General features: G+C 41.5%; 1 protein-coding gene across 1 annotated transcript; it reads left to right on the forward strand.

The window, feature by feature from the left end:
* Positions 1–38,574: 38,574 nt before the first annotated feature.
* LOC148226819 (uncharacterized) lies at positions 38,575–39,714 on the forward strand. Its single transcript, XM_088204627.1, has one exon. The coding sequence runs from the start codon at positions 38,575–38,577 to the stop codon at positions 39,712–39,714; it is 1,140 nt and encodes a 379-aa protein (XP_088060753.1).
* Positions 39,715–63,417: the final 23,703 nt, after the last annotated feature.

Genomic DNA, 63,417 nt, shown 5'->3' on the forward strand with positions numbered 1-63,417 from the left:
TTAAAAATTAAAAAATAAAAGTATTTTTTTTTCAAAACACGTTTAGTGTGATGAGTCGATCGACCCACCATACATACGCTCATAAGATTTTCAATATAGTTAAGGTCAGTGTGAGCTTATTTATAGATATTTGAATTTCAAAATTTTGTGACAGTATAGAATTCTTAAGCATCCTGTGTATGTTTGTTAGCAAAATCCATTTTGTCATTTTTTGCAAAATGGCGACAAGTATTAAAATTTAATCACTTATTACTCAGTAGTGTTTAATTTTGTCAAAAAGGTCTCTATACATGAAATGTTGAGAAGCCTAAAGCTCATCTAAGTAAAATATAAAAAATATATATTTTTGCTTGAAAACAAGCGATGTATCAGTTCGATCGTACCCCCATACTAGCCATTTTGAGACTTTCGGAAGAGTTAACGCTCTTAACTGCTTGGTTTCAAAGATTAAAATTTTAATTTTTTATATCGCATAGAACTAACGTGCAGCCCCTATACGTTATGTTTAAAAAAAATATATAAATTTTTTTTTGAAAATGGCGGCTATTGTAAAAATTCAAAGTGTCATAACTTTGCTAAATAAAATCCTACTAAAAAATGTCGTATGCAAAAAGTGTTTGGAATTTTAATTTGCATATAAAAGCAATTTTTAATTTTTTTTTTTTTAATAAAAACCGAGTCTTACCATATATTGACCGAGACCTCGAACGAGCTTTTATGCGACTCTGCATACAGTTAACGCTCGTATGAAGCTTCTATTTAAGAAATTGACTTGAATTTTTTATACCAAATAGAGCTTTCAACTATACTTACGATACTATACAAAAAAATTAAAAATTAAAAAATAAAAGTATTTTTTTTTCAAAACACGTTTAGTGTGATGAGTCGATCGACCCACCATACATACGCTCATAAGATTTTTAATATAGTTGAGGTCAGTGTGAGCTTATTTATACGTATTTGAATTTCAAAATTTTGTGACAGTATAGAATTCTTAAGCATCCTTTGTATGTTTGTTAGCAAAATCCATTTTGTCAATTTTTTGCAAAATGGCGACAAGTATTAAAATTCAATCACTTATAACTCAGTAGTGTTCAATTTTGTCAAATAGGTCACTATACATAAAATGTTGAGAAGCCTAAAGCTCATCTAAGTAAAATATAAAAAATATATATTTTTGCTTGAAAACAAGCGATGTATCAGTTCGATCGTACCCCCATACTAGCCATTTTGAGACTTTCGGAAGAGTTAACGCTCTTAACTGCTTGGTTTCGAAGATTAAAATTTTAATTTTTAATATCGCATAGAACTAACGTGCAGCCCCTATACGTTATGTTTAAAAAAAATATATAAATTTTTTTTTCAAAATGGCGGCTATCGTAAAAATTCAAAGTGTCATAACTTTGCTAAATCAAATCCTACTGAAAAATGTCGTATGCAAAAAGTGTTTGGAATTTTATTTTGCATATAAAAGCAATTTTTAATTATTTTTTTTAATAAAAACCGAGTCTTACCATATATTGACCGAGACCTCGAACGAGCTTTTATGCGACTCTGCATACAGTTAACGCTCGTATGAAGCTTCTATTTAAGAAATTGACTTGAATTTTTTATACCAAATAGAGCTTTCAACTATACTTACGATACTATACAAAAAAATTAAAAATTAAAAAATAAAAGTATTTTTTTTTCAAAACACGTTTAGTGTGATGAGTCGATCGACCCACCATACATACGCTCATAAGATTTTCAATATAGTTAAGGTCAGTGTGAGCTTATTTATACATATTTGAATTTCAAAATTTTGTGACAGTATAGAATTCTTAAGCATCCTGTGTATGTTTGTTAGCAAAATCCATTTTGTCAATTTTTTGCAAAATGGCGACAAGTATTAAAATTCAATCACTTATTACTCAGTAGTGTTCAATTTTGTCAAAAAGGTCTCTATACATGAAATGTTGAGAAGCCTAAAGCTCATCTAAGTAAAATATAAAAAATATATATTTTTGCTTGAAAACAAGCGATGTATCAGTTCGATCGTACCCCCATACTAGCCATTTTTAAACTTTCGGAAGAGTTAACGCTCTTAACTGCTTGGTTTCGAAGATTAAAATTTTAATTTTTAATATCGCATAGAACTAACGTGCAGCCCCTATACGTTATGTTTAAAAAAAATATATAAAATTTTTTTTCAAAATAACAGCTATCGTAAAAATTCAAAGTGTCATAACTTTGCTAAATAAAATCCTACTAAAAAATGTCGTATGCAAAAAGTGTTTGGAATTTTAATTTGCATATAAAAGCAATTTTTAATTATTTTTTTTTTAATAAAAACCGAGTCTTACCATATATTGACCGAGACCTCGAACGAGCTTTTATGCGACTCTGCATACAGTTAACGCTCGTATGAAGCTTCTATTTAAGAAATTGACTTGAATTTTTTATACCAAATAGAGCTTTCAACTAATCTTACGATACTATACAAAAAAATTAAAAATTAAAAAATAAAAGTATTTTTTTTTCAAAACACGTTTAGTGTGATGAGTCGATCGACCCACCATACATACGCTCATAAGATTTTCAATATAGTTAAGGTCAGTGTGAGCTTATTTATACATATTTGAATTTCAAAATTTTGTGACAGTATAGAATTTTTAGGCATCCTGTGTATGTTTGTTAGCAAAATCCATTTTGTCAATTTTTTGCAAAATGGCGACAAGTATTAAAATTCAATCACTTATTACTCAGTAGTGTTTAATTTTTTCAAAAAGGTCTCTATACATGAAATGTTGAGAAGCCTAAAGCTCATCTAAGTAAAATATAAAAAATATATATTTTTGCTTGAAAACAAGCGATGTATCAGTTCGATCGTACCCCCATACTAGCCATTTTGAGACTTTCGAAAGAGTTAACGCTCTTAACTGCTTGGTTTCGAAGATTAAAATTTTAATTTTTCATATCGCATAGAAGTAACGTGCAGCCCCTATACGTTATGTTTAAAAAAAATATATAATTTTTTTTTTCGAAATGGCGGCTATCGTAAAAATTCAAAGTGTCATAACTTTGCTAAATAAAATCCTACTAAAAAATGTCGTATGCAAAAAGTGTTTGGAATTTTAATTTGCATATAAAAGCAATTTTTAATTATTTTTTTTTTAATAAAAACCGAGTCTTACCATATATTGACCGAGACCTCGAACGAGCTTTTATGCGACTCTGCATACAGTTAACGCTCGTATGAAGCTTCTATTTAAGAAATTGACTTGAATTTTTTATACCAAATAGAGCTTTCAACTATACTTACGATACTATACAAAAAAATTAAAAATTTAAAAATAAAAGTATTTTTTTTTCAAAACACGTTTAGTGTGATGAGTCGATCGACCCACCATACATACGCTCATAAGATTTTCAATATAGTTAAGGTCAGTGTGAGCTTATTTATACATATTTGAATTTCAAAATTTTGTGACAGCATAGAATTCTTAAGCATCCTGTGTATGTTTGTTAGCAAAATCCATTTTGTCAATTTTTTGCAAAATGGCGACAAGTATTAAAATTCAATCACTTATTACTCAGTAGTGTTCAATTTTGTCAAAAAGGTCTCTATACATGAAATGTTGAGAAGCCTAAAGCTCATCTAAGTAAAATATAAAAAATATATATTTTTGCTTGAAAACAAGCGATGTATCAGTTCGATCGTACCCCCATACTAGCCATTTTGAGACTTTCGGAAGAGTTAACGCTCTTAACTGCTTGGTTTCGAAGATTAAAATTTTAATTTTTATTATCGCATAGAACTAACGTGCAGCCCCTATACGTTATGTTTAAAAAAAATATATAAATTTTTTTTTTAAAATGGCGGCTATCGTAAAAATTCAAAGTGTCATAACTTTGCTAAATCAAATCCTACTGAAAAATGTCGTATGCAAAAAGTGTTTGGAATTTTATTTTGCATATAAAAGCAATTTTGTATTATTTTTTTTTTAATAAAAACCGAGTCTTACCATATATTGACCGAGACCTCGAACGAGCTTTTATGCGACTCTGCATACAGTTAACGCTCGTATGAAGCTTCTATTTAAGAAATTGACTTGAATTTTTTATACCAAATAGAGCTTTCAACTATACTTACGATACTATACAAAAAAATTAAAAATTAAAAAATAAAAGTATTTTTTTTTCAAAACACGTTTAGTGTGATGAGTCGATCGACCCACCATACATACGCTCATAAGATTTTCAATATAGTTAAGGTCAGTGTGAGCTTATTTATACATATTTGAATTTCAAAATTTTGTGACAGTATAGAATTCTTAAGCATCCTGTGTATGTTTGTTAGCAAAATCCATTTTGTCAATTTTTTGCAAAATGGCGACAAGTATTAAAATTCAATCACTTATAACTCAGTAGTGTTCAATTTTGTCAAAAAGGTCTCTATACATGAAATGTTGAGAAGCCTAAAGCTCATCTAAGTAAAATATAAAAAATATATATTTTTGCTTGAAAACAAGCGATGTATCAGTTCGATCGTACCCCCATACTAGCCATTTTGAGACTTTCGGAAGAGTTAACGCTCTTAACTGCTTGGTTTCAAAGATTAAAATTTTAATTTTTAATATCGCATAGAACTAACGTGCAGCCCCTATACGTTATGTTTAAAAAAAATATATAAAATTTTTTTTAAATGGCGGCTATCGTAAAAATTCAAAGTGTCATAACTTTGCTAAATAAAATCCTACTAAAAAATGTCGTATGCAAAAAGTGTTTGGAATTTTAATTTGCATATAAAAGCAATTTTTAATTATTTTTTTTTTAATAAAAACCGAGTCTTACCATATATTGACCGAGACCTCGAACGAGCTTTTATGCGAATCTGCATACAGTTAACGCTCGTATGAAGCTTCTATTTAAGAAATTTACTTGAATTTTTTATACCAAATAGAGCTTTCAACTATACTTACGATACTATACAAAAAAATTAAAAATTAAAAAATAAAAGTATTTTTTTTTCAAAACACGTTTAGTGTGATGAGTCGATCGACCCACCATACATACGCTCATAAGATTTTCAATATAGTTAAGGTCAGTGTGAGCTTATTTATACATATTTGAATTTCAAAATTTTGTGACAGTATAGAATTCTTAAGCATCCTGTGTATGTTTGTTAGCAAAATCCATTTTGTCAATTTTTTGCAAAATGGCGACAAGTATTAAAATTCAATCACTTATAACTCAGTAGTGTTCAATTTTGTCAAAAAGGTCTCTATACATGAAATGTTGAGAAGCCTAAAGCTCATCTAAGTAAAATATAAAAAATATATATTTTTGCTTGAAAACAAGCGATGTATCAGTTCGATCGTACCCCCATACTAGCCATTTTGAGACTTTCGGAAGAGTTAACGCTCTTAACTGCTTGGTTTCGAAAATTAAAATTTTAATTTTTTAAATCGCATAGAACTAACGTGCAGCCCCTATACGTTATGTTAAAAAAAAATATATAAATTTTTTTTTCAAAATGGCGGCTATCGTAAAAATTCAAAGTGTCATAACTTTGCTAAATAAAATCCTACTAAAAAATGTCGTATGCAAAAAGTGTTTGGAATTTTAATTTGCATATAAAAGCAATTTTTAATTATTTTTTTTTTAATAAAAACCGAGTCTTACCATATATTGACCGAGACCTCGAACGAGCTTTTATGCGACTCTGCATACAGTTAACGCTCGTATGAAGCTTCTATTTAAGAAATTGACTTGAATTTTTTATACCAAATAGAGCTTTCAACTATACTTACGATACTATACAAAAAAATTAAAAATTAAAAAATAAAAGTATTTTTTTTTCAAAACACGTTTAGTGTGATGAGTCGATCGACCCACCATACATACGCTCATAAGATTTTCAATATAGTTAAGGTCAGTGTGAGCTTATTTATACATATTTGAATTTCAAAATTTTGTGACAGTATAGAATTCTTAAGCATCCTGTGTATGTTTGTTAGCAAAATCCATTTTGTCAATTTTTTGCAAAATGGCGACAAGTATTAAAATTCAATCACTTATTACTCAGTAGTGTTCAATTTTGTCAAAAAGGTTTTTATACATGAAATGTTAAGAAGCCTAAAGCTCATCTAAGTAAAATATAAAAAATATATATTTTTGCTTGAAAACAAGCGATGTATCAGTTCGATCGTACCCCCATACTAGCCATTATGAGACTTTCGGAAGAGTTAACGCTCTTAACTGCTTGGTTTAGAAGATTTAAATTTTAATTTTTAAAATCGCATAGAACTAACGTGCAGCCCCTATACGTTATGTTTAAAAAAAATATATAATTTTTTTTTTCAAAATGGCGGCTATCGTAAAAATTCAAAGTGTCATAACTTTGCTAAATAAAATCCTACTAAAAAATGTCGTATGCAAAAAGTGTTTGGAATTTTAATTTGCATATAAAAGCAATTTTTAATTATTTTTTTTTTATTAAAAACCGAGTCTTACCATATATTGACCGAGACCTCGAACGAGCTTTTATGCGACTCTGCATACAGTTAACGCTTGTATGAAGCTTCTATTCAAGAAATTGACTTGAATTTTTAATACCAAATAGAGCTTTCAACTATACTTACGATACTATACAAAAAAATTAAAAATTAAAAAATAAAAGTATTTTTTTTTCAAAACACGTTTAGTGTGATGAGTCGATCGACCCACCATACATACGCCCATAAGATTTTCAATATAGTTAAGGTCAGTGTGAGCTTATTTATACATATTTGAATTTTAAAATTTTGTGACAGTATAGAATTCTTAAGCATCCTGTGTATGTTTGTTAGCAAAATCCATTTTGTCAATTTTTTGCAAAATGGCGACAAGTATTAAAATTCAATCACTTATAACTCAGTAGTGTTCAATTTTGTCAAAAAGGTCACTATACATAAAATGTTGAGAAGCCTAAAGCTCATCTAAGTAAAATATAAAAAATATATATTTTTGCTTGAAAACAAGCGATGTATCAGTTCGATCGTACCCCCATACTAGCCATTTTGAGACTTTCGGAAGAGTTAACGCTCTTAACTGCTTGGTTTCGAAGATTAAAATTTAAATTTTTATTATCGCATAGAACTAACGTGCAGCCTCTATACGTTATGTTTAAAAAAAATATATAATTTTTTTTTTCAAAATGGCGGCTATCGTAAAAATTCAAAGTGTCATAAATTTGCTAAATAAAATCCTACTAAAAAATGTCGTATGCAAAAAGTGTTTGGAATTTTAATTTGAATATAAAAGCAATTTTTAATTATTTTTTTTTAATAAAAACCGAGTCTTACCATATATTGACCGAGACCTCGAACGAGCTTTTATGCGACTCTGCATACAGTTAACGCTCGTATGAAGCTTCTATTTAAGAAATTGACTTGAATTTTTTATACCAAATAGAGCTTACAACTATACTTACGATACTATACAAAAAAATTAAAAATTAAAAAATAAAAGTATTTTTTTTTCAAAACACGTTTAGTGTGATGAGTCGATCGACCCACCATACATACGCTCATAAGATTTTCAATATAGTTAAGGTCAGTGTGAGCTTATTTATACATATTTGAATTTCAAAATTTTGTGACAGTATAGAATTCTTAAGCAGCCTGTGTATGTTTGTTAGCAAAATCCATTTTGTCAATTTTTTGCAAAATGGCGACAAGTATTAAAATTCAATCACTTATAACTCAGTAGTGTTCAATTTTGTCAAAAAGGTCTCTATACATGAAATGTTGAGAAGCCTAAAGCTCATCTAAGTAAAATATAAAAAATATATATTTTTGCTTGAAAACAAGCGATGTATCAGTTCGATCGTACCCCCATACTAGCCATTTTGAGACTTTCGGAAGAGTTAACGCTCTTAACTGCTTGGTTTCAAAGATTAAAATTTTAATTTGTCATATCGCATAGAACTAACGTGCAGCCCCTATACGTTATGTTTAAAAAAAATATATAAAATTTTTTTTCAAAATGGCGGCTATCGTAAAAATTCAAAGTGTCATAAATTTGCTAAATAAAATCCTACTAAAAAATGTCGTATGCAAAAAGTGTTTGGAATTTTAATTTGAATATAAAAGCAATTTTTAATTATGTTTTTTGAATAAAAACCGAGTCTTACCATATATTGACCGAGACCTCGAACGAGCTTTTATGCGACTCTGCATACAGTTAACGCTCGTATGAAGCTTCTATTTAAGAAATTGACTTGAATTTTTTATACCAAATAGAGCTTTCAACTATACTTACGATACTATACAAAAAAATTAAAAATTAAAAAATAAAAGTATTTTTTTTTCAAAACACGTTTAGTGTGATGAGTCGATCGACCCACCATACATACGCTCATAAGATTTTCAATATAGTTAAGGTCAGTGTGAGCTTATTTATACATATTTGAATTTCAAAATTTTGTGACAGTATAGAATTCTTAAGCATCCTGTGTATGTTTGTTAGCAAAATCCATTTTGTCAATTTTTTGCAAAATGGCGACAAGTATTAAAATTCAATCACTTATAACTCAGTAGTGTTCAATTTTGTCAAAAAGGTCTCTATACATGAAATGTTGAGAAGCCTAAAGCTCATCTAAGTAAAATATAAAAAATATATATTTTTGCTTGAAAACAAGCGATGTATCAGTTCGATCGTACCCCCATACTAGCCATTTTGAGACTTTCGGAAGAGTTAACGCTCTTAACTGCTTGGTTTCAAAGATTAAAATTTTAATTTTTCATATCGCATAGAACTAACGTGCAGCCCCTATACGTTATGTTTAAAAAAAATATATAAATTTTTTTTTGAAAATGGCGGCTATTGTAAAAATTCAAAGTGTCATAACTTTGCTAAATAAAATCCTACTAAAAAATGTCGTATGCAAAAAGTGTTTGGAATTTTAGTTTGCATATAAAAGCAATTTTTAATTATTTTTTTTTTAATAAAAACCGAGTCTTACCATATATTGACCGAGACCTCGAACGAGCTTTTATGCGACTCTGCATACAGTTAACGCTCGTATGAAGCTTCTATTTAAGAAATTGACTTGAATTTTTTATACCAAATAGAGCTTTCAACTATACTTACGATACTATACAAAAAAATTAAAAATTAAAAAATAAAAGTATTTTTTTTTCAAAACACGTTTAGTGTGATGAGTCGATCGACCCACCATACATACGCTCATAAGATTTTCAATATAGTTGAGGTCAGTGTGAGCTTATTTATACGTATTTGAATTTCAAAATTTTGTGACAGTATAGAATTCTTAAGCATCCTTTGTATGTTTGTTAACAAAATCCATTTTGTCAATTTTTTGCAAAATGGCGACAAGTATTAAAATTCAATCACTTATAACTCAGTAGTGTTCAATTTTGTCAAAAAGGTCACTATACATAAAATGTTGAGAAGCCTAAAGCTCATCTAAGTAAAATATAAAAAATATATATTTTTGCTTGAAAACAAGCGATGTATCAGTTCGATCGTACCCCCATACTAGCCATTTTGAGACTTTCGGAAGAGTTAACGCTCTTAACTGCTTGGTTTCGAAGATTAAAATTTTAATTTTTAATATCGCATAGAACTAACGTGCAGCCCCTATACGTTATGTTTAAAAAAAATATATAAAATTTTTTTTCAAAATGGCGGCTATCGTAAAAATTCAAAGTGTCATAACTTTGCTAAATAAAATCCTACTAAAAAATGTCGTATGCAAAAAGTGTTTGGAATTTTAATTTGCATATAAAAGCAATTTTTAATTTTTTTTTTTTTAATAAAAACCGAGTCTTACCATATATTGACCGAGACCTCGAACGAGCTTTTATGCGACTCTGCATACAGTTAACGCTCGTATGAAGCTTCTATTTAAGAAATTGACTTGAATTTTTTATACCAAATAGAGCTTTCAACTATACTTACGATACTATACAAAAAAATTAAAAATTAAAAAATAAAAGTATTTTTTTTTCAAAACACGTTTAGTGTGATGAGTCGATCGACCCACCATACATACGCTCATAAGATTTTCAATATAGTTAAGGTCAGTGTGAGCTTATTTATAGATATTTGAATTTCAAAATTTTGTGACAGTATAGAATTCTTAAGCATCCTGTGTATGTTTGTTAGCAAAATCCATTTTGTCATTTTTTGCAAAATGGCGACAAGTATTAAAATTTAATCACTTATTACTCAGTAGTGTTTAATTTTGTCAAAAAGGTCTCTATACATGAAATGTTGAGAAGCCTAAAGCTCATCTAAGTAAAATATAAAAAATATATATTTTTGCTTGAAAACAAGCGATGTATCAGTTCGATCGTACCCCCATACTAGCCATTTTGAGACTTTCGGAAGAGTTAACGCTCTTAACTGCTTGGTTTCAAAGATTAAAATTTTAATTTTTCATATCGCATAGAACTAACGTGCAGCCCCTATACGTTATGTTTAAAAAAAATATATAAATTTTTTTTTGAAAATGGCGGCTATTGTAAAAATTCAAAGTGTCATAACTTTGCTAAATAAAATCCTACTAAAAAATGTCGTATGCAAAAAGTGTTTGGAATTTTAATTTGCATATAAAAGCAATTTTTAATTTTTTTTTTTTTAATAAAAACCGAGTCTTACCATATATTGACCGAGACCTCGAACGAGCTTTTATGCGACTCTGCATACAGTTAACGCTCGTATGAAGCTTCTATTTAAGAAATTGACTTGAATTTTTTATACCAAATAGAGCTTTCAACTATACTTACGATACTATACAAAAAAATTAAAAATTAAAAAATAAAAGTATTTTTTTTTCAAAACACGTTTAGTGTGATGAGTCGATCGACCCACCATACATACGCTCATAAGATTTTTAATATAGTTGAGGTCAGTGTGAGCTTATTTATACGTATTTGAATTTCAAAATTTTGTGACAGTATAGAATTCTTAAGCATCCTTTGTATGTTTGTTAGCAAAATCCATTTTGTCAATTTTTTGCAAAATGGCGACAAGTATTAAAATTCAATCACTTATAACTCAGTAGTGTTCAATTTTGTCAAAAAGGTCACTATACATAAAATGTTGAGAAGCCTAAAGCTCATCTAAGTAAAATATAAAAAATATATATTTTTGCTTGAAAACAAGCGATGTATCAGTTCGATCGTACCCCCATACTAGCCATTTTGAGACTTTCGGAAGAGTTAACGCTCTTAACTGCTTGGTTTCGAAGATTAAAATTTTAATTTTTAATATCGCATAGAACTAACGTGCAGCCCCTATACGTTATGTTTAAAAAAAATATATAAAATTTTTTTTCAAAATGGCGGCTATCGTAAAAATTCAAAGTGTCATAACTTTGCTAAATAAAATCCTACTAAAAAATGTCGTATGCAAAAAGTGTTTGGAATTTTAATTTGCATATAAAAGCAATTTTTAATTTTTTTTTTTTTAATAAAAACCGAGTCTTACCATATATTGACCGAGACCTCGAACGAGCTTTTATGCGACTCTGCATACAGTTAACGCTCGTATGAAGCTTCTATTTAAGAAATTGACTTGAATTTTTTATACCAAATAGAGCTTTCAACTATACTTACGATACTATACAAAAAAATTAAAAATTAAAAAATAAAAGTATTTTTTTTTCAAAACACGTTTAGTGTGATGAGTCGATCGACCCACCATACATACGCTCATAAGATTTTCAATATAGTTAAGGTCAGTGTGAGCTTATTTATACATATTTGAATTTCAAAATTTTGTGACAGTATAGAATTCTTAAGCATCCTGTGTATGTTTGTTAGCAAAATCCATTTTGTCAATTTTTTGCAAAATGGCGACAAGTATTAAAATTCAATCACTTATTACTCAGTAGTGTTCAATTTTGTCAAAAAGGTCTCTATACATGAAATGTTGAGAAGCCTAAAGCTCATCTAAGTAAAATATAAAAAATATATATTTTTGCTTGAAAACAAGCGATGTATCAGTTCGATCGTACCCCCATACTAGCCATTTTGAGACTTTCGGAAGAGTTAACGCTCTTAACTGCTTGGTTTCGAAGATTAAAATTTTAATTTTTAATATCGCATAGAACTAACGTGCAGCCCCTATACGTTATGTTTAAAAAAAATATATAAAATTTTTTTTCAAAATAACAGCTATCGTAAAAATTCAAAGTGTCATAACTTTGCTAAATAAAATCCTACTAAAAAATGTTGTATGCAAAAAGTGTTTAAAATTTTAATTTGCATATAAAAGCAATTTTTAATTTTTTTTTTTTTAATAAAAACCGAGTCTTACCATATATTGACCGAGACCTCGAACGAGCTTTTATGCGACTCTGCATACAGTTAACGCTCGTATGAAGCTTCTATTTAAGAAATTGACTTGAATTTTTTATACCAAATAGAGCTTTCAACTATACTTACGATACTATACAAAAAAATTAAAAATTAAAAAATAAAAGTATTTTTTTTTCAAAACACGTTTAGTGTGATGAGTCGATCGACCCACCATACATACGCTCATAAGATTTTCAATATAGTTCAGGTCAGTGTGAGCTTATTTATAGATATTTGAATTTCAAAATTTTGTGACAGTATAGAATTCTTAAGCATTCTGTGTATGTTTGTTAGCAAAATCCATTTTGTCATTTTTTGCAAAATGGCGACAAGTATTAAAATTCAATCACTTATTACTCAGTAGTGTTTAATTTTGTCAAAAAGGTCTCTATACATGAAATGTTGAGAAGCCTAAAGCTCATCTAAGTAAAATATAAAAAATATATATTTTTGCTTGAAAACAAGCGATGTATCAGTTCGATCGTACCCCCATACTAGCCATTTTGAGACTTTCGGAAGAGTTAACGCTCTTAACTGCTTGGTTTCAAAGATTAAAATTTTAATTTTTCATATCGCATAGAACTAACGTGCAGCCCCTATACGTTATGTTTAAAAAAAATATATAAATTTTTTTTTGAAAATGGCGGCTATTGTAAAAATTCAAAGTGTCATAACTTTGCTAAATAAAATCCTACTAAAAAATTTCGTATGCAAAAAGTGTTTGGAATTTTAGTTTGCATATAAAAGCAATTTTTAATTATTTTTTTTTTAATAAAAACCGAGTCTTACCATATATTGACCGAGACCTCGAACGAGCTTTTATGCGACTCTGCATACAGTTAACGCTCGTATGAAGCTTCTATTTAAGAAATTTACTTACATTTTTTATACCAAATAGAGCTTTCAACTATACTTACGATACTATACAAAAAAATTAAAAATTAAAAAATAAAAGTATTTTTTTTCAAAACACGTTTAGTGTGATGAGTCGATCGACCCACCATACATACGCTCATAAGATTTTCAATATAGTTAAGGTCAGTGTGAGCTTATTTATACATATTTGAATTTCAAAATTTTGTGACAGTATAGAATTCTTAAGCATCCTGTGTATGTTTGTTAGCAAAATCCATTTTGTCAATTTTTTGCAAAATGGCGACAAGTATTAAAATTCAATCACTTATTACTCAGTAGTGTTCAATTTTGTCAAAAAGGTCTCTATACATGAAATGTTGAGAAGCCTAAAGCTCATCTAAGTAAAATATAAAAAATATATATTTTTGCTTGAAAACAAGCGATGTATCAGTTCGATCGTACCCCCATACTAGCCATTTTGAGACTTTCGGAAGAGTTAACGCTCTTAACTGCTTGGTTTCGAAAATTAAAATTTTAATTTTTAATATCGCATAGAACTAACGTGCAGCCCCTATACGTTATGTTTAAAAAAAATATAAAAAATTTTTTTTCAAAATGGCATATATCGTAAAAATTCAAAGTGTCATAACTTTGCTAAATAAAATCCTACTAAAAAATGTCGTATGCAAAAAGTGTTTGGAATTTTAATTTGCATATAAAAGCAATTTTTAATTATTTTTTTTTTAATAAAAACCGAGTCTTACCATATATTGACCGAGACTTCGAACGAGCTTTTATGCGACTCTGCATACAGTTAACGCTCGTATGAAGCTTCTATTTAAGAAATTGACTTGAATTTTTTATACCAAATAGAGCTTTCAACTATACTTACGATACTATACAAAAAAATTAAAAATTAAAAAATAAAAGTATTTTTTTTTCAAAACACGTTTAGTGTGATGAGTCGATCGACCCACCATACATACGCTCATAAGATTTTCAATATAGTTAAGGTCAGTGTGAGCTTATTTATACATATTTGAATTTCAAAATTTTGTGACAGTATAGAATTCTTAAGCATCCTGTGTATGTTTGTTAGCAAAATCCATTTTGTCAATTTTTTGCAAAATGGCGACAAGTATTAAAATTCAATCACTTATTACTCAGTAGTGTTTAATTTTGTCAAAAAGGTCTCTATACATGAAATGTTGAGAAGCCTAAAGCTCATCTAAGTAAAATATAAAAAATATATATTTTTGCTTGAAAACAAGCGATGTATCAGTTCGATCGTACCCCCATACTAGCCATTTTGAGACTTTCGGAAGAGTTAACGCTCTTAACTGCTTGGTTTCGAAGATTAAAATTTTAATTTTTAATATCGCATAGAACTAACGTGCAGCCCCTATACGTTATGTTTAAAAAAAATATATATAATTTTTTTTCAAAATGGCGGCTATCGTAAAAATTCAAAGTGTCATAACTTTGCTAAATAAAATCCTACTAAAAAATGTCGTATGCAAAAAGTGTTTGGAATTTTAATTTGCATATAAAAGCAATTTTTAATTATTTTTTTTTTAATAAAAACCGAGTCTTACCATATATTGACCGAGACCTCGAACGAGCTTTTATGCGACTCTGCATACAGTTAACGCTCGTATGAAGCTTCTATTTAAGAAATTTACTTAAATTTTTTATACCAAATAGAGCTTTCAACTATACTTACGATACTATACAAAAAAATTAAAAATTAAAAATAAAAGTATTTTTTTTTCAAAACACGTTTAGTGTGATGAGTCGATCGACCCACCATACATACGCTCATAAGATTTTCAATATAGTTAAGGTCAGTGTGAGCTTATTTATACATATTTGAATTTCAAAATTTTGTGACAGTATAGAATTCTTAAGCATCCTGTGTATGTTTGTTAGCAAAATCCATTTTGTCAATTTTTTGCAAAATGGCGACAAGTATTAAAATTCAATCACTTATTACTCAGTAGTGTTCAATTTTGTCAAAAAGGTCTCTATACATGAAATGTTGAGAAGCCTAAAGCTCATCTAAGTAAAATATAAAAAATATATATTTTTGCTTGAAAACAAGCGATGTATCAGTTCGATCGTACCCCCATACTAGCCATTTTGAGACTTTCGGAAGAGTTAACGCTCTTAACTGCTTGGTTTCGAAGATTTAAATTTTAATTTTTAATATCGCATAGAACTAACGTGCAGCCCTTATACGTTATGTTTAAAAAAAATATATAAAATTTTTTTTCAAAATGGCGGCTATCGTAAAAATTCAAAGTGTCATAACTTTGCTAAATAAAATCCTACTAAAAAATGTCGTATGCAAAAAGTGTTTGGAATTTTAATTTGCATATAAAAGCAATTTTTAATTATTTTTTTTTTATTAAAAACCGAGTCTTACCATATATTGACCGAGACCTCGAACGAGCTTTTATGCGACTCTGCATACAGTTAACGCTCGTATGAAGCTTCTATTTAAGAAATTGACTTGAATTTTTTATACCAAATAGAGCTTTCAACTATACTTACGATACTATACAAAAAAATTAAAAATTTAAAAATAAAAGTATTTTTTTTTCAAAACACGTTTAGTGTGATGAGTCGATCGACCCACCATACATACGCTCATAAGATTTTCAATATAGTTAAGGTCAGTGTGAGCTTATTTATACACATTTGAATTTCAAAATTTTGTGACAGTATAGAATTCTTAAGCATCCTGTGTATGTTTGTTAGCAAAATCCATTTTGTCAATTTTTTGCAAAATGGCGACAAGTATTAAAATTCAATCACTTATTACTCAGTAGTGTTCAATTTTGTCAAAAAGGTCTCTATACATGAAATGTTATGAAGCCTAAAGCTCATCTAAGTAAAATATAAAAAATATATATTTTTGCTTGAAAACAAGCGATGTATCAGTTCGATCGTACCCCCATACTAGCCATTTTGAGACTTTCGGAAGAGTTAACGCTCTTAACTGCTTGGTTTCGAAGATTAAAATTTTAATTTTTAATATCGCATAGAACTAACGTGCAGCCCCTATACGTTATGTTTAAAAAAAATATATATAATTTTTTTTCAAAATGGCGGCTATCGTAAAAATTCAAAGTGTCATAACTTTGCTAAATAAAATCCTACTAAAAAATGTCGTATGCAAAAAGTGTTTGGAATTTTAATTTGCATATAAAAGCAATTTTTAATTATTTTTTTTTTAATAAAAACCGAGTCTTACCATATATTGACCGAGACCTCGAACGAGCTTTTATGCGACTCTGTATACAGTTAACGCTCGTATGAAGCTTCTATTTAAGAAATTGACTTGAATTTTTTATACCAAATAGAGCTTTCAACTATACTTACGATACTATACAAAAAAATTGAAAATTAAAAAATAAAAGTATTTTTTTTTCAAAACACGTTTAGTGTGATGAGTCGATCGACCCACCATACATACGCTCATAAGATTTTCAATATAGTTAAGGTCAGTGTGAGCTTATTTATACATATTTGAATTTCAAAATTTTGTGACAGTATAGAATTCTTAAGCATCCTGTGTATGTTTGTTAGCAAAATCCATTTTGTCAATTTTTTGCAAAATGGCGACAAGTATTAAAATTCAATCACTTATAACTCAGTAGTGTTCAATTTTGTCAAAAAGGTCTCTATACATGAAATGTTGAGAAGCCTTAAGCTCATCTAAGTAAAATATAAAAAATATATATTTTTGCTTGAAAACAAGCGATGTATCAGTTCGATCGTACCCCCATACTAGCCATTTTGAGACTTTCGAAAGAGTTAACGCTCTTAACTGCTTGGTTTCGAAGATTAAAATTTTAATTTTTAATATCGCATAGAACTAACGTGCAGCCCCTATACGTTATGTTTAAAAAAAATATATAAATTTTTTTTTCAAAATGGCAGCTATCGTAAAAATTCAAAGTGTCATAACTTTGCTAAATAAAATCCTACTAAAAAATGTCGTATGCAAAAAGTGTTTGGAATTTTAATTTGCATATAAAAGCAATTTTTAATTATTTTTTTTTTAATAAAAACCGAGTCTTACCATATATTGACCGAGACCTCGAACGAGCTTTTATGCGACTCTGCATACAGTTAACGCTCGTATGAAGCTTCTATTTAAGAAATTGACTTGAATTTTTTATACCAAATAGAGCTTTCAACTGTACTTACGATACTATACAAAAAAATTAAAAATTAAAAAATAAAAGTATTTTTTTTTCAAAACACGTTAGTGTGATGAGTCGATCGACCCACCATACATACGCTTATAAGATTTTTAATATAGTTAAGGTCAGTGTGAGCTTATTTATACATATTTGAATTTCAAAATTTTGTGACAGTATAGAATTCTTAAGCATCCTGTGTATGTTTGTTAGCAAAATCCATTTTGTCAATTTTTTGCAAAATGGCGACAAGTATTAAAATTCAATCACTTATAACTCAGTAGTGTTCAATTTTGTCAAAATGGTCTCTATACATGAAATGTTGAGAAGCCTAAAGCTTATCTAAGTAAAATATAAAAAATATATATTTTTGCTTGAAAACAAGCGATGTATCAGTTCGATCGTACCCCCATACTAGCCATTTTGAGACTTTCGGAAGAGTTAACGCTCTTAACTGCTTGGTTTCGAAGATTAAAATTTTAATTTTTAATATCGCATAGAACTAACGTGCAGCCCCTATACGTTATGTTTAAAAAAAATATATAAAATTTTTTTTCAAAATGGCGGCTATCGTAAAAATTCAAAGTGTCATAACTTTGCTAAATAAAATCCTACTAAAAAATGTCGTATGCAAAAAGTGTTTGGAATTTTAATTTGCATATAAAAGCAATTTTTAATTATTTTTTTTTTAATAAAAACCGAGTCTTACCATATATTGACCGAGACCTCGAACGAGCTTTTATGCGACTCTGCATACAGTTAACGCTCGTATGAAGCTTATATTTAAGAAATTGACTTGAATTTTTTATACCAAATAGAGCTTTCAACTATTCTTACGATACTATACAAAAAAATTAAAAATTAAAAAATAAAAGTATTTTTTTTTCAAAACACGTTTAGTGTGATGAGTCGATCGACCCACCATACATACGCTCATAAGATTTTCAATATAGTTAAGGTCAGTGTGAGCTTATTTATACATATTTGAATTTCAAAATTTTGTGACAGTATAGAATTCTTAAGCATCCTGTGTATGTTTGTTAGCAAAATCCATTTTGTCAATTTTTTGCAAAATGGCGACAAGTATTAAAATTCAATCACTTATTACTCAGTAGTGTTCAATTTTGTCAAACAGGTCTCTATACATAAAATGTTGAGAAGCCTAAAGCTCATCTAAGTAAAATATAAAAAATATATATTTTTGCTTGAAAACAAGCGATGTATCAGTTCGATCGTACCCCCATACTAGCCATTTTGAGACTTTCGGAAGAGTTAACGCTCTTAACTGCTTGGTTTCGAAGATTAAAATTTTAATTTTTAATATCGCATAAAACTAACGTGCAGCCCCTATACGTTATGTTTAAAAAAAATATATAAATTTTTTTTTCAAAATGGCGGCTATCGTAAAAATTCAAAGTGTCATAACTTTGCTAAATAAAATCCTACTAAAAAATGTCGTATGCAAAAAGTGTTTGGAATTTTAATTTGCATATAAAAGCAATTTTTAATTATTTTTTTTTTAATAAAAACCGAGTCTTACCATATATTGACCGAGACCTCGAACGAGCTTTTATGCGACTCTGCATACAGTTAACGCTCGTATGAAGCTTTTATTTAAGAAATTGACTTGAATTTTTTATACCAAATAGAGCTTTCAACTATACTTACGATACTATACAAAAAAATTAAAAATTAAAAAATAAAAGTATTTTTTTTTCAAAACACGTTTAGTGTGATGAGTCGATCGACCCACCATACATACGCTCATAAGATTTTCAATATAGTTAAGGTCAGTGTGAGCTTATTTATACATATTTAAATTTCAAAATTTTGTGACAGTATAGAATTCTTAAGCATCCTGTGTATGTTTGTTAGCAAAATCCATTTTGTCAATTTTTTGCAAAATGGCGACAAGTATTAAAATTCAATCACTTAAAACTCAGTAGTGTTCAATTTTGTCAAAAAGGTTTCTATACATGAAATGTTGAGAAGCCTAAAGCTCATCTAAGTAAAATATAAAAAATATATATTTTTGCTTGAAAACAAGCGATGTATCAGTTCGATCGTACCCCCATACTAGCCATTTTGAGACTTTCAGAAGAGTTAACGCTCTTAACTGCTTGGTTTCGAAGATTAAAATTTTAATTTTAATATCGCATAGAACTAACGTGCAGCCCCTATACGTTATGTTTAAAAAAAATATATAAAATTTTTTTTCAAAATGGCGGCTATCGTAAAAATTCAAAGTGTCATAACTTAGCTAAATAAAATCCTACTAAAAAATGTCTTATGCAAAAAGTGTTTGGAATTTTAATTTGCATATAAAAGCAATTTTTAATTATTTTATTTTTAATAAAAACCGAGTCTTACCATATATTGACCGAGACCTCGAACGAGCTTTTATGCGACTCTGCATACAGTTAACGCTCGTATGAAGCTTCTATTTAAGAAATTGACTTAAATTTTTTATACCAAATAGAGCTTTCAACTATACTTACGATACTATACAAAAAAATTAAAAATTAAAAAATAAAAGTATTTTTTTTTCAAAACACGTTTAGTGTGATGAGTCGATCGACCCACCATACATACGCTCATAAGATTTTCGATATAGTTAAGGTCAGTGTGAGCTTATTTATACATATTTGAATTTCAAAATTTTGTGACAGTATAGAATTCTTAAGCATCCTGTGTATGTTTGTTAGCAAAATCCATTTTGTCAATTTTTTGCAAAATGGCGACAAGTAATAAAATTCAATCACTTATAACTCAGTAGTGTTCAATTTTGTCAAAAAGGTCTCTATACATGAAATGTTGAGAAGCCTAAAGCTCATCTAAGTAAAATATAAAAAATATATATTTTTGCTTGAAAACAAGCGATGTATCAGTTCGATCGTACCCCCATACTAGCCATTTTGAGACTTTCGGAAGAGTTAACGCTCTTAACTGCTTGGTTTCGAAGATTAAAATTTTAATTTTTAATATCGCATAGAACTAACGTGCAGCCCCTATACGTTATGTTTAAAAAAAATATATAAAATTTTTTTTTAAAATGGCGGCTATCGTAAAAATTCAAAGTGTCATAACTTTGCTAAATAAAATCCTACTTAAAATGTCGTATGCAAAAAGTGTTTGGAATTTTAATTTGCATATAAAAGCAATTTTTAATTATTTTTTTTTTAATAAAAACCGAGTCTTACCATATATTGACCGAGACCTCGAACGAGCTTTTATGCGACTCTGCATACAGTTAACGCTCGTATGAAGCTTATATTGAAGAAATTGACTTGAATTTTTTATACCAAATAGAGCTTTCAACTATACTTACGATACTATACAAAAAAATTAAAAATTAAAAAATAAAAGTATTTTTTTTTCAAAACACGTTTAGTGTGATGAGTCGATCGACCCACCATACATACGCTCATAAGATTTTCAATATAGTTAAGGTCAGTGTGAGCTTATTTATACATATTTGAATTTCCAAATTTTGTGACAGTATAGAATTCTTAAGCATCCTGTGTATGTTTGTTAGCAAAATCCATTTTGTCAATTTTTTGCAAAATGGCGACAAGTATTAAAATTCAATCACTTATAACTCAGTAGTGTTCAATTTTGTCAAAAAGGTCTCTATACATGAAATGTTGAGAAGCCTAAAGCTCATCTAAGTAAAATATAAAAAATATATATTTTTGCTTGAAAACAAGCGATGTATCAGTTCGATCGTACCCCCATACTAGCCATTTTGAGACTTTCGGAAGAGTTAACGCTCTTAACTGCTTGGTTTCGAAGATTAAAATTTTAATTTTTTATATCGCATAGAACTAACGTGCAGCCCCTATACGTTATGTTTAAAAAAAATATATAAATTTTGTTTTCAAAATGGCGGCTATCGTAAAAATTCAAAGTGTCATAACTTTGCTAAATAAAATCCTACTGAAAAATGTCGTATGCAAAAAGTGTTTGGAATTTTAATTTGCATATAAAAGCAATTTTTAATTATTTTTTTTTAAATAAAAACCGAGTCTTACCATATATTGACCGAGACCTCGAACGAGCTTTTATGCGACTCTGCATACAGTTAACGCTCGTATGAAGCTTCTATTTAAGAAATTGACTTGAATTTTTTATACCAAATAGAGCTTTCAACTATACTTACGATACTATACAAAAAAATTAAAAATTAAAAAATAAAAGTATTTTTTTTTCAAAACACGTTTAGTGTGATGAGTCGATCGACCCACCATACATACGCTCATAAGATTTTCAATATAGTTAAGGTCAGTGTGAGCTTATTTATACATATTTGAATTTCAAAATTTTGTGACAGTATAGAATTCTTAAGCATCCTGTGTATGTTTGTTAGCAAAATCCATTTTGTCAATTTTTTGCAAAATGGCGACAAGTATTAAAATTCAATCACTAATAACTCAGTAGTGTTTAATTTTGTCAAAAAAGTCTCTATACATGAAATGTTGAGAAGCCTAAAGCTCATCTAAGTAAAATATAAAAAATATATATTTTTGCTTGAAAACAAGCGATGTATCAGTTCGATCGTACCCCCATACTAGCCATTTTGAGACTTTCGGAAGAGTTAACGCTCTTAACTGCTTGGTTTCGAAGATTAAAATTTTAATTTTTAATATCGCATAGAACTAACGTGCAGCCCCTATACGTTATGTTTAAAAAAAATTTATATAAATTTTTTTTTCAAAATGGCGGCTATCGTAAAAATTCAAAGTGTCATAACTTTGCTAAATAAAATCCTACTAAAAAATGTCGTATGCAAAAAGTGTTTGGAATTTTAATTTGCATATAAAAGCAATTTTTAATTATTTTTTTTAATAAAAACCGAGTCTTACTATATATTGACCGAGACCTCGAACGAGCTTTTATGCGACTCTGCATACAGTTAACGCTCGTATGAAGCTTCTATTTAAGAAATTGACTAAAATTTTATATACCAAATAGAGCTTTCAACTATACTTACGATACTATACAAAAAAATTAAAAATTAAAAAATAAAAGTATTTTTTTTTCAAAACACGTTTAGTGTGATGAGTCGATCGACCCACCATACATACGCTCATAAGATTTTTAATATAGTTAAGGTTAGTGTGAGCTTATTTATACATATTTGAATTTCAAAATTTTGTGACAGTATAGAATTCTTAAGCAACCTGTGTATGTTTGTTAGCAAAATCCATTTTGTCAATTTTTTGCAAAATGGCGACAAGTATTAAAATTCAATCACTTATAACTCAGTAGTGTTTAATTTTGTCAAAAAGGTCTCTATACATGAAATGTTGAGAAGCCTAAAGCTCATCTAAGTAAAATATAAAAAATATATATTTTTGCTTGAAAACAAGCGATGTATCAGTTCGATCGTACCCCCATACTAGCCATTTTGAGACTTTCGGAAGAGTTAACGCTCTTAACTGCTTGGTTTTGAAGAATAAAATTTTAATTTTCAATATCGCATAGAACTAACGTGCAGCCCCTATACGTTATGTTTAAAAAAAATATATAATTTTTTTTTTTTTTTTTTAAAATGGCGGCTATCGTAAAAATTCAAAGTGTCATAACTTTGCTAAATCAAATCCTACTGAAAAATGTCGTATGCAAAAAGTGTTTGGAATTTAAATTTGCATTTAAAAGCAATTTTTAATTATTTTTTTTTTAATGAAAACCGAGTCTTACCATATATTGACCGAGACCTCGAACGAGCTTTTATGCGACTCTGCATACAGTTAACGCTCGTATGAAGCTTCTATTTAAGAAATTGACTTGAATTTATTATACCAAATAGAGCTTTCAACTATACTTACGATACTATACAAAAAAATTAAAAATTAAAAAATAAAAGTATTTTTTTTTCAAAACACGTTTAGTGTGATGAGTCGATCGACCCACCATACATACGCTCATAAGATTTTCAATATAGTTAAGGTCAGTGTGAGCTTATTTATACATATTTGAATTTCAAAATTTTGTGACAGTATAGAATTCTTAAGCATCCTGTGTATGTTTGTTAGCAAAATCCATTTTGTCAATTTTTTGCAAAATGGCGACAAGTATTAAAATTCAATCACTTATAACTCAGTAGTGTTCAATTTTGTCAAAAAGGTCTCTATACATGAAATGTTGAGAAGCCTAAAGCTCATCTAAGTAAAATATAAAAAATATATATTTTTGCTTGAAAACAAGCGATGTATCAGTTCGATCGTACCCCCATACTAGCCATTTTGAGACTTTCGGAAGAGTTAACGCTCTTACCTGCTTGGTTTCAAGGATTGAAATTTTAATTTTTAATATCGCATAGAACTAACGTGCAGCCCCTATACGTTATGTTTAAAAAAAATATATAAAATTTTTTTTCAAAATGGCGGCTATCGTAAAAATTCAAAGTGTCATAACTTTGCTAAATAAAATCCTACTAAAAAATGTCGTATGCAAAAAGTGTTTGGAATTTTAATTTGCATATAAAAACAATTTTTAATTATTTTTTTTTTAATAAAAACCGAGTCTTACCATATATTGACCGAGACCTCGAACGAGCTTTTATGCGACTCTGCATACAGTTAACGCTCGTATGAAGCTTCTATTTAAGAAATTGACTTGAATTTTTTATACCAAATAGAGCTTTCAACTATACTTACGATACTATACAAAAAAATTAAAAATTAAAAAATAAAAGTATTTTTTTTTCAAAACACGTTTAGTGTGATGAGTCGATCGACCCACCATACATACGCTCATAAGATTTTCAATATAGTTAAGGTCAGTGTGAGCTTATTTATACACATTTAAATTTCAAAATTTTGTGACAGTATAGAATTCTTAAGCATCCTGTGTATGTTTGTTAGCAAAATCCATTTTGTCAATTTTTTGCAAAATTGCGACAAGTATTAAAATTCAATCACTTATAACTCAGTAGTGTTCAATTTTGTCAAAAAGGTCTCTATACATAAAATGTTAAGAAGCCTAAAGCTCATCTAAGTAAAATATAAAAAATATATATTTTTGCTTGAAAACAAGCGATGTATCAGTTCGATCGTACCCCCATACTAGCCATTTTGAGACTTTCGGAAGAGTTAACGCTCTTAACTGCTTGGTTTCGAAGATTAAAATTTTAATTTTTAATATCGCATAGAACTAACGTGCAGCCCCTATACGTTATGTTAAAAAAAAATATATAAATTTTTTTTTCAAAATGGCGGCTATCGTAAAAATTCAAAGTGTCATAACTTTGCTAAATAAAATCCTACTAAAAAATGTCGTATGCAAAAAGTGTTTGGAATTTTAATTTGCATATAAAAGCAATTTTTAATTATTTTTTTTTTAATAAAAACCGAGTCTTACCATATATTGACCGAGACCTCGAACGAGCTTTTATGCGACTCTGCATACAGTGAACGCTCGTATGAAGCTTCTATTTAAGAAATTGACTTGAATTTTTTATACCAAATAGAGCTTTCAACTATACTTACGATACTATACAAAAAAATTAAAAATTAAAAAATAAAAGTATTTTTTTTTCAAAACACGTTTAGTGTGATGAGTCGATCGACCCACCATACATACGCTCATAAGATTTTCAATATAGTTAAGAACAGTGTGAGCTTATTTATACATATTTAAATTTCAAAATTTTGTGACAGTATAGAATTCTTAAGCATCCTGTGTATGTTTGTTAGCAAAATCCATTTTGTCAATTTTTTGCAAAATGGCGACAAGTATTAAAATTCAATCACTTATAACTCAGTAGTGTTCAATTTTGTCAAAAAGGTCTCTATACATTAAATGTTGAGAAGCCTAAAGCTCATCTAAGTAAAATATAAAAAATATATATTTTTGCTTGAAAACAAGCGATGTATCAGTTCGATCGTACCCCCATACTAGCCATTTTGAGACTTTCGGAAGAGTTAACGCTCTTAACTGCTTGGTTTCGAAGATTAAAATTTTAATTTTCAATATCGCATAGAACTAACGTGCAGCCCCTATACGTTATGTTTAAAAAAAATATATAATTTTTTTTTTTTTTTTTTAAAATGGCGGCTATCGTAAAAATTCAAAGTGTCATAACTTTGCTAAATCAAATCCTACTGAAAAATGTCGTATGCAAAAAGTGTTTGGAATTTAAATTTGCATTTAAAAGCAATTTTTAATTATTTTTTTTTTAATGAAAACCGAGTCTTACCATATATTGACCGAGACCTCGAACGAGCTTTTATGCGACTCTGCATACAGTTAACGCTCGTATGAAGCTTCTATTTAAGAAATTGACTTGAATTTATTATACCAAATAGAGCTTTCAACTATACTTACGATACTATACAAAAAAATTAAAAATTAAAAAATAAAAGTATTTTTTTTTCAAAACACGTTTAGTGTGATGAGTCGATCGACCCACCATACATACGCTCATAAGATTTTCAATATAGTTAAGGTCAGTGTGAGCTTATTTATACATATTTGAATTTCAAAATTTTGTGACAGTATAGAATTCTTAAGCTTGAAAACAAGCGATGTATCAGTTCGATCGTACCCCCATACTAGCCATTTTGAGACTTTCGGAAGAGTTAACGCTCTTACCTGCTTGGTTTCAAGGATTGAAATTTTAATTTTTAATATCGCATAGAACTAACGTGCAGATCCTATACGTTATGTTTAAAAAAAATATATAAAATTTTTTTTCAAAATGGCGGCTATCGTAAAAATTCAAAGTGTCATAACTTTGCTAAATAAAATCCTACTAAAAAATGTCGTATGCAAAAAGTGTTTGGAATTTTAATTTGCATATAAAAACAATTTTTAATTATTTTTTTTTTAATAAAAACCGAGTCTTACCATATATTGACCGAGACCTCGAACGAGCTTTTATGCGACTCTGCATACAGTTAACGCTCGTATGAAGCTTCTATTTAAGAAATTGACTTGAATTTTTTATACCAAATAGAGCTTTCAACTATACTTACGATACTATACAAAAAAATTAAAAATTAAAAAATAAAAGTATTTTTTTTTCAAAACACGTTTAGTGTGATGAGTCGATCGACCCACCATACATACGCTCATAAGATTTTCAATATAGTTAAGGTCAGTGTGAGCTTATTTATACACATTTAAATTTCAAAATTTTGTGACAGTATAGAATTCTTAAGCATCCTGTGTATGTTTGTTAGCAAAATCCATTTTGTCAATTTTTTGCAAAATTGCGACAAGTATTAAAATTCAATCACTTATAACTCAGTAGTGTTCAATTTTGTCAAAAAGGTCTCTATACATGAAATGTTGAGAAGCCTAAAGCTCATCTAAGTAAAATATAAAAAATATATATTTTTGCTTGAAAACAAGCGATGTATCAGTTCGATCGTACCCCCATACTAGCCATTTTGAGACTTTCGGAAGAGTTAACGCTCTTAACTGCTTGGTTTCGAAGATTAAAATTTTAATTTTTAATATCGCATAGAACTAACGTGCAGCCCCTATACGTTATGTTTAAAAAAAATATATAAAATTTTTTTTCAAAATGGCGGCTATCGTAAAAATTCAAAGTGTCATAACTTTGCTAAATAAAATCCTACTAAAAAATGTCGTATGCAAAAAGTGTTTGGAATTTTAATTTGCATATAAAAGCAATTTTTAATTATTTTTTTTAATAAAAACCGAGTCTTACCATATATTGACCGAGACCTCGAACGAGCTTTTATGCGACTCTGCATACAGTTAACGCTCGTATGAAGCTTCTATTTAAGAAATTGACTTGAATTTATTATACCAAATAGAGCTTTCAACTATACTTACGATACTATACAAAAAAATTAAAAATTAAAAAATAAAAGTATTTTTTTTTCAAAACACGTTTAGTGTGATGAGTCGATCGACCCACCATACATACGCTCATAAGATTTTCAATATAGTTAAGGTCAGTGTGAGCTTATTTATACATATTTGAATTTCAAAATTTTGTGACAGTATAGAATTCTTAAGCATCCTGTGTATGTTTGTTAGCAAAATCCATTTTGTCAATTTTTTGCAAAATGGCGACAAGTATTAAAATTCAATCACTTATAACTCAGTAGTGTTCAATTTTGTCAAAAAGGTCTCTATACATGAAATGTTGAGAAGCCTAAAGCTCATCTAAGTAAAATATAAAAAATATATATTTTTGCTTGAAAACAAGCGATGTATCAGTTCGATCGTACCCCCATACTAGCCATTTTGAGACTTTCGGAAGAGTTAACGCTCTTAACTGCTTGGTTTCGAAGATTAAAATTTTAATTTTTAATATCGCATAGAAGTAACGTGCAGCCCCTATACGTTATGTTTAAAAAAAATATATAAAATTTTTTTTCAAAATGGCGGCTATCGTAAAAATTCAAAGTGTCATAACTTTGCTAAATAAAATCCTACTAAAAAATGTCGTATGCAAAAAGTGTTTGGAATTTTAATTTGCATATAAAAGCAATTTTTAATTATTTTTTTTTTTAATAAAAACCGAGTCTTACCATATATTGACCGAGACCTCGAACGAGCTTTTATGCGACTCTGCATACAGTTAACGCTCGTATGAGGTTTCTATTTAAGAAATCGACTTGAATTTTTTAAACAAAACAGAGCTTTCGACTATACTTACGATACTATAAAAAAAAATTAAAAATTAAAAAGTAAAAGTATTTTTTTTTCAAAACACGTTTAGTGTGATGAGTCGATCGACCCACCATACATACGCTCATAAGATTTTCAATATAGTTAAGGTCAGTGTGAGCTTATTTATACATATTTGAATTTAAATTTTTGTGACAGTATACAATTCTTAAGCATCCTGTGTATGTTTGTTAGCAAAATCCATTTTGTCAATTTTTTGCAAAATGGCGACAAGTATTAAAATTCAATTACTTATAACTCAGTAGTGTTTAATTTTGTCAAAAAGGTCTTTATACATAAAATGTTAAGAAGCCTAAAGCTCATCTAAGTAAAATATAAAAAATATATATTTTTGCTTGAAAACAAGCGATGTATCAGTTCGATCGTACCCCCATACTAGCCATTTTGAGACTTTCGGAAGAGTTAACGCTCTTAACTGCTTGGTTTCGAAGATTAAAATTTTAATTTTTAATATCGCATAGAACTAACGTGCAGCCCCTATACGTTATGTTTAAAAAAAATATATAAAATTTTTTTTCAAAATGGCGGCTATCGTAAAAATTCAAAGTGTCATAACTTTGCTAAATATAATCCTACTAAATCCTATTTAAAAGCTTTTATTTAAGAAATTGACTTGAATTTTCTATACCAAATAGAGCTTTCAACTATACTCACGATACTGTACAAAAAAAAAATTAAAAATTAAAAAAATAAAAGTGTGAGCTTGTTAGGTTAGGTTAGGTTAGGTTAGGTTAGGTTAGGTTAGGTTTTTTAGTTTTTTTTAGTTTTAGGGGACCAGTTCAGTTCAGCAAAAGGGGCGCAGGCCTGATTGCCGGGCGCATTCTATAGTGATCTTGGAACCCTGAGGATTCGGAGATCAGCTGGACGGACCAGCTGTTGGAGATAACTTGTGATAGTGAAAGTGACACTAAAAGTGCTCCCGGGAAAGTCGGAAAACCTGGACTCGGACTTTTCCGGGTTTTTCCGTCATTTTTCCGAGGTTTTCCGACATTTGGAGGAAATCTAGAGTTTTCCGGATTTTCCGAAAAATTTTCCAAGTGAAACTACGGACACTAAAAAAACACTTTTATAATAGCGCTTTTCCGGGATTTTTCCGGGTAAGTTGCTGTTTTTTGAAGAATTTTCCGGGCTTTTTGGGATTGTGGGTTGCAGACCAAAAGCATTCCACCAAAATTTTCCGGATTTTCAAAGTTTAAAGAAAAAATTTTCCGAATTTTCTGGACATTTTGTCAGCAAATCTTTGGAAGAAAATCCTGAATTTTCCGGGCATTTTCGCGGGACGACTAAGTTTAAAAAAAATAATATTACAGAAACACACCATGTCGCCGGACGAGAACGACCGTGAAACTCGGCTTAACAGAGCGGTGATGGACCTAGCGAGGTTCGCAAAAAGTCATCTCAATGTGCATAAACCCCTAAAGGAGGGGATTATGGCACTTAGGATGATTCTTGCTGAACAACCTTCACAGGCCAAGCAAGGAAGCAGCTGCAAAAAAGCAACCGCCACCGCAGCAACGCAGACGCTGCCTAGCAGCAAAAACATTGCTGCAACTTCAAGCAAAGAGTTAAAAATGCACTCTGAAGTAAATAATGTGGCCCAAGCTGCACTGCCTGAAGGGGAAAAAAAAGAGACCCTTGCCGGCCACAAAGCTTCTTCTAAAACTTTAGAAGATTGGAAGCTGGTCAGCAGAAAGAGAAATTCTAAAACTGACAGCAGGCGGTCAAAATTGAAGGCAAAAACGTCGACACGGCTCCAAGAAGAGGCAGCAGCAACGTCTGCAGCCCCAGGAGAAAAAAAAGCAGCGGGTAACAAACCGCGCAGAAAGAGAAGAGCCAAATTGGCGGAGACTACCCTTGTGCTCACCTGTGCCGGCGAAGCGCCAAAGTCCTACGCCAGCATCCTGCGTCAGGTCAGCGTAGCCACAAAAGGGACCACTCTAGACGTCCGCGCCACTAAGCGCACCCAGAAAGGCGAACTGCTGCTTCGCCTGGGAAAAAACGGCGAAGGATCTGACGTCCTTCAAACTGCATTAATAGAAGCGGCAGGACCTGGAGCTAAGGTGACCAGGCCCACAAGCGCAGCCACCATGACGGTCATAATCCGCGATCTGGACGAAGGCGTCATCGCAGCAGACGTGATCGAATCACTAGCTGAGTCTCTTGGTGACTCAGAAAAGGAGAAGATTACGATTATCAGCTTAAAAGAGGCCTATTGCGGGACTCAAGTATGCGTCGCCAAAGTGCCACACACCGCCAGGACCGACGCTCAGCTAAAAGAGGGGCGCATCAAGATCGGCCTAGTACGATGCCGCATCAGAATGCGCATCGACATGCTAAGGTGCTACCGATGCTCAGCATACGGCCACACTGCCACGCGGTGCAGGGCGCCCGACCGCTCGGGACTTTGCAGAAGCTGCTGGAAGACTGGACACAAAGCAAGCGAATGTAAAAGTGTACCAAGATGCATCGTCTGCACCAGCATAACTGACAACTTAGCCACAGCTCCGCACCGCTACGGAAGCGCTGACTGCCCTGCTTTTAGAGCGGAGCTAGCGCGCTGCAGAAAAGTTTCGAAATGTCAGTACGGTTTCTGCAAATAAACCTCAACAAATGCAGGGCTGCACAAGATTTGCTGCAGCAAACTATAGTTGACGAGCGCACAGACGTCGCAATAGTCTCTGAGCAGAACCACAACTTACCGCGGCGCTGGCATTCTGATAAAGGGTCAAATGCCGCTCTTCATCTGCCATCTAGCAGCCGCCTGCTTCTGACCAACGCTGCAAACGCCCTTAGCACCGTCGGCTGGACCTGGATAGAGCTGGGCGACTTACGCGTTTACAGCTGCTACTTTTCGCCGAACTCCCCTATGGAAGACTTTAACCGCAGCATCGCCGGCCTAGAAGAGAGCGTCCGAACATCGACGCTCCCGGTCATCGTAGCAGGCGATTTTAATGCAAAATCCGTCGAATGGGGTGCAGCATCTACCGACGCAAGAGGAGCTCTTCTTTGCGACATGGCGTCAAACCTGCACCTGCACGTTGCCAACACGGGAGGAGAGTTTACCTTCGTTCGGGGCAGCACGGGGTCAGTAATCGACGTCACGTTCGTCGATGAAGCCCTAGCGGGAAGAATTCGAGGATGGCGCGTGCTAGATGTCCACTCGCACAGCGACCACCGCTACATCAGCTTCGAGCTTGCCGACCGAAGCCACAGGCCACCCCCGCACACAGCGCGGGGCTGGTGCGTTCGAAAACTAGACCGCGAGGCCCTTGACAAATTAGTAGCTACTAGGAGCGAGACGGTCAAAGGCATCGCGCGATCGGACGCCTCAGCGGAAAAAGTAGTACGCTCGCTAAACGAGCTCCTGCGCGACGCCTGCGACGCATCGATGCCCAAGCGCGGCTCAAATCTACACCGGAAACCGGCCTACTGGTGGACGGACGAGATCGCTGACCTGCGACGCGCCTGCACAGCGTCCCGCAGACGCGCCCACAGGCACCATTTCGCCGTGATACAAGAACGCCAGGACTACAAAAACGCTAAAAACGCGCTGCGCCTAGCTATTAAGCAAAGCAAAGCGCGCAGCTGGGACGAACTCTGCAAGTCGGTTGACGAAGATCCTTGGGGGCTGCCGTACAGGATAGTACGCAATAAACTAAGCGTCCGGAACGAAGACCACTACCTGAACAACCATGAAACCATGGAGGAGGTGGTCGACGGACTGTTCCCGCGGCACCCCACTACCGACCGAACTGCAACCTGCGACCCAGCAGCAGAGCTTCCAAGCGGAGTCCTGCCGTTCTCCAAAGAAGAGCTGCAGGGAGCGGCACAGCGAATCAACTCCGCAAGGGCGCCGGGACCCGACGGCGTCCCGAACGCCGTCCTGAAGCGCATCGCTGAGAAGGATCCCGAGCTGCTTCTCGCAGCCCTCAACTCGTGCCTCGCCGAAGGAATCTTCGACGCGTCTTGGAAGCGCCAAAGGCTGGTTCTAATACCAAAGGGCACCAAGGCGACACCCGGTCCCTCAGCATACCGTCCACTTTGCATGCTGGACGGCCTGGGCAAGATCTTAGAGAGGCTGATCCTGGAACGGCTCCAGACAGTACTGGAGGACACCGAAAAAGGGCTCTCGCCTCATCAGCACGGCTTCCGCCGAGGGCGCTCGACAATAGGCGCCATCGAACAGGTGATCGAAACCGTCCGCGAAGCCTGGCAGGGAAGCGTCAAGCGCAGCGCAAACGTCGTGTTGATCGCGCTCGACGTCCGAAACGCGTTCAACTCGGCCCGCTGGAGCTCCATCCTAGTAGCTCTGGCTAAAATCGGCACTCCAGCATACTTGATCCGAATGATCGAAAGTTACTTCTCGGACAGGGTGCTGCAGTACGAATGCATGGGCGAAAGCTTTCAGCGAGCGGTCACTGCAGGCGTTCCCCAGGGTTCGGTCTTAGGACCCGCTCTCTGGAACGTCATGTACGATGGACTGCTGAGAGCGCCCATGCCCGACGAAGCCAGAATAGTCGCCTTCGCGGACGACGTCGCCATTTTGATTACCGGAAAGTCTACGACGTCCATCAAAATTGCCAGCGAAGAGGCCCTGCGAAGCGTCAAGAGTTGGCTAGACGGCGCCGGACTGGAGCTCGCAGTCCAGAAAACAGAAGCTGTGCTTTTCACCAGGCGCAGGCAACTAGAGCCGCCCAAACTCGTCTTTGACGGCTTCGAGGTTCCTTTTAGCAGATCGTTGAGGTACCTCGGAGTTCACCTTGACGACAAGCTTCGATTTGCGGTACACGCAGACAAGGCGGCGACTAAGGCGGCGATCGTCGCTGAAGAACTCGCCAGATTGATGCCGAACATCGGAGGACCAAAATCAAAACGTCGACGCCTATACAACGAAGTGGTCCACTCCATCCTCCTCTACGGAGCCCCTGTATGGGCCGACTCCATGAGGGTGGAGAGAACTCGGCTCAAGCTGGCTAGAGTTCAGAGAACCAGCGCATTAAGGGTAGCTTCGGCCTATCGCACGGTCTCCGAAGCAGCCACTCTCACCGTCTCCGGCATACCGCCTATTGACCTCCTCGCGTTCGAAAGACAACGCATCTACAACGGGCAGTCGAAAGACGACGCCAGAAAAGTCACCTTCGAACGCTGGAGGGAACGTTGGAACGAGTCACCGAAGGGTCGCTGGACTCACCGGCTTATACCGGACCCAAAAGTCTAGAGTGAAAGAGGGCAAGGCGAACTGAGCTTCCACCTCACTCAGGTGCTAACCGGACACGGCTGCTTTGGCACCTATCTTAAGAGAATAGGCAAAGAAGCCACCGAAGAGTGTCACCACTGCGGAGACGCAAAAGATGATGCTGACCACACCCTATTTAAGTGCGCGGCATGGACGGAAGAACGAACCCGGCTCAAAGAAGCCCTCGGCGAAGACGTAAACAACGACAACCAAGTGTCAGCCGAGCAGATGGTCCCGTCTATGTTGCAGTCCAAGGAAAAGTGGACAGCGTGGACATCTTTTGCGACAACAGTAATGCAGGCAAAAGAGGACGACGAGCGACGCAGGCGACAAGCCCTGCAAAGTTCTCCACCGCTAGCCGAACCACCATAACAGCAGCGCGCGCGTGCGAACAGCGTTAGGAGCAGACGTCGACTGCCGAGCAGTTTACGACTAGCGAAGTGATCGACAGACGTCGCACCCACAACCGCACGCGCGCAGCATTAAAGGCAGCCGACGACAGTCGCACGGTTCGCAAAAGGCAAGCGATCGACTGTCATCGCAAGAAGCATCAGACGAGTCGCACAAAAGCGACCAATAGCCGTCAGGCAAGGAGAGACAGGGGGCTCGAGAAGTGATCGATTTATTTTGTCACTTCTCTAGCTACCCGAGACAAAATGAAGTGCGCTAGAAGTGCGCCGGGCCACGCTGCCTCTCGAAACATTACAGACAAGTTAAGTACCGGGAGGCAGTAGGAGCGGAGGGGGGTTTTAGTGGGTAAAAATCCCACACTGTCACCTTTCTGTTGAAACAGTGGCGCCTTTTGAAGGTTTCCCCTCTCAAGGAAAAAAAAAAAAAAAAAAGGTTAGGTTAGGTTAGTCGTGCGCCGCACCCCGAACGGAGCGGATCGTTTTGCGCGAGCTCCGCCGCTCGCCGCCGGCTCAAGGAGTAAACATTCGCCTACCGAGGCGAATGTAGTATCAGTGTGTGCGCGTTCTCCAGCCCTTTCCGATAAGCTATTAAGAGCTTCGGTAGGACAACGGAGAGCGCAGATAATCGAGAAAGATCGATGTTTTTATGATTTTTCAAACGTCGATCTCGAGTGCGAAATTAACATCAAATGTGCGGGGGGTTCTACTGACCCCAAAACAAAGTTTTCAGTACTAAAAAGTGACCCAGTGCGACGCAAGGGAACATTTTGTGAAGTGCGCGTCCCGGCGGCCATTTTGTTTGCCACGCCCGGCCGCTCAGCTGATCGCCACGTGGCGCGGCAGATTGCAGCGCCACACACACATCAACGGCGTGACTGCGCAACTAAGCTCTGGCGTACAACCCTAAATAAAAACATATTTACACCGATATCAACACTTTTGGGGAAAAAAAAAAAAAAAAAAAAAATTCAAATTATAAAAACTTAAACTTAACAACTAAATTACTTCTAAAATAATAATACTTCTTTTTTTAAATCAAACTTAAAAATTAAATACTTAAACAATAACATTCCAGTAAATAATAATACAAACTGCAAAAAATTAAAACTTAAACAACTAAACTACTTCTATACAACTCAATTCACTTATAAATCTATACTATAAACTATCATCGCGTGCGCGCTTTCGAGACCTCTCCGATAAGCCCTCAAGAGCTTTGCTAGGACGACGGAGAGAGCAGAAAATCGAAAAAGATCGATGTATTTACGATTTTTCAAACGTCGATATCGAGTGCGCAACCGACACCAAAATTTGCGGGGGGTTGCCCTGAACTTAAAACAAGGTTATTAACGCTAAAAGTTAACCAAGTGCGACGCAAGGGAACATTTTGTGAAGTGCGCGTCCCGGCGGCCATCTTGTTTGCCACGCCCGGCCGCTCAGCTGATCGCCACGCGGCGCGACAGATCGCAGCGCCACACACACAATAACGGCGATACCGCGCAACCAAGCTTTGGCGGACAAACCTAATTAATAACATACGTACACCTAAATAAACACTTTTCGAAAAATAAAAATAAAAATTATAAAAACTAAAACTTAAGAACTAAATTACTTCTTAAATTAAAAAAAAAAAATTATTCTATAAAATCAAACTTAAAAATTAAATACTTCAACAAATAACATTCTAGTAAACAATAATATAAACTGCAAAAAACTAAAACTTAACAACTGAACTTCTTCTATACAACTCAATTCACTTATAAATCTATACTATAAACTATCATCGTGTGCGCGCTTTCGAGACCTCTTTGATAAGCCCTCAAGAGCTTTGCTAGGACGACGGAGAGATCAGAAAATCGAAAAAGATCGATGTATTTACGATTTTTCAAACGTCGATTCTGGAGGCGCAAGTGACATCAAAATGCTCGGAGGGTTGCCCTTAACACAAAACAAAGCATTCATCCCTAAAAAGTGACCCAGTGCGACGCAAGGGAACATTTAGTGAAGTGCGCGTCCCGGCGGCCATCTTGTTTGCCACGCCCGGCCGCTTCGGTGATCTCCACGCGGCGCGGCAGATCGCAGCGCCACACACACACCAACGGCGTGACTGCGCAACTAAGCTCTGGCGGACAACCCTAAATAAAAACATATTTACACCTATATTAACACTTTTGAAAAAAAAAAAAATAAAAATTCAAACTATAAAAACTTAAACTTAACAACTAAATTACTTCTAAAATAAAAATAATTTTTATAAAATCAAACTTAAAAAATTAAATACTTTAACAAATAACATTCCAGTAAACTTTAATTTAAATAAAAAGTCTAAAATAAATAACTAAAAATCTAAGTGCAAATATAAGCTACAATATACCAAACAATTTGACTCTACATCCTAACCTCAATAACTTGCAAATATAATTACCTATATACAATTATACAAATAAACTAACCATGTCACCGGAAGCAACCGACCGCGAAGCCCGCATCACCAAGGAAGTAATGGACCTTGCGAGGTTTATCGTCAGCCACCCGAACGTCCACAAACCCATAAAGGAGGGCATAATGATGCTAAGGCTGATCCTGGCAGAAAACACGGTCAAAGCTAAGCCCGATACCTGCACCAAACCAGCCACGGCCGCACCAGCAGCGCAGACTTCCTTACGCAGCCACAAACCTCCAGCACCCGACCAATTGGAGCCAAAAAGCCTGCAAACAACAAATCCTCAAGCGCCGGTACCAAAACAGCCACGGGAGAGAAGCAAGACGCCCTCCAGGCCCGATGCAACCTCTAACGCCGCTAAAAAGCCGCCTTATGATACTCACAAGGTGGCCGGCCGCAGAAAACTAGCAAAGGCCACCAAGGATAACAAAAAAGCGGCGCAGAACGCTACACCTCCAGCCGCCACCACAAATAAGAAAACCGCGCCTAGGCCACGCAGAGGAGCCCCAACGACCGAGACGCTCGTGCTTACCTGCAGCGGAGAAGCCCCAAAATCGTACGCGAGCATCCTCCGCCAGGTAAGCGTCGCCATGAAGGGCACCGGTGTCGACGTTCGCACCAACAAGCGCACCCAGAAGGGGGAGCTGGTCCTTCGACTAGGAAGAGGCGGCGAAGGAGCCGACGCTCTAAAAGCCGCTCTTATGGAGGCGGCAGGACCGGGAGCGACAGTTGTCAGGCCAACCAGAGCAGCAGATACAACAACAATCACCCTGAGGGACCTCGACTACAACGCGGCCGTCGGCGACATCACGGAGGCACTAGCGGAGTCCCTCAGCGAGGGAGTCGGCAACATCATAATCTTGGCACAGAGAGATGCCTACTGCGACACACAAGTGTGCGTCGCAAAAGTGCCCCACACTGCCAAACTAGACACCTTGCTGAGGAACGGGCGAATAAGGATCGGACTAAAGCGATGCCGCATTAGGATCCGCGCCGACCCGCTCAGATGCTACCGATGCGCCGCCTACGGCCACGTCGCCTCGCGATGCAAGGCGCCTGACCGATCCGGACTCTGCAGAAGCTGCGCGCAGCCCGGGCATAAAGCCGCCGACTGCAAATGCGAAGTAAGGTGCATCGTCTGCGACAACCACAGCCGCAACGCAGCCGCCGCCGCGCATCGCTATGGCAGCGCCCAATGCCCCGCTTTCAGAGCTGAGCTCGAGCGCTGTCAAAAAGCTGCGAAGCACCATGCAGACGAACAGCTCCAGACCTGCGCAACTCAGCCACAGCAGCCCACTACTGACAGAGAGCCGACAAGCAGTCTCGACTCAGCCAGAACAGGAGGATCCCGAGGCGACATGCTGCCTATAAACTGAAAGAGCTACTACCGCAAGAAAAACTGCATCGCGTCACACGTACGCGGGGCAGTGAGAGATAGGGAGGTTGAAAGATGATAAATCACCTCTCGAACTACCCAAGAAAGAAGACCATCAGCGACGTCAAAGCGCTAAAAAGAAGAGCGTCAACCGACAGGATAACTGCGTCGCGTTAAATAAACGCGACGCAGCGAGAGACAGGGAGGTTAAGAGGTAAATATTTTTGCCTTTTGTCCTACCCTAGACAACGGAAGAGCGCAAGAAGTGCGCCGGGCCACGCTGCCTCTCGAAGCATTACAGTCAAGTTAAGTACCGAGAGGCAGTAGGAGCGGAGGGGGGTTTTAGTGGGTAAGAATCCCACACTGCCACTGTATCTGTAGACACGGTGGCGCCTTTTGAAGGTTCCCCCCCTCATAGAAAAAAAAAAAAAAAAAAAAAAAGGTTAGGTTAGGTTAGGTTAGGTTAGGTTAGGTTAGGTTCAAAACGCGAGCCCCACACGGCCCGCGAAACGAGGCAATCGTGATTGCGACTGGCAAAATCACGTACGCGGAAGTGATCCGCGCAATCAGAAAATCGGTAGTGCTTCCAGAGCAAGCAGAAGTAAAAAAAATCCGAAAAACACGAAGTGGAGAAGTGCTTCTAGAATTGAAGCGCGGATCACAAAACGCGACGGAGCTTCTCGCAGCGATTGCCTACGAAATGGGCGAGGAAAACCCCGCCAAAATTCTCACTCCCCAAACGAGAGTGACTTTGCGGGATCTCGACGGCGGCACAGACATAGAGGAGGTCAAAGAGGCGATAGCTGCAGCTCAACCAGAGCTGAAGGACATCAAAGTTCTTTCGCTGCGACCCTCCTACGGCGGAACACAGACAGCAGTGGTCTTACTGCCCACAGAGCATGCTGTGAAACTTCTAAAAATTGGAAAAGTCCGCGTCAAATGGATCAACAGCCGCGTGCGGGAAGCCCCACGGCAACCGGAACGCTGCTACAGGTGCCGCGAAACTGGCCACATCGCAGCGAAATGCACATCCCCCAGAGACAGGAGCAAAGAGTGCTTTCGCTGCGGTCTAGAGGGCCACAAGGCAGCGACGTGTTCCGGCAAGAAGGTCGCCGCGATGGAAACGAGCGCATCAACGTCCTGCAAATAAACCTTAACGGGTGCAGGACGGCCCAAGACTTGATGATGCACACTTCCATCGAAAAAGGCGCGGACCTAGTTGTCATATCAGAGCAACACCACCATTCTTCGCACCGTTGGTACGGAGGATCTGGCTGCAAGTGCGCCATTTATGTGCCGTCGTCGAGACTTAGGGAGAGCGGCGTCGGAGCGGCAGACGGTGAGGGCTTCGTATGGGTCGAGGCCGGGGGGATACGGTTTTACAGCTGTTATTACTCCCCGAACTCGCCCATCGAGGCTTTCATCGGCGACATGGCCCGGCTAGCAGAGGACGTCAGGACTTCGACACTGCCCGTCGTCGTCGCCGGGGACTTTAACGCCAAGGCACCGGAGTGGGGATCATCCACGACGGACCGCCGAGGAGTTGTGCTCTCGGAGACGGCGTCGCAGCTTCACCTGCACGCGGCTAATCGAGGAAGCGCCTTCACATTTCGACGTGGAGATAGCGGTTCCATATTAGACGTATCATTCACAAGCGAGTCGATCGCAAATCGAATTGCGAAATGGGAAGTTCTGGAAAATACATACTCGGGCAGCGACCACTTATACATAGAGTTTCAGCTTGCCGATCGAGCAGAAAGAAGCAGACTTCCCACAAGCACCGGTTGGGCGGTCAGCAAGCTGGACAGCGATAAGCTGGACAGGGCGGTGGCCGCCGAGAGAAGCAAAGTGATCGACTTGGCACGCAGAGGAGCACCAGCCGAGATCACCGTGAAGGCGCTCAACGACCTCCTTAGCCGCGGCTGCGATGCGTCCATGCCTCCAAGAAGAGGACAGCTTCGTAGGCCGACCTACTGGTGGACCGAAGCGATCGCGGAACTTCGCCGAAAGTGTCTCTCTGCGCGACGAAGAGCGCAGAGAAGACGCGGTGACGAGTCGCTTCGAGAAGCTTATAAGGGAGCCCGGAAAGCTCTCAACATCGAGATCAGCACAAGCAAATCGCGATGCTGGAACGAGATGTGCGCCACGCTGGCCCTAGGTTAGGTTAGGTTAGGTTAGGTTAGGTTAGGTTAGGTTAGGTTAGGTTAGGTTGGGGTTCGAAGGCTGATACTAGGCATTGGTGAAACGCGGCGTGCTGGACGCCGTGTTTCTATAAAAAGCCAATACGCCTCTGCGAATCACAGCAGCTCTGTCAGCAAGGCCGATTGTCAGGCGTCCTCGTCGCGGACCCCGGTAATGCAGTCACTGTTAACAACTGTGACTGTAGCTAACTGACGAAGGCCGAATGGCGAGCATCCTGCGCCATAAAACAGGACACCAGATAAGGGACGGAAAACCCTGACAGAAAACCAAGTCCCAATCCAAGGTGAGAAGCAGCGTGCCGAGGGATGCATGGCCACGGGGACTCTAAGCAGCGTGGTCGCAGACGATCTCTCGGGAGGACCAGCCGAATCTCCTGAGTAAGAAGGCTTATCCGGCCAAGCGGGGCTCTGGTCGGATGGACCATGTTCCCTAGCTAATCGTGGGATCAACTTATGGAGCAACTAACAAATAAAAACTTGACGTTAAAAAAAGCACTGGAGGACCTCGAAAAAGAAATTTTCGAGGTCGAAGAATTCACAAAGGCGCACGCAAACGCGCACAAACCGATCAAGGAAGGCATTAAAGCCATAAGGCTCGCCTTCCTTAAAACAGTGAAGGCAATTGACGGGATAAATGTCTCACCGAAGATTTCGGTAGGACACGCATCAACCCAAACCGTCGAAGCAACAAAGGAGATTGCAAAAGCAGCGCCCACTCCACGCCAAAAAAACTAGGTACCGAAGAGGACGGCGCCCATCTCTAAAGGAGTAAACGGAGTAACCGCCAGACCGCAGGAAGGCTGGACTACAGTCGGGGCGGCAGGAAAAAAGAAGAAAAAGACGAAACCCGATTCTCAAACGAAAGAAAAAGAGGTGACGAAGGGGGACGACAAAGTCTCCACCGCACGTATCCGCAAAGCACCGGAGCCTGGGCCTACGATAAAGCCTAAAAATAGGCACCCCAAGGCAGGAAGAGTGCCCGCCGACACCATCATATTAAAAAAAGCTGATGGTGAAGGAGCTGCGTCCTACGCAGAAATTCTGCGTAGCGTCCACGCTTCGACAAAAAATAAAAAATTGGACGTCAAAGCCGTGCGAAAGACGCAGCGCGGAGAATTAATCTTCCGAATGGGAAGAAAAGCTGACGGGGCCGAAGCAGACGCTCTGCAGGCAATTATTACAGAGGCGGCCGGACCACTTGCCAAGATCCATCGAGTGGTGCAAAGCCGGGATGTCGAGATTCGAGATCTCGACGAGGGAGTGACCCCAGAAGAGGTCATCGAAGCCCTAAAGGAGAACAAAATCTCGACATCCAGCGCCAAACTAAGACCGGCGCACAGCGGCACCCAAGCGTGCATGATAAAACTGCCGTGCACGCCAGAGACCGACGCCCTGCTGAGAAACGGGCGCATCAAGATCGGTCTCGTGAGGTGCCGCATCAGAGAAAGCGTCAAAGTCAGACGTTGCTACCGGTGCATGGGCTACGGGCACTTTGCAGCAAAATGCAAAGCGCCCGACCGCAGCAAATTGTGTCTACGATGCGGGCAGGATGGCCACAAAATTGCCAACTGTACCAACGCACCAAAATGCCCGCTCTGCACCGACAGCGACAACGGCGGACAGCGACGTCAACAAACCCCAGCAGCGCACACAAGCGGCAGTAGGCGGTGCCCTAAATTTAGGGCGGAATGGGAAAAGTGTCTGAAGAACGCGACAAAATGATTCGCGTTCTTCAGATAAACCTGAACCACAGCCAGGCGGCTCAAGACCTGCTGCATCAGACGGCCAGCGAGCTGCGCGTAGATCTAGTCATCGTGTCGGAGCAACACAGAAACTCAGCAAGCCGATGGTACTCCGACACGGGCTCTAAAGCGGCGATCTACTTGCCAACGAGCCATCTACGTGTAGCAAACGCTCCGGAAGTCGGCGGAGACGGATACGTCTGGGTGGAGGCGGGAGGCTATAGAATATATAGCTGTTATTTCTCTCCCAACTCCACAATCGACGAGTTCGCCAACAGCCTGAGCGAGCTGGCCGAAAGTGTAAGAACGTCGACACTGCCCGTCATACTGGCCGGCGACTTCAACGCCAAGGCGCCGGAATGGGGAGCTGCGGTGACAGACAGTAGAGGAAGCTTGCTCTCGGAGATGGCGGCGCAAATGCGCCTACTAGCAGCAAACGTCGGCAACCACTACACGTTCGTCCGCGGAAATACCGGGTCAATCGTCGACGTGACGTTCGTCGACGAAGCTATCGCGAGTGGAATAAGGAACTGGAAAGTTCTCGACGTCTACTCGCATAGCGACCACCGGTACGTGAGCTTCGAGCTAACAACGAGCGCGAGAGCACCGCTTCGAAGAACTACCGAAGGATGGTGCGCGCGAAAGCTCGAAGTGACCGCCGTGGACGAAACGGTTGCAAGGAAGCGCGCAGCAGTCGTTGAATCCGCAAAAAGCGGCACCGGAGCGGAGGACGTCGTCCGCTCACTCAACGACGTGCTGCGAGAAAGCTGCGAGGCGTCAATGCCGAGGCGGAGCCGGGGGGCACGTCGGAAGCCGGTCTACTGGTGGAACGACACCGTAGCCGACCTGAGACGAGAGTGCCTATCCCGCCGCCGGGCAGCGCAAAGAAGACCGACTGTAGAAAACGGTCAAGCTTACCAAGAGGCTAGAAAAGCGCTCAAAGTAGCCATCAAAGAGAGCAAAGCGCGATGCTGGGAAGAGCTCTGCAAGTCGGTCGACGACGACCCGTGGGGAAGACCGTACAAAATGGTACGAAAGAAGCTGGCGGTTGGTAACGAGGACCCATTCCTGAACAACGTTGCCAACCTCGAAACGGTAATTGCCAGCCTTTTCCCGCGGCACGTCAAGACCGACTGGAACATTCCAAACAACAGCATCGCCCCCGCAGAAGAGTTTCTTCCGTTCTCTAAGGAAGAGCTGCTGGCAGCCTCAAACCGGCTCAAACCAGCAAAGGCACCGGGACCGGACTGCGTTCCAAACGCAGTCATCAAACGCGTAGCCGAGAAAGATCCCGAGTTGCTGCTAGCAGCTTTGAACGCCTGCCTTGCCCAAGGGACATTTGCCGCCCCGTGGAAACGGCAAAAGTTAGTCCTGATACCTAAGGGCAAAGCAGGGCCGCCCGGCCCGTCGGCCTACAGACCTCTGTGTATGCTAGACGGAGTCGGAAAGCTACTGGAGAGGATGCTACTACAGCGCCTCCAGTACGCCTTGGAGAACGAAGAAAGCGGGCTGTCACCGCAGCAATTTGGATTTCGACCCGGACGCTCCACCGTAGACGCCATCAGCCAAGTCGTGCAGACGGTGAGGCTGGCATGGCAGGGGAGCGTCAAGAGGAGCGAGCACGTCGTGTTGATCGCGTTGGACGTTCGCAACGCGTTCAACACGGCGAACTGGAGCACGACTCTCACCGCACTCGCCAACATCGGAGTTCCAGTATACCTGCTGAAAATGGCAAAAAGCTATTTCAGCGGCAGGATACTGGAGTACGAGTGCATGGGCAAGAAATTCCAGCAGGAGGTCACAGCTGGCGTTCCTCAAGGGTCGGTCCTCGGACCGGCACTTTGGAACGCTATGTACGACGGACTGCTGCGACTGCCCATGCCCGAAGGCGCGAGCATCGTAGCGTTCGCGGACGACGCGGCCGTACTCGTGAAGGGGAAAACCGCGACGAATCTGCGACTCGTTGCCGAAACTGCACTAATTCACGTGAAGAGCTGGCTGGACGGAGCAGGACTAGAGCTCGCCGTCCACAAGACGGAAGCCATGCTCTTCACGCGTCGCAGAAAGCTGTCGCCGCCTTCGATCGCCATAGACGGCTTCGAGGTGCCCTACAAGCGGTCACTGCGATACCTAGGAGTCTGGCTCGATGACAAGCTGCGCTTCGCGAAACACGCGGAGATGGCAGCTGCGAAGGCGGCGAGAACGGCGAACGAACTCGCCAGGCTGATGCCGAACGTCGGTGGACCGAAATACAAGAGAAGAAAACTCTACAACGAAGTGGTCCACTCTATCCTACTCTATGGGGCCCCAGTGTGGGTGGACGCCATGAGAGTGGATAGGACGAGGCTCAGTCTGGCTAGAGTTCAACGAAGGAGTGCGCTGAGAGTCGCCTCGGCTTACAGGACAGTCTCGGAAGACGCCATCCTGGCCTTATCCGCAATTCCGCCCGTCGACCTGCTAGCCAAGGAGAGGCAGGCGATTTATAAAGGACGAGCGACGAAGGAACGGGCCAGGGAGCTGACCATGCAGGAGTGGCAAAGTCGGTGGGACGCCTCCGTTAAGGGAAGATGGACGCATAGGCTCATCGGGGATCTGAAGGCTTGGAGCCAGAGGAAACACGGTGAGCTAAGCTACCATCTTTCCCAGGCGATCACCGGACACGGGTGCTTCGGTGCCTACCTCAACAAAATAGGCAAAGAGGCAACCCGTGGGTGCCATCACTGCGAAAGTGACACCGACGACGCAGAACACACTTTGTTCGGCTGCTCAGCATGGGAAGAGCAAAGGGCACAATTAAGAGCTGCGATCGGGGTTGAGGAACCCCTGACTCCCGAAAGCATGACGCCCTCCATGCTGAGCTGCCAGTCTGCATGGTCAGCTTGGGTTATATTCGCAACTGATGTCTTGAAAACTAAAGAAAGTGAAGAGAGACTCCGCCGACAAGGCGGTCGTTAGTAAACAAAAAACTAACAAGACAACTGACATCGCGAAGTAATGCCTAACGGCGGTTTCCGGGACGTCCGTGGTGAGTAGGTGGGGGTAGGTTTTAGTCAGTAAGAATCTGACACTATCCTCCGGCGTTTCCGGGGGATGTCTTATGCAAGATTTGCTACCTCCGGAAAAAAAAAAAAAAAAAAAAAAAAAAAAAAGGTTAGGTTAGGTTAGTCGCGCACTGGCACTCATACAGAGAGGACGTGCGGCCGGTGCTCACGGCGAAAGGGGCGCAGGCCCAACAGGCGGGCGCATTCCCCAGCAATCTTGAAGATTGGAAGACCAGCTGGACAGACCAGCTGCTGGAGAAAGTGACAACTTTTACAGTGATAGTGAGACACTGAAAGTGCTCCCGGGAAAGCCGGAAAACCTGGACTCGGAATTTTCTGGGTTTTCACCCCATTTTTCCGAGCTTTTCCGACATTTGGAAGAATTTAGGAATTTTCCGGATTTTCCGAATTTTCCGAAAGTTTTTCCGGTACCAGCAACTGACACACAAAAACCGAGTTCTTAAAGGCACTTTTCCGGGATTTTTCCTGGTAAGTAATCGGTTTTTCCAGAATTTTCCGGGCTTTTTGGTTTAATGAATTGCACACCGACAGCATTCCAATAAAATTTTCCGGAATTTTAAAAGTTGGAAGGAAAATTTTCCGAATTTTCCAAACTTCCTCGTGTGTCAAACTTTGCAAAGGAGAAAAAATTTTGTTATTTTATTTTCTTTTCAAAGACTTCCAGGGACTTGTACAATTAGTTACTAAGGGTTAGTTTAGATTTTTTTTTTGTTTCTTGTTTTTTTTTATTTTTGAAAAAAAAAAAATATGGAGTTACAGTGGGAGCGAATAAAGGCTGCCATAGAGCATTTAGAAGGGTTTATCAAGGGGCACAGAAATGTGCACTCCCCGATAAAAGAAGGAGTGTTAGAGATAAGGCGGGCTTTTAACGCCATAAAAGAGGCCACTAGGCAAACCGCAAGGACCGCTTTGACGCCGGCTCTTGCATCGGAGACATTTTCTGTCACAGCACCTGCGATGACAGCTGAGCCTTTGCAGGCGCCTAAACCTGTGACTACACCGGTACCAGCACAGGCGGACTGGCAGCTTGCAAAGCCGCTTAAAAAAAACGAAAAAAGGAGGGCGCCAAAGGACACAGCGAGTGTCGTACAGGCGCAGGCACAGGCGAAGAAAAACGCTCTGTCAAAAAGTGCTCCCGCGAAATTCACCTCGAACACGGCAAAAAATGACGCCAAAACGCGCATGGAAACGAGCGCATCTACGTCCTGCAAATAAACCTTAACGGGTGCAGGACGGCCCAAGACTTGATGATGCACACTTCCATCGAAAAAGGCGCGGACTTAGTGCTCATATCAGAGCAACACCACCATTCTTCGCACCGTTGGTACGGAGGATCTGGCTCCAAGTGCGCCATTTATGTGCCGTCGTCGAGACTTAGGGAGAGCGGCGTCGGAGCGGCAGACGGTGAGGGCTTCGTATGGGTCGAGGCCGGGGGGATACGGTTTTACAGCTGTTATTACTCCCCGAACTCGCCCATCGAGGCTTTTATCGGCGACATGGCCCGGCTAGCAGAGGACGTCAGGACTTCGACACTGCCCGTCGTCGTCGCCGGGGACTTTAACGCCAAGGCACCGGAGTGGGGATCATCCACGACGGACCGCCGAGGAGTTGTGCTTTCGGAGACGGCGTCGCAGCTTCACCTGCACGCGGCTAATCGAGGAAGCGCCTTCACATTTCGACGTGGAGATAGCGGTTCCATATTAGACGTATCATTCACAAGCGAGTCGATCGCAAATCGAATTGCGAAATGGGAAGTTCTGGAAAATACATACTCGGGCAGCGACCACTTATACATAGAGTTTCAGCTTGCCGATCGAGCAGAAAGAAGCAGACTTTCCACAAGCACCGGTTGGGCGGTCAGCAAGCTGGACAGCGATAAGCTGGACAGGGCGGTGGCCGCCGAGAGAAGCAAAGTGATCGACTTGGCACGCAGAGGAGCACCAGCCGAGATCACCGTGAAGGCGCTCAACGACCTCCTTAGCCGCGGCTGCGATGCGTCCATGCCTCCAAGAAGAGGACAGCTTCGTAGGCCGACCTACTGGTGGACCGAAGCGATCGCGGAACTTCGCCGAAAGTGTCTCTCTGCGCGACGAAGAGCGCAGAGAAGACGCGGTGACGAGTCGCTTCGAGAAGCTTATAAGGGAGCCCGGAAAGCTCTCAACATCGAGATCAGCACAAGCAAATCGCGATGCTGGAACGAGATGTGCGCCACGCTGGCCCTAGACCCGTGGGGCACACCGTATAAACTTGTAAGGAAAAAGCTGCGAAGAGCGACCGTCGACCCATACCTCGAAAATAAAGAAAATATGAAATTAATAGTCGACGGCCTCTTCCCGCAGCATCCGGAACTATCCAAAATAAGCATCGCAGCAGACAACGCTGAAAACAACTCCCTTATGTTCAGCGTGGAAAACTTGACCGATGCTGCAAAAAGGCTTAGCGTGAAAAAGGCTCCTGGCCCGGACGGCGTGCCTAATGCAGTCATACGCCAAATCGCCGCAACAGACCCAGAACTGCTGCTTGCTGCTTACAACACGTGCCTTAGCGAGGGCACGTTTGCCAAACCCTGGAAAAGGCAGAGGCTTGTGCTGATCTCCAAGGGCAAGGGAGCTGAACCCGGTCCATCCGCGTACCGCCCCCTGTGCATGCTGGACGGTTGTGGCAAAATATTAGAGAGATTGATCCTGCAGCGCCTCCACGCCACTCTAGAGGACCAAACGACCGGACTGTCGGAGAAGCAGCATGGCTTTCGCTCCGGCAGATCCACAATTAAAGCTATCGAAAGCGTCGTAGCAAGAGTAAGGAAGGCGTGGGAAGGCAGCGTTAAAGCTAGCAGCCACGCTGTACTTATAGCTCTCGACGTACGAAACGCCTTTAATTCGGCCAGATGGACACTAATTTTAAAAGCGCTGACAGAAAAGAAAGCTCCAGCGCCCCTAGTGAGACTCGTCGAGAGCTATTTCGCTGATAGGGTGCTGGAGTACGAAAGCGGGGCTAGTAAACGCCTCCGCCGAGTGACGGCAGGCGTTCCGCAGGGGTCGGTACTCGGACCTACACTCTGGAACGTTATGTACGACGAGCTGCTGCGAGTGGCCATGCCGGACGGCGTGGAACTCGTCGCCTTCGCGGACGACGTCGCGGTGATGGCCACCGCCAAGACGACCACGCAGCTGCAGACTGTCGCAGAAGAGGCGCTACATGCGATCCAGAGATGGATGGACCACGCCGGGCTCACGCTAGCGACTGAGAAGACCGAAGCAGTCTTCTTCACTAGGAAGCGGAAGCTACCGCCGCCCAAGATAGCTTGGAACGGCAACATAGTAGCTTTTAAAAGAGCAATACGCTACTTGGGCGTGCAAATCGACGACAAGCTGCGTTTTGCAGCCCACGCGGAAGCGACTGCGGCCAAAGCCGCCAGAGTCGCTGAAGATCTCGCCAGGCTGATGCCGAACGTGGGTGGACCCAAGCAGAGAAGAAGAAACCTGTATAATGAGGTGGTCCACTCAGTCCTTCTCTACGGCGCCCCGATATGGGCGCAAGCGACGAAAATAGAGAGGACCCGGCTCACACTGGCAAGAGTCCAACGCAGAAGCGCTCTGAGGGTAGCTTCCGCCTACAGGACAGTGTCCGAGGATGCCATCTTAGCCCTGTGCGGCATTCCACCGTTAGACCTACTCGCCTTAGAGAGGCAGTCGGTCTACTACGGACAAGAGAAAGCAGCCGCCAGAAAGGCGACATTCACGGAGTGGCAGCGAAGATGGAACGAGTCCACCAAAGGCAGGTGGACGCACAGACTAGTCGCCGACCTGTCCGCCTGGACGGGAAGGACACACGGCGGCGAGCTGTCGTTCCATCTTACGCAAGTAATGACCGGGCACGGCTGCTTCGGTCAGTATCTTAGAAGAATCGACAAGACAGCAAGCGCCACGTGCCTCCACTGCGACACCGCTGAAGACGACGACGCAGAGCACACCGTCTTCAAGTGCACAGCGTGGACGGCGAACAGAGCGGCGCTGGAAAGGGCCATAGGAAGAACTGCATCAGCAGACACTATGGTCCAATCCATGCTGGAAAGCCGAATAAACTAGGAGGCATGGACGGATTATGCGTCCGACGTCATAAAAATAAAAGAAGAAGCTGAAAGAAAGCTCAAGATAGCGGCCCTGACGGGACAGAGTCTCTAAACTGGACGAGCTGAAGTGCAATATCGGAAGATAGTACCGGCCGTCCAGGAGAGGGCTGGGGAGAGGTTTTAGCCGGTAGGTCGCTGCTTGCAGCGGAATCCGGCACAATCACCAGCAATCTGGACGCTGGTGAAGTCTTTCGAAGATTTCCTCTCCTCACAACAAAAAAAAAAAAAAAAAAAAAAAGGTTAGGTTAGGTTAGGTTAGGTTAGGTTAGGTTAGGTTAGGTTAGGTTAGGTTAGGTTAGGTTAGGTTAGGTTAGGTTAGGTTAGGTTAGGTTAGGTTAGGTTAGGTTAGGTTAGGTTAGGTTAGGTTAGGTTAGGTTAGGTTAGGTTAGGTTAGGTTAGGTTAGGTTAGGTTAGGTTAGGTTAGGTTAGGTTAGGTTAGGTTAGGTTAGGTTAGGTTAGGTTAGGTTAGGTTAGGTTAGGTTAGGTTAGGTTAGGTTAGGTTAGGTTAGGTTAGGTTAGGTTAGGTTAGGTTAGGTTAGGTTAGGTTAGGTTAGGTTAGGTTAGGTTAGGTTAGGTTAGGTTAGGTTAGGTTAGGTTAGGTTAGGTTTTGGCACGCAGAGGAGCACCAGCCGAGATCACCGTGAAGGCGCTCAACGACCTCCTTAGCCGCGGCTGCGATGCGTCCATGCCTCCAAGAAGAGGACAGCTTCGTAGGCCGACCTACTGGTGGACCGAAGCGATCGCGGAACTTCGCCGAAAGTGTCTCTCTGCGCGACGAAGAGCGCAGAGAAGACGCGGTGACGAGTCGCTTCGAGAAGCTTATAAGGGAGCCCGGAAAGCTCTTAACATCGAGATCAGCACAAGCAAATCGCGATGCTGGAACGAGATGTGCGCCACGCTGGCCCTAGACCCGTGGGGCACACCGTATAAACTTGTAAGGAAAAAGCTGCGAAGAGCGACCGTCGACCCATACCTCGAAAATGAAGAAAATATGGAATTAATAGTCGACGGCCTCTTCCCGCAGCATCCGGAACTATCCAAAATAAGCATCGCAGCGGACAACGCAGGGAACAACTCCCTTCTGTTCAGCGTGGAAGAATTGACCGATGCTGCAAAAAGGCTTAGCGTGAAAAAGGCTCCTGGCCCGGACGGCGTGCCTAATGCAGTCATACGCCAAATCGCCGCAACAGACTTAGAACTGCTGCTTGCTGCTTACAACACGTGCCTTAGCGAGGGCACGTTTGCCAAACCCTGGAAAAGGCAGAGGCTTGTGCTGATCTCCAAGGGCAAGGGAGCTGAACCCGGTCCATCCGCGTACCGCCCCCTGTGCATGCTGGACGGTTGTGGCAAAATATTAGAGAGATTGATCCTGCAGCGCCTCCACGCCACTCTAGAGGACCAAACGACCGGACTGTCGGAGAAGCAGCATGGCTTTCGCTCCGGCAGATCCACAATTAAAGCTATCGAGAGCGTCGTAGCAAGAGTAAGGAAGGCGTGGGAAGGCAGCGTTAAAGCTAGCAGCCACGCTGTACTTATAGCTCTCGACGTACGGAACGCCTTTAATTCGGCCAGATGGACACTAATTTTAAAAGCGCTGACAGAAAAGAAAGCTCCAGCGCCTCTAGTGAGACTCGTCGAGAGCTATTTCGCTGATAGGGTGCTGGAGTACGAAAGCGGGGCTAGTAAACGCCTCCGCCGAGTGACGGCAGGCGTTCCGCAGGGGTCGGTACTCGGACCTACACTCTGGAACGTTATGTACGACGAGCTGCTGCGAGTGACCATGCCGGACGGCGTGGAACTCGTCGCCTTCGCGGACGACGTCGCGGTGATGGCCACCGCCAAGACGACCACGCAGCTGCAGACTGTCGCAGAAGAGGCGCTACATGCGATCCAGAGATGGATGGACCACGCCGGGCTCACGCTAGCGACTGAGAAGACCGAAGCAGTCTTCTTCACTAGGAAGCGGAAGCTACCGCCGCCCAAGATAGCTTGGAACGGCAACATAGTAGCTTTTAAAAGAGCAATACGCTACTTGGGCGTGCAAATCGACGACAAGCTGCGTTTTGCAGCCCACGCGGAAGCGACTGCGGCCAAAGCCGCCAGAGTCGCTGAAGATCTCGCCAGGCTGATGCCGAACGTGGGTGGACCCAAGCAGAGAAGAAGAAACCTGTATAATGAGGTGGTCCACTCAGTCCTTCTCTACGGCGCCCCGATATGGGCGCAAGCGACGAAAATAGAGAGGACCCGGCTCACACTGGCGAGAGTCCAACGCAGAAGCGCTCTGAGGGTAGCTTCCGCCTACAGGACAGTGTCCGAGGATGCCATCTTAGCCCTGTGCGGCATTCCACCGTTAGACCTACTCGCCTTAGAGAGGCAGTCGGTCTACTACGGACAAGAGAAAGCAGCCGCCAGAAAGGCGACATTCACGGAGTGGCAGCGAAGATGGAACGAGTCCACCAAAGGCAGGTGGACGCACAGACTAGTCGCCGACCTGTCCGCCTGGACGGGAAGGACACACGGCGGCGAGCTGTCGTTCCATCTCACGCAAGTAATGACCGGGCACGGCTGCTTCGGTCAGTATCTTAGAAGAATCGGCAAGACAGCAAGCGCCGCGTGCCTCCACTGCGACACCGCTGAAGACGACGATGCAGAGCACACCGTCTTCAAGTGCACAGCGTGGACGGCGAACAGAGCGGCGCTGGAAAGGGCCATAGGAAGAACTGCATCAGCAGACACTATGGTCCAATCCATGCTGGAAAGCCGAATAAACTGGGAGGCATGGACGGATTATGCGTCCGACGTCATAAAAATAAAAGAAGAAGCTGAAAGAAAGCTCAAGATAGCGGCCCTGACGGGACAGAGTCTCTAAACTGGACGAGCTGAAGTGCAATATCGGAAGATAGTACCGGCCGTCCAGGAGAGGGCTGGGGAGAGGTTTTAGCCGGTAGGTCGCTGCTTGCAGCGGAATCCGGCACAATCACCAGCAATCTGGACGCTGGTGAAGTCTTTCGAAGATTTCCTCTCCTCACAACAAAAAAAAAAAAAAAAAAAAAAAAAAAGGTTAGGTTAGGTTAGGTTAGGTTAGGTTAGGTTAGGTTAGGTTAGGTTAGGTTAGGTTAGGTTAGGTTAGGTTAGGTTAGGTTAGGTTAGGTTAGGTTAGGTTAGGTTAGGTTAGGTTAGGTTAGGTTAGGTTAGGTTAGGTTAGGTTAGGTTAGGTTAGGTTAGGTTAGGTTAGGTTAGGTTAGGTTAGGTTAGGTTAGGTTAGGTTAGGTTAGGTTAGGTTAAGACCACTACCTGAACAACCATGAAACCATGGAGGCGGTGGTCGACGGACTGTTCCCGCGGCACCCCACTACCGACCGAACTGCAACCTGCGACCCAGCAGCAGAGCTTCCAAGCGGAGTCCTGCCGTTCTCCAAAGAAGAGCTGCAGGGAGCGGCACAGCGAATCAACTCCGCAAGGGCGCCGGGACCCGACGGCGTCCCGAACGCCGTCCTGAAGCGCATCGCTGAGAAGGATCCCGAGCTGCTTCTCGCAGCCCTCAACTCGTGCCTCGCCGAAGGAATCTTCGACGTGTCTTGGAAGCGCCAAAGGCTGGTTCTAATACCAAAGGGCACCAAGGCGACACCCGGTCCCTCAGCATACCGTCCACTTTGCATGCTGGACGGCCTGGGCAAGATCTTAGAGAGGCTGATCCTGGAACGGCTCCAGACAGTACTGGAGGACACCGAAAAAGGGCTCTCGCCTCATCAGCACGGCTTCCGCCGAGGGCGCTCGACAATAGGCGCCATCGAACAGGTGATCGAAACCGTCCGCGAAGCCTGGCAGGGAAGCGTCAAGCGCAGCGCAAACGTCGTGTTGATCGCGCTCGACGTCCGAAACGCGTTCAACTCGGCCCGCTGGAGCTCCATCCTAGTAGCTCTGGCTAAAATCGGCACTCCAGCATACTTGATCCGAATGATCGAAAGTTACTTCTCGGACAGGGTGCTGCAGTACGAATGCATGGGCAAAAGCTTTCAGCGAGCGGTCACTGCAGGCGTTCCCCAGGGTTCGGTCTTAGGACCCGCTCTCTGGAACGTCATGTACGATGGACTGCTGAGAGCGCCCATGCCCGACGAAGCCAGAATGGTCGCCTTCGCGGACGACGTCGCCATTTTGATTACCGGAAAGTCTACGACGTCCATCAAAATTGCCGGCGAAGAGGCCCTGCGAAGCGTCAAGAGTTGGCTAGACGGCGCCGGACTGGAGCTCGCAGTCCAGAAAACAGAAGCTGTGCTTTTCACCAGGCGCAGGCAACTAGAGCCGCCCAAACTCGTCTTTGACGGCTTCGAGGTTCCTTTTAGCAGATCGTTGAGGTACCTCGGAGTTCACCTTGACGACAAGCTTCGGTTTGCGGTACACGCAGACAAGGCGGCGACTAAGGCGGCGATCGTCGGTGAGGAACTCGCCAGATTGATGCCGAACATCGGAGGACCAAAATCAAAACGTCGACGCCTATACAACGAAGTGGTCCACTCCATCCTCCTCTACGGAGCCCCTGTATGGGCCGACTCCATGAGGGTGGAGAGAACTCGGCTCAAACTGGCTAGAGTTCAGAGAACCAGCGCATTAAGGGTCGCTTCGGCATATCGCACGGTCTCCGAAGCAGCCACTCTCACCGTCTTCGGCATACCGCCTATTGACCTCCTCGCGTTCAAAAGACAACGCATCTACAACGGGCAGTCGAAAGACGACGCCAGAAAAGTCACTTTCGAACGCTGGAGGGAACGTTGGAACGAGTCACCTAAGGGTCGCTGGACTCACCGGCTTATACCGGACCCGAAAGTCTGGAGTGAAAGAGGGCAAGGCGAACTGAGCTTCCACCTCACTCAGGTGCTAACCGGACACGGCTGCTTCGGCACCTATCTTAAGAGAATAGGCAAAGAAGCCACCGAAGAGTGTCACCACTGCGGAGACGCAAAAGATGATGCTGACCACACCCTATTTAAGTGCGCGGCATGGACGGAAGAACGAACCCGGCTAAAAGAAGCCCTCGGCGAAGACGTAAACAACGACAACCAAGTGTCAGCCGAGCAGATGGTCCCGTCTATGTTGCAGTCCAAGGAAAAGTGGACAGCGTGGACATCTTTTGCGACAACAGTAATGCAGGCAAAAGAGGACGACGAGCGACACAGGCGACAAGCCCTGCAAAGTTCTCCACCTCTAGCCGAACCACCATAACAGCAGCGCGCGCGTGCGAACAGCGTTAGGAGCAGACGCCGACTGCCGAGCAGTTTACGACTAGCGAAGTGATCGACAGACGTCGCACCCACAACCGCACGCGCGCAGCACTAAAGGCAGCCGACGACAGTCGCACGGTTCGCAAAAGGCAAGCGATCGACTGTCATCGCAAGAAGCATCAGACGACTGCAGTCGCACAAAAGCGACCAATAGCCGTCAGGCAAGGAGAGACAGGGGGCTCGAGAAGTGATCGATTTATTTTGTCACTTCTCTAGCTACCCGAGACAAAATGAAGTGCGCTAGAAGTGCGCCGGGCCACGCTGCCTCTCGAAGCATTACAGACAAGTTAAGTACCGGGAGGCAGTAGGAGCGGAGGGGGGTTTTAGTGGGTAAAAATCCCACACTGTCACCTTTCTGTTGAAACAGTGGCGCCTTTTGAAGGTTTCCCCTCTCAAGGAAAAAAAAAAAAAAAAAAAAAAGGTTAGGTTAGGTTAGGTTAGGTTAGGTTAGGTTAGGTTAGGTTAGGTTAGGTTAGGTTAGGTTAGGTTAGGTTAGGTTAGGTTAGGTTAGGTTAGGTTAGGTTAGGTTAGGTTAGGTTAGGTTAGGTTAGGTTAGGTTAGGTTAGGTTAGGTTAGGTTAGGTTAGGTTAGCCTGCAAACAACAAATCCTCAAACTCCGGTACCAAAACAGCCACGGGAGAGAACCAAGACGCCCTCCAGGCCCGATGCAACCTCTAACGCCGCTAAAAAGCCGCCTTCTAAAGATCACAAGGTGGCCGGCCGCAGAAAACTAGCAAAGGCCACCAAGGAGAACAAAAAAGCGGCGCAGAACCCTACACCTCCAGCCGCCACCACAAACAAGAAAACCGCGCCTAGGCCACGCAGAGGAGCCCCAACGACCGAGACGCTCGTGCTTACCTGCAGCGGAGAAGCCCCAAAATCGTACGCGAGCATACTCCGCCAGGTAAGCGTCGCCATGAAGGGCACCGGTGTCGACGTTCGCACCAACAAGCGCACCCAGAAGGGGGAGCTGGTCCTTCGACTAGGAAGAGGCGGCGAAGGAGCCGACGCTCTAAAAGCCGCTCTTATGGAGGCGGCAGGACCGGGAGCGACAGTTGTCAGGCCAACCAGAGCAGCAGATACATTAACAATCACCCTGAGGGATCTCGACTACAACGCGTCCGTCGGCGACATCACGGAGGCACTAGCGGAGTCCCTCAGCGAGGGAGTCGGCAACATCATAATCTTGGCACAGAGAGATGCCTACTGCGACACACAAGTGTGCGTCGCAAAAGTGCCCCACACTGCCAAACTAGACACCTTGCTGAGGAACGGGCGAATAAGGATCGGACTAAAGCGATGCCGCATTAGGATCCGCGCCGACCCGCTCAGATGCTACCGATGCGCCGCCTACGGCCACGTCGCCTCGCGATGCAAGGCGCCTGACCGATCCGGACTCTGCAGAAGCTGCGCGCAGCCCGGGCACAAAGCCGCCGACTGCAAATGCGAAGTAAGGTGCATCGTCTGCGACAACCACAGCCGCAACGCAGCCGCCGCCGCGCATCGCTATGGCAGCGCACAATGCCCCGCTTTCAGAGCTGAGCTCGAGCGCTGTCAAAAAGCTGCGAAGCACCATGCAGACGAACAGCTCCAGACCTGCGCAACTCAGCCACAGCAGCCCACTACTGACAGAGAGCCGACAAGCAGTCTCGACTCAGCCAGAACAGGAGGATCCCGAGGCGACATGTTGCCTATAAACTGAAAGAGCTACTACCGCAAGGAAAACTGCATCGCGTCACACGTACGCGGGGCAGTGAGAGATAGGGAGGTCGAAAGATGATAAATCACCTCTCGAACTACCCAAGAAAGAAGACCATCAGCGACGTCAAAGCGCTAAAAAGAAGAGCGTCAACCGCCAGGATAACTGCGTCGCGTTAAATAAACGCGACGCAGCGAGAGACAGGGAGGCTAAGAGGTAAATATTTTTGCCTTTGTCCTGTTCTGGATTCAGCCAGAACAGGAGGATCCCGAGGCGACATGTTGCCTATAAACTGAAAGAGCTACTACCGCAAGGAAAACTGCATCGCGTCACACGCACGCGGGGCAGTGAGAGATAGGGAGGTCGAAAGATGATAAATCACCTCTCAAACTACCCAAGAAAGAAGACCATCAGCGACGTCAAAGCGCTAAAAAGAAGAGCGTCAACCGCCAGGATAACTGCGTCGCGTTAAATAAACGCGACGCAGCGAGAGACAGGGAGGTTAAGAGGTAAATATTTTTGCCTTTTGTCCTACCCGAGACAACGGAAGAGCGCAAGAAGTGCGCCGGGCCACGCTGCCTCTCGAAGCATTACAGTCAAGTTAAGTACCGAGAGGCAGTAGGAGCGGAGGGGGGTTTTAGTGGGTAAGAATCCCACACTGCCACTGTATCTGTAGACACGGTGGCGCCTTTTGAAGGTTTCCCCCCCTCACAGAAAAAAAAAAAAAAAAAAAAAAAAAAAAGGTTAGGTTAGGTTAGGTTAGGTTAGGTTAGGTTAGGTTAGGTTAGGTTAGGTTAGGTTAGGTTAGGTTAGGTTAGGTTAGGTTAGGTTAGGTTAGGTTAGGTTAGGTTAGGTTAGGTTAGGTTAGGTTAGGTTAGGTTAGGTTAGGTTAGGTTAGGTTAGGTTAGGTTAGGTTAGGTTAGGTTAGGTTAGGTTAGGTTAGGTTAGGTTAGGTTAGGTTAGGTTAGGTTAGGTTAGGTTAGGTTAGGTTAGGTTAGGTTAGGTTAGGTTAGGTTAGGTTAGGTTAGGTTAGGTTAGGTTAGGTTAGGTTAGGTTAGGTTAGGTTAGGTTAGGTTAGGTTAGGTTAGGTTAGGTTAGGTTAGGTTAGGTTAGGTTAGGTTAGGTTAGGTTAGGTTAGGTTAGGTTAGGTTAGGTTAGGTTAGGTTAGGTTAGGTTAGGTTAGGTTAGGTTAGGTTAGGTTAGGTTAGGTTAGGTTAGGTTAGGTTAGGTTAGGTTAGGTTAGGTTAGGTTAGGTTAGGTTAGGTTAGGTTAGGTTAGGTTAGGTTAGGTTAGGTTAGGTTAGGTTAGGTTAGGTTAGGTTAGGTTAGGTTAGGTTAGGTTAGGTTAGGTCGCTAAACGAGCTTCTGCGCGACGCCTGCGACGCCTCGATGCCCAAGCGCGGCTCAAACCTACACCGCAAACCGGCCTACTGGTGGACGGACGAGATCGCCGACCTGCGACGCGCCTGCACAGCGTCCCGCAGACGCGCCCACAGGCACCACTTCGCCGTGCCACAAGAACGACAGGACTACAAGGACGCTAAAAACGCGCTGCGTCTAGCTATTAAGCAAAGCAAAGCGCGCAGCTGGGACGAACTCTGCAAGTCGGTCGACGAAGATCCTTGGGGGTTGCCGTACAGGCTAGTACGCAACAAACTCAGCGTCCGGAACGAAGACCTCTACCTAAACAACCATGAAAACATGGAGGCGGTGGTCGACGGACTGTTCCCGCGGCACCCCACCACCGACCGAACTGCAACCTGCGACCCAGCAGCAGAGCTTCCAATCGGAGTCCTGCCGTTCTCCAAAGAAGAGCTGCAGGGAGCGGCAAAGCGAATTAACTCCGCAAGGGCGCCGGGACCCGACGGCGTCCCGAACGCTGTCCTGAAGCGCATCGCTGAGAAGGATCCCGAGCTGCTTCTCGCAGCCCTCAACTCGTGCCTCGCCGAAGGAATCTTCGACGCGTCTTGGAAGCGCCAAAGGCTGGTTCTGATACCAAAGGGCACCAAGGCGACACCCGGTCCCTCAGCATACCGTCCACTCTGCATGCTGGACGGCCTGGGCAAGATCCTAGAGAGGCTGATCCTAGAACGGCTCCAGACAGTACTGGAGGACAATGACAAAGGGCTTTCGCCACAGCAGCACGGCTTTCGCCGAGGGCGCTCGACAATAGGCGCTATCGAGCAGGTGATAGGAACCGTTCGCGAAGCCTGGCAGGGAAGCGTCAAGCGCAGCGCGAACGTCGTGCTGATCGCGCTCGACGTCCGAAACGCGTTTAACTCGGCGCGCTGGAGCTCCATCCTCGCCGCCCTGGCCAAAATCGGCACTCCAGCATACCTGGTCCGAATGATTGAGAGTTACTTCTCGGACAGGGTGCTGCAGTACGAAAGCAGGGGCAAGAGCTCCCAGCGAGCGGTCACGGCAGGCGTTCCCCAGGGTTCGGTCTTAGGACCCTCTCTCTGGAACGTCATGTACGATGGACTGCTGAGAGCGCCCATGCCCGACGAAGCCAGAATGGTCGCCTTCGCGGACGACGTCGCAATCCTGATAACTGGAAAGTCCACGACGTCCATTAAAATCGCCGGCGAAGAAGCCCTGCGGAGCGTCAAGAGCTGGCTAGATAGCGCCGGACTGGAGCTCGCAGTCCAAAAGACGGAAGCGGTGCTCTTCACCAGGCGGAGAAAACTAGAGCCGCCCAAACTCGTCTTCGACGGCTACGAGGTACCTTTCACCAGATCAATGAGGTACCTCGGAATACACCTTGACGACAAGCTCCGCTTTGCAGTTCACGCGGACAAAGCGGCGGCCAAGGCAGCCACTGCCGCTGGAGAACTCGCTAGACTTATGCCGAACATCGGAGGACCAAAGTCGTCACGTCGACGACTATACAATGAAGTAGTCCACTCTATCCTCCTCTACGGGGCCCCTGTGTGGGCAGACTCCATGAGGGTAGAGAGAACCCGGCATAAGCTGGCTCGAGTCCAGAGAACCAGCGCGCTAAGGGTCGCCTCTGCCTACCGCACGGTTTCTGAAGCAGCCACTCTCATAGTGTCCGGCATTCCGCCGATCGACCTCCTCGCGTTCGAAAGAAAGCGCATATACAACGGGCAGCCGAAAGACGACGCCAGAAAAGCCACTTTCGAACGCTGGAGGGAACGATGGAACACGTCACCGAAGGGCCGCTGGACCCACCGGCTCATTCCGGACCCGAAGGTCTGGAGCGAGAGGGGTCGAGGCGAACTGAGCTTCCACATGACCCAGGTGCTAACCGGACACGGCTGCTTTGGCGCCTACTTGAAGAGAATAGGCAAAGAAGCCACCGAAGAATGCCACCACTGTGGAGACCCTAAAGACGACGCCGACCACACCCTTTTCAAATGCGCAGCATGGACGGAAGACAGGACCCGGCTGAAACAAGCCCTTGGCGCTGACACCCACGCTAACAACGACAACGAAGTGTCAGCCGAGCAGATGGTCAAGTCCATGCTCCAGACCAAAGAAAAATGGCTAGCGTGGACGGCGTTCGCTACCACAGTGATGAGGGCAAAAGAGGACGCCGAGCGACTTAGGCGACAAGCCTCTCAAACTCCGCCACCGCCTGCTGAACCACCATAGCCTCAGCGCACGCGCGCAAGTAGCGCCAGGAGCAGACGACGACTGCCGAACGGTTCACGACTAACCACGTGATCGACAGTCGTCGCACCCGCACTTGCACGCGCGCAGCCCCCCCCCCCAGGAGAAGCAGCCGACGACCATCGCACTGTTCCGATCGATCGATGGTCATCCCAAGAAGCTCAGATGACTACAGTCGTACAAAAGCGACCGATAGTCGTCACCCAAGGAGAGACAGGGAGATCGAGAGGTGATATATTTTATTGATTTATTACCTTTTGAGCTACCCGAGACAAAATGAAGTGCGCTAGAAGTGCGCCGGGCCACGCTGCCTCTCGAAGCATTACAGACAAGTTAAGTACCGAGAGGCAGTAGGAGCGGAGGGGGGTTTTAGTGGGTAAGAATCCCACACTGCCACTGTATCTGTAGACACGGTGGCGCCTTTTGAAGGTTTTCCCCCCTCACAGAAAAAAAAAAAAAAAAAAAAAAAAAAAAAAAAAAAAAAAAGGTTAGGTTAGGTTAGGTTAGGTTAGGTTAGGTTAGGTTAGGTTAGGTTAGGTTAGGTTAGGTTAGGTTAGGTTAGGTTAGGTTAGGTTAGGTTAGGTTAGGTTAGGTTAGGTTAGGTTAGGTTAGGTTAGGTTAGGTTAGGTTAGGTTAGGTTAGGTTAGGTTAGGTTAGGTTAGGTTAGGTTAGGTTAGGTTAGGTTAGGTTAGGTTAGGTTAGGTTAGGTTAGGTTAGGTTAGGTTAGGTTAGGTTAGGTTAGGTTAGGTTAGGTTAGGTTAGGTTAGGTTAGGTTAGGTTAGGTTAGGTTAGGTTAGGTTAGGTTAGGTTAGGTTAGGTTAGGTTAGGTTAGGTTAGGTTAGGTTAGGTTAGGTTAGGTTAGGTTAGGTTAGGTTAGGTTAGGTTAGGTTAGGTTAGGTTAGGTTAGGTTAGGTTAGGTTAGGTTAGGTTAGGTTAGGTTAGGTTAGGTTAGGTTAGGTTAGGTTAGGTTAGGTTAGGTTAGGTTAGGTTAGGTTAGGTTAGGTTAGGTTAGGTTAGGTTAGGTTAGGTTAGGTTAGGTTAGGTTAGGTTAGGTTAGGTTAGGTTAGGTTAGGTTAGGTTAGGTTAGGTTAGGTTAGGTTAGGTTAGGTTAGGTTAGGTTAGGTTAGGTTAGGTTAGGTTAGGTTAGGTTAGGTTAGGTTAGGTTAGGTTAGGTTAGGTTAGGTTAGGTTAGGTTAGGTTAGGTTAGGTTAGGTTAGGTTAGGTTAGGTTAGGTTAGGTTAGGTTAGGTTAGGTTAGGTTAGGTTAGGTTAGGTTAGGTTAGGTTAGGTTAGGTTAGGTTAGGTTAGGTTAGGTTAGGTTAGGTTAGGTTAGGTTAGGTTAGGTTAGGTTAGGTTAGGTTAGGTTAGGTTAGGTTAGGTTAGGTTAGGTTAGGTTAGGTTAGGTTAGGTTAGGTTAGGTTAGGTTAGGTTAGGTTAGGTTAGGTTAGGTTAGGTTAGGTTAGGTTAGGTTAGGTTAGGTTAGGTTAGGTTAGGTTAGGTTAGGTTAGGTTAGGTTAGGTTAGGTTAGGTTAGGTTAGGTTAGGTTAGGTTAGGTTAGGTTAGGTTAGGTTAGGTTAGGTTAGGTTAGGTTAGGTTAGGTTAGGTTAGGTTAGGTTAGGTTAGGTTAGGTTAGGTTAGGTTAGGTTAGGTTAGGTTAGGTTAGGTTAGGTTAGGTTAGGTTAGGTTAGGTTAGGTTAGGTTAGGTTAGGTTAGGTTAGGTTAGGTTAGGTTAGGTTAGGTTAGGTTAGGTTAGGTTAGGTTAGGTTAGGTTAGGTTAGGTTAGGTTAGGTTAGGTTAGGTTAGGTTAGGTTAGGTTAGGTTAGGTTAGGTTAGGTTAGGTTAGGTTAGGTTAGGTTAGGTTAGGTTAGGTTAGGTTAGGTTAGGTTAGGTTAGGTTAGGTTAGGTTAGGTTAGGTTAGGTTAGGTTAGGTTAGGTTAGGTTAGGTTAGGTTAGGTTAGGTTAGGTTAGGTTAGGTTAGGTTAGGTTAGGTTAGGTTAGGTTAGGTTAGGTTAGGTTAGGTTAGGTTAGGTTAGGTTAGGTTAGGTTAGGTTAGGTTAGGTTAGGTTAGGTTAGGTTAGGTTAGGTTAGGTTAGGTTAGGTTAGGTTAGGTTAGGTTAGGTTAGGTTAGGTTAGGTTAGGTTAGGTTAGGTTAGGTTAGGTTAGGTTAGGTTAGGTTAGGTTAGGTTAGGTTAGGTTAGGTTAGGTTAGGTTAGGTTAGGTTAGGTTAGGTTAGGTTAGGTTAGGTTAGGTTAGGTTAGGTTAGGTTAGGTTAGGTTAGGTTAGGTTAGGTTAGGTTAGGTTAGGTTAGGTTAGGTTAGGTTAGGTTAGGTTAGGTTAGGTTAGGTTAGGTTAGGTTAGGTTAGGTTAGGTTAGGTTAGTCGTGCGCCGCACCCCGAACGGAGCGGATCGTTTTGCGCGAGCTCCGCCGCTCGCCGCCGGCTCAAGGAGTAAACATTCGCCTACCGAGGCGAATGTAGTATCAGTGTGTGCGCGTTCTCCAGCCCTCTCCGATAAGCCATTAAGAGCTTCGGTAGGACGACGGAGAGCGCAGATAATCGAGAAAGATCGATGTTTTTATGATTTTTCAAACGTCGATCTCGAGTGCGAAATTAACATCAAATGTGCGGGGGGTTTCCCTGACCCCAAAACAAAGTTTTCAGTACCAAAAAGTGACCCAGTGCGACGCAAGGGAACATTTTGTGAAGTGCGCGTCCCGGCGGCCATTTTGTTTGCCACGCCCGGCCGCTCAGCTGATCGCCACGTGGCGCGGCAGATCGCAGCGCCACACACACATCAACGGCGTGACTGCGCAACTAAGCTCTGGCGGACAACCCTAAATAATAACATATTTACACCGATATTAACACTTTTAAAAAAAAATAAAAATTCAAATTATAAAAACTTAAACTTAACAACTAAATTACTTCTAAAATAAAAATAATTTTTATAAAATCAAACTTAAAAAACTAAATACTTCAACAAATAACATTCCAGTAAATAATAATACAAACTGCAAAAAATTAAAACTGAACAACTAAACTACTTCTATACAACTTAATTAACTTATAAATTTTAACTATAAACTACCACCTTGTGCGCGCTCTCGATACCTCTCCGATAAGCCCGCAAGAGCTTTGCTAGGACGACGGAGAGAGCAGAAAATCGAAAAAGATCGATGTATTTACGATTTTTCAAACGTCGATCTTGGAGGCGCAAGTGACATCAAAATGCGCGGAGTGTTGCCCTTAACACAAAACAAAGTATTCATCCCTAAAAAGTGACCCAGTGCGACGCAAGGGAACATTTTGTGAAGTGCGCGTCCCGGCGGCCATTTTGCTTGCCACGCCCGGCCGCTCAGCTGATCGCCACGTGGCGCGGCAGATCGCAGCGCCACACACACATCAACGGCGTGACTGCGCAACCAAGCTCTGGCGGACAACCCTAAATAATAACATATTTACACCGATATTAACACTTTTAAAAAAAAATAAAAATTGAAATTATAAAAACTTAAACTTAACAACTAAATTACTTCTAAAATAAAAATAATTTTTATAAATCAAACTTAAAAAATTAAATACTTCAACAAATAACATTCCAGTAAATAATAATACAAACTGCAAAAAACTAAAACTTAACAACTGAACTACTTCTATACAACTCAATTCACTTATAAATCTAAACTATAAACTATCATCGTGTGCGCGCTTTTGAGACCTCTCCGATAAGCCCTCAAGAGCTTTGCTAGGACGACGGAGAGAGCAGAAAATCGAAAAAGATCGATGTATTTACGATTTTTCAAACGTCGATTCTGGAGGCGCAAGTGACATCAAAATTCGCGGAGGGTTGCCCTTAACACAAAGCAAAGCATTCATCCCTAAAAAGTGACCCAGTGCGACGCAAGGGAACACTTTGCGAAGTGTGCGTCCCGTCGGCCATCTTGTTTGCCACGCCCGGCCGCTTCGGTGATCTCCACGCGGCGCGGCAGATCGCAGCGCCACACACACACCAACGGCGTGACTGCGCAACTAAGCTCTGGCGGACAACCCTAAACAAAAACATATTTACACCGATACTAACATTTGGGAAAAAAAAAAAAAATAAAAATTCAAACTATAAA

Source organism: Plectrocnemia conspersa, unplaced genomic scaffold (genome assembly GCF_051122295.1).
Source record: "Plectrocnemia conspersa isolate PC_06_02 unplaced genomic scaffold, ASM5112229v1 ptg000014l, whole genome shotgun sequence".
NCBI classification, from domain to species: Eukaryota; Metazoa; Arthropoda; class Insecta; order Trichoptera; family Polycentropodidae; genus Plectrocnemia; species Plectrocnemia conspersa.

What these genes read in the sequence shown, in the direction of transcription:
- LOC148226819 (XM_088204627.1), top strand. Translation starts at nt 38,575, where the DNA reads ATGCACATCCCCCAGAGACAGGAGCAAAGAGTGCTTTCGCTGCGGTCT.